This window comes from Hevea brasiliensis, chromosome 7 (genome assembly GCF_030052815.1).
Source record: "Hevea brasiliensis isolate MT/VB/25A 57/8 chromosome 7, ASM3005281v1, whole genome shotgun sequence".
NCBI classification, from domain to species: Eukaryota; Viridiplantae; Streptophyta; class Magnoliopsida; order Malpighiales; family Euphorbiaceae; genus Hevea; species Hevea brasiliensis.
The window spans coordinates 93,397,314-93,469,402 of NC_079499.1; the positions used below are offsets into that span (position 1 = coordinate 93,397,314).

At 32.9% G+C, this 72,089-nt stretch overlaps 5 protein-coding genes across 6 annotated transcripts; 2 read left to right on the forward strand and 3 right to left on the reverse strand.

The window, feature by feature from the left end:
- Positions 1-13,030: 13,030 nt before the first annotated feature.
- Positions 13,031-20,924, forward strand: LOC110649393 (B3 domain-containing protein Os01g0234100). Of its 2 annotated transcripts, none has more exons than XM_058150178.1 (7): positions 13,031-13,367; positions 13,633-13,704; positions 14,835-14,866; positions 14,972-15,134; positions 15,241-15,447; positions 19,655-19,745; positions 19,867-20,924. In XM_058150178.1, exons 1-7 carry the CDS (start codon positions 13,203-13,205, stop codon positions 20,619-20,621), a joined length of 1,485 nt encoding a protein of 494 aa, XP_058006161.1. In that variant the 5' UTR covers positions 13,031-13,202; the 3' UTR covers positions 20,622-20,924. The 2 variants fall into 2 exon arrangements, with proteins under 2 accessions (XP_058006161.1, XP_058006160.1); XM_058150177.1 differs by having other exon boundaries at positions 13,033-13,367; positions 19,858-20,924.
- Positions 20,925-25,470: 4,546 nt separating this feature from the next.
- Positions 25,471-26,549, reverse strand: LOC110649396 (uncharacterized). The gene is made up of 2 exons (XM_021803946.2): positions 25,949-26,549; positions 25,471-25,824 (listed from the first exon to the last, which is right to left on the reverse strand). Exons 1-2 carry the CDS (start codon positions 26,432-26,434, stop codon positions 25,768-25,770), a joined length of 543 nt encoding a protein of 180 aa, XP_021659638.2. The 5' UTR covers positions 26,435-26,549; the 3' UTR covers positions 25,471-25,767.
- Positions 26,550-34,710: 8,161 nt separating this feature from the next.
- On the forward strand, positions 34,711-36,205 carry LOC110649398 (cell number regulator 1). Its single transcript, XM_021803949.2, has 3 exons — positions 34,711-35,095; positions 35,194-35,406; positions 35,886-36,205. Exons 1-3 carry the CDS (start codon positions 34,882-34,884, stop codon positions 35,960-35,962), a joined length of 504 nt encoding a protein of 167 aa, XP_021659641.2. The 5' UTR covers positions 34,711-34,881; the 3' UTR covers positions 35,963-36,205.
- A 206-nt stretch (positions 36,206-36,411) lies between these two features.
- LOC110649397 (calmodulin-like protein 30) lies at positions 36,412-37,381 on the reverse strand. Its single transcript, XM_021803947.2, has one exon. The coding sequence runs from the start codon at positions 37,262-37,264 to the stop codon at positions 36,692-36,694; it is 573 nt and encodes a 190-aa protein (XP_021659639.2). The 5' UTR covers positions 37,265-37,381; the 3' UTR covers positions 36,412-36,691.
- Positions 37,382-50,970: 13,589 nt separating this feature from the next.
- Positions 50,971-55,499, reverse strand: LOC110649394 (uncharacterized). The gene is made up of 7 exons (XM_021803943.2): positions 55,364-55,499; positions 55,212-55,260; positions 54,962-55,099; positions 53,015-53,245; positions 51,883-51,922; positions 51,698-51,795; positions 50,971-51,360 (listed from the first exon to the last, which is right to left on the reverse strand). Exons 1-7 carry the CDS (start codon positions 55,423-55,425, stop codon positions 51,343-51,345), a joined length of 636 nt encoding a protein of 211 aa, XP_021659635.2. The 5' UTR covers positions 55,426-55,499; the 3' UTR covers positions 50,971-51,342.
- Between the last annotated feature and the right edge of the window lie 16,590 nt (positions 55,500-72,089).

Genomic DNA, 72,089 nt, shown 5'->3' on the forward strand with positions numbered 1-72,089 from the left:
ATTAAAAATTTTAAAGGAAAACTGGACGCTACTACACTACTACATACAGTAGCGTCTAACTTTCTTTTAAACTTTTTGATTTAAATAAATTTTAAAATTAATTTTTTATTTAAAAATAAAAATTATTTTTTATTCAAAAATAAAAAATAAAATTTTCAGTAAAAATATTATAATATATAATATTAATTATTATGACATTATTTATTAAAATAATATTTATATTTTATTTAAAATATAAAATAAAATAATGAAAAAGTTTAAAGGAAAGTTGAACGCTACTTATAGTAGCGTTCAACTTTCCTTTAAATTTTTTAATTATTTTATTTTATTTAAACGTTACTCGCTATTTATAATAACGTCCGGACCTCAAAATGTTATTATAAGTAGTGTTCAACTTTTCTTTAAATTTTTTAATTATTTTATTTTATTTAAACGTTACACACTATTTATAATAGCGTCCGGACCTCAAAATGCTATTATAATTAACGTCCTGCCCTTCGACCTTCCACCTTAGCATTATTCACTCCTTTTTGATAATTAAATTTAAACCTACTTCTTTTTTGTATAATTTTTTTTTTATTACACCCTTTTGGTAAAAAAAACCCATGAATATCTCTCTTCATGTTTTGCTTTTGTGTATGAAATTGGTGCCATTAGAAAATAGACAAGTGCCATTAGAAAATAGACATGTAAAACTTTCCAAGAATATATTATATGCTTAATTTCATTTAAAAATGAGGAAGATATAAGTCTCCAAAGTTGAGAAAAAAATCATGTAGAAATTATGAAAATTTTAGAAATTCTGGAACATGGCCACAAGCCCAACTTTGACTGAATCTATCTCTATGTTTTTTTTTTCTTTTTTCTCATACTTTAGACCATTAGAAAGTAGAGTTGTGTAGCTTTCTAATGGCATATATTTAGGAGTATAAATGAATCAAGTCGTTCACGAGCTATTCAAGGTTTGACTTTATAAAAGCTCGACTGGGTTTTGCTCATTTAGAAAACGAGCCAAGTTCGAACTCAAATTTTAAGCTTGTTTAATAAATAAGCCAAACTTGAACTCAACAGTATTTGACTCGAACTCAACTTGTTAATAAACTCGCGTGGCTCATTAATTAAACTCATGAATAGGCTCGTTTAGAAGCTCGTGAATTGACTTGTTTACAAAAAAAAAACATTATATTAGTAATTTTATTTTATTTGTTTAATAAATATATTTATTTTATTTATGATTGTCTAAATAATATATTATTTAAAATCATAATATAATCAATATAAAAAATATAATTATTGTAATTTAGTTTTTTCTTAATCATGTTAATTTGAATATGGAAAATAATAAAATTAGAATATTAAATATATTACGAATATAAAATAATATATTATTATATAAATTTATTTTATAATCAAAATAAAAATGCATTATAAAATATAATTATTTGTAATTAAAATTCAACTTTTATGAAAAATCAAGTTAATTTCTATATGAGAAATAAATTTAGAATATTAAACAATAATACATAAAAATTATTTAAAACCATTTTATCTATATTAAATTACTAAATAAATCAAAACTTAATTATATAATTTTGGAGTGATGGCCATATAACTCAAAACATGAACTCATCCCCTCTCCCCCCCTGTCACACCTTACTCATCCGTAAGGCGTAACATGATCCCGTAATATACCTAATGAATTACCGAACTTCGCCTACCGATAACTCATTAAATACACTACAAGAGATTTTAAATCATTTCAATTCATTTCATAATAGAAAGTAATGTTAAAACACTATTGGAAATCCATTAATTAGAGCTTATGTCATGGTTAATTATTTGGTTAATTTGATTTTTCCGTAAATTCTATAAAAATTTCGGTAAAGTGCCGGCTGTATTTTGAGAAAACAATTTTTCAAAAACATGAAAAGAAAATATTTTCAATATATTTTTCTCAACCACAACTTCATCAAGTCTCAACTCAACATAATTTTCAACACAATTTCAAATTAATCTCAATGTTCACTAATTCTCAATTCAACACATTTGCAAATAACATAAATTTCATTTCATTAAAAAATATATACATACAAAAGTCATAATTTTACAGAAAAGAAAACGAAAACAATAATATTACAACTTGACTGTACAACTGCTCAACCAATTCAAAAGATACCTATGAATAAAAATATTTACATCAAACTAAATTACAAGGGTATAAATAGTATACCCATACAAAATTTCCAAGTATGCTCCTCTATCACTATAGCAGCTCACTTTGCTGCTTTATCTTTTCTCTTATCTACAACAGCAAATAAAAGCTATCGCTGAGTAACTTTTACTCAGTGGTACACAACTAATATTCATTGGAAATCATTATGAAATAAAATAAAACAATTCATAGCAGATCAATAGTTTCATACAAATGAAGCATGTCCAATTTATCAAATCACTAAAATCCTTATTTCAACATAGTTCACAAATTTCAAAGAAAAAATGTTGCCAAGTACACACAGTCTAGACCATGACACAAAATTTTACGATCAATGCCATGTTGTACACCACGACAAAGCAAATCACCTCACTAACCATTATTAATGAGGGAAGGGCTAGCTAGCTAATAAGTACTCATATAGTCTTACCCCACTAACTGTTATTAATAGGAGAGATAAGCAATTTTTAATTTCTAAACCCCAAATAGTCGTTACTACCGGAGATTTCCGAACAAGACTGTCATGCTAATTGTGGTTTAAAAACTAGTTCATAAAATTCCATTCAAATAATTGCATTTCAATTCACTTAACACAAATCATTCAAGAATTTACGCTTATAGGGTTGGCAATACACAATTCATAAAGTTCAAAGAGAAAATCACAATTGCTACCAAAACATTCAAACTCACAATTCATTCAAAATAATTTTCAATATTAAAATTAATTGAATAAACTTAGTTCTGTACAAACCTCTAGTGAGTCGCCTCTTTGCCTTGACTCATGTTTTTCTTTCCCTCCTTTCTAGTTTCTTTTTCAACTGAAACACAGAATTTACAGTATTTCAATACCATACCTCATAAGTAATCCAATAATTAAATTCATACACACTTAATTATACTTTTAAATTTGCTTAAAAAAAAGTTCTTTGTGTTTGGAATATTGGGGTTACTATTTACTTCACTATTCAAATTAAAATGTTGACTTTTTCATACTTACTAGGTATGTTAATTCTAATTACCTCCATATACCACATTTTGGGTTACATTTATGTTGGCATTAATTGCCAAACTCAATTCAAAGTTTATTAGGGTTAAATCTTAAAACTTCAACTTTGGGTTACTTGATTTTACTGTACCCTTGATCTATCAACAGTGAAAATTTGGCCAACTCTCCTTCATGAAAGTTGTTCCTTAATGTCTTAGCTTTAATTCTCTTTTTGAATGACTCCATTTGGAGTTTTGTAACTCAAGTTATGCTATTTCTAAAGTGGCTAGCCAGATTGATTCAAACCCAGAATTCTAGGTACCATTTTAGTTCTGGCAGTTTTGAGCAATCAATTTTGGTTGACAATTTGACTTAGTTATGGGCAGAATTTGGATTTGTGTTCTTCACAAAAGTTGTAGTACTATGTCATATCTTTCCAATGGTATAAAATTCATGTTATTTGGACCTGTCTACACCAAGTTATGACCATTTGAACATGTACTATTTATATAGTTAGTTTTGCACAGTGATAATATGCCTAGTCCAGATTTGACCTAATTTTACACCAATTTGTATTCAGTTTTAGTGCAAAGTTTCTTCATCAAAATTGTTGCATTATGACCCTATTTTCATCTTCAATTGGCCTCACACCAATTGAAGCAACAAAATTCAGTTTATGACCATTTAAATGGACAAAGGTCAAGCTGTCCAGATTGGGGCAGCATAACCTTCAATCCCACTTCAATTCCCATGCATCAAATCAACTTTCAAACATGCCAATTGACCAATTTAAACATCACTTAAGTCAATTTGTACCAATTCACCAAATCCCCAAAATTTCCCCCAAATTTTCAATGGTCAAAACCCTAATTCACCAATAGTTACACTTCATGCCAATTCAAGTATACCAACAATCTCTATTTACTTACCTAAGCTCAATTACATGTTCAATTTCATTTAATTCCATCAAGCCCTAATTCCCTTGTTGACCGAATTTCATACCCATCAATTTTCACAAAATTTTCTTCATTTTCTTCACAATTCTCATGCATCTCAACTAAGTTTCAATTAATCTTTCAAGAATTTAAACAGATTCATACATACCTCAATTTGTGGATTTTCTACTTCTTCAAATCTCCTTCCTTTCCTCTTCTTTTTGTTGCACCAAGGTCCAAAAATAAAGTTTACTTAAAGGAGTTAGGGAAATTATGGCTAAATTAGGGTTTGCAAGAGCTTGGAGTAAGCTCCCATGGTGGAAGTTTTGAGAGAAATATGAGAGAGAGAGTGGGGCGGCATGTTGATGAGGAAGAAGACGAAAATGACTTTTAATTTTTTTGTCTTATTTTTACAATATTTACCTCTAATTTTCTGATTTAAAAATTATAAATTATTATTGCATCATGCTTACTTAAGCATGATGTCTTAATTTTGACTTTTCTTTTCCTTTTTTATTTCTCCTTTCATTTTCTTCACCTCTTCTCTTTAAATTAAATTTTTAATATTTTAATTTCCTACATTTTATTGGACAATTATGTCAAAAGTCACATCTAAGGATGAATTGACCAAATTGCCACTTACCGGTCTGATCGGTTTCTCCAATAGTATTTAATTGCTTCCGAAACCCTAATTTAATTATTTGAACTGGTTCTTGGTTCTTTTCTGTGGTTTTCATAATACCCTTAGCTTCGCAATAATCCTTAGGCCTGGGATGCCATTAGGTCCCATCCGAAAATAGGGCAGCGACTGATCTTGCAGTCACTTCCCGGTATGGTCACCCATTGCTGTGACCCCTGCTCATTTAACTCTTTATGTCTTGTTTTTCTTATTTCCATTTTTTCTTCATATAATTTCTATTAATTTTTATTTATTGCTTTTCTAGGTGACTTAAATATGGTTCTACGCCTCTTGACTGTCCGGACCGACACTGGTCATCGAAACAGTGAAATGTATAGGACTAATGAACATAGGGGTGTTACTCCACAGCGGCCACCCCCCCCCCCCCTCCCCTCTCTTCCCTTTTCTCTCTAAATTTCAAACTATTAAAAGATTAAACTTCAAGTTTAACACTAATCTATCTAATCATTATGAGTACTTTCTCTCTGTGTAATCTCCCCCCAATCTCTTTCTCTCTCAATTCATAGATTATTATTAATTTGTATTCTCTCTCTCTCTCTCTCTCTCTCTCTCTCTCTCTCTCTCTCTCTCTCTCTCTCTCTCTCTCTCTCTCTCTCTCTCTCTCTCTCTCTCGTGTGTGTGTGAATTATAAACCTTTAAAAAGTTAAGGTTCAAGTTTAACATTAGGCTATCTTCTTTTATATATACTTTTAAATTTATTTATATATTTTTATGATTACTATCCTACTTAATATTGTCTAAATGAAGAGTACTTTTACCATCAAACTACATGTATATTGTTAGTTTTAACTTATATTGATTGTATGCATACTAACATATTTTTTAAATCTTGAAATATGAATTTTAGTCAAATTTAAACTTTAAAAATTTATAAACATTATATTAAATATATAAATTATTAACAATATATATATATATATATATATATATATATATAGTCTTTATTATGATATATTACTCATATAAAATAAAAATTTAAATTAAAAATTGTTAATTATGAAAAGTAAGCTATGAATAAGAAAAAGAAAAGGGAGTAATGATGTGGGACTAAAATCCCAGGTCGATTAGGAACGAATTTAGGAGTTGGGAGGTAGGGATGGCAACAGGTCGGGTTTTTGTGAGTATCCGATCCAACCAAACCCTAATAGGATGGGTTTGGGTATTATATAATCGGGTTCAGGATGAATTTGGGTTTGAAAAATAATACCTGTAACGGGTTCGGATTTTACATGTTGGGTATCTGTTACCCGAACCCATTTACATAAATACTTAATTAAATATAAAATACATATTTTTATAATAATATTTATAAATTTTTATATATTTTATTTTATATAAAATGAAATTTAAATATTTTATGAAATTATTAAATTTTTAAAATATAAGTTATTAATTAAAATAATTTTTTATTCAAAATATTAATTAAGATATATAAAATCGGGTTTTTTATACAAAATATTAATTAAACAGGTTCGGATTTTTTTCGGATAATAATAATCGGGTTTTGGACGGGTTTGGGTCGTTAAGAATAAATTTTAAACGGGTTTAAGATAGGTTCGGGTTTTGATAATATTAATTGGGTTCGGATTCAAGTAGGGTGATTTTCGCGGGTACCCTACCCGTTGCCATTCTTGCTGGGAGGCTTTCTTGTAAAACAAAGCCTTCCAAAGTTGCTTTCAAAAGACGGCAGTGCCATCATGTGGGGTCCTTCCAAGTCACATTAATTTTTTATTTTTTAATTTTAATCAAGTTTTAATTAAATATAATTTAAACTTATTATATTTATTTTGAATATTGAACTAAATTTCTCAGTTTAATATAATATTATTAATGAGCTTGAGCAAGACGAGTCAAGTTTGAGCTTAATTCGTTTAAGTTATAAACGAGCTTGAATCAAATCAAGTCGAGTTCGAATCGAACTCAAACTTAGCAATTAATATATTTTAAATAAGCTAAACCTCGAGTTTAGGAGTGTAAATGAACTGAGTCGAATCGAGTTTTGAAGAGTTCAGACTTGATTCGTCAAAATTTTTTCGAACTCAAGCCGAGTTCGAGCTTAATTCATGTCAAGTTCAAACTTGATCCATAAGTTCAAATTTGACTCATTTAAAAAGCGAGCTCTAAACTAGTCAAGCCAAAACGAGCTTTTTATCTAATTGACTCTCGAGTAGTTCGCAAACAGCTTGACTCGAACTGACTCTCGAGTAGTTCGCGAATAGCTTGACTCATTGATAGAGTAAGTCTCTCATATATATATATATATATATATATATATATATATATATATATATATATATATATATATATATATATATATATATATATAAAATTTAATTTTCATAAAAAATTTAATTTAAATTACAAATAATTATATTTAATAAATATATTTTATATATTATATATTGATTATATCATAATTTTAAATAATATATTATTTATAGAATATTCATAAATAAAATAATAAATATTTATAATACAATGAAATATAATAATTAATATAAATATTTTTACAAATGAGCATATTGACAAGTCAACTTTTGAGCCGACTCGTGACCTTGCAAATGAGCTGACTCACAAGCCAAACACTATAAAGTTTGAACTCAGCTCATATATTAAATGAGACTAAAAATTTAAGTTCGAGCTCGACTTATTTTCTAAATGAGCTGAACCAAGTCAAGTTTTTACCGAGCCGAATCAAGTCGAGCTCTTATCGAGTCAAACGTCAAGCAACTCTTGAGCGACTTGGCTCATTTGCACATTTATTTAAGTTATAATATTAAAACTTGAATTGACCTCAAGTTAAGCTCAAGCCTAAAGAAAAATTCATATGAGATTCAAAAATTATTTTCAAAATCTTTATGACCTAAATTAATTTTTGGACCATTTTTATTTTTTGTAAATTATTTAAAATTTATTAAAAAAAATATTTAATTATATGAAATTTTAAAAAAATTGTACCAAAATTTTTCTTATTATTTTCATTTATTTGTAGGTCATTATAATTACTTTAAATTATTTATTTGCGTAAATAAATAATTTATTGGATCTTATTTTTCTATATATGTTACAGAAATATAGAGTGATAGTCTTGAATAATAATTTAATAAGTCTGCTTATCGACACGAACAAAGGAATGTCTTGGATTGCCTAGTGAGGCATAGCTTTGGTGTAAATGTGTTGCTTCAAGGCATAGAGGTCGGTTAATTGACGTGGAAAAATATAAGGCTTTAAAGGCAGCTTTATCTGTATCCCATCAAAAGGGAATACTTAATAAGCTGTGGCATAAGTTGGATCATAATGTTAATGACAATTAAAAGTTTAGTTAACTATCAATTTTAAGTTTAAATGACATAATTAATTATCATATAAAATATTTACATATATATATTTAAGTTTTATTACATATTATCTCTCATTAGTTTATATTTATATTTCAATCTAAAAGTTCTAATGACCTAAAAGAGCAAAAGGCTCTTAATTGTAACAAAGTTTGCCAATCGGTGTTAGCTTCACGATAAATATGTGCCACTTTAACATCCAAATCCATAAACCCAGCAGCTTCTTGATGTAAAATGCCAGAGCACCAGCTTCCGAAGGAACCTGAGTCTCATTCAACACCATCAAGGACACATCCCTTGTCATCCTACTCTACCAGCAACTGTCCAATCCTAGCTGCCAAGCTAATTTCAGTCCCTCAAACATAGCCCAAAGTTCCGTAGCCAGAACCGTGCAACAGCCTAGGCTCGCAGTGAAGCCAACACACTAAACTCCGCCAGCAATTCCTGAACAAACCACACCAAAAAATAATCGGAATAAAGTTCAAATGGCCTCTTATTGCTGGGAAGGTTTAATTTAGTTTATTTTTAATTTTTAATTTAATTTAATTTATAAATTTTAATTTATATTTAAATTAATTTAATTAATTAATATGTATTATTTTTTAATATTTAATTATTTTTTAATATTAAAATATTATTTTTATATTATATAATCATTTAAATAAAAAATAAATATTATTTTTATTATTTAATATTATTAATTAAATTGAAAATATAAAAAATATCTTTATATTTTCATATAATTAATTAAAATTTTAATTAATTTTAATTATTTAAATAAAAAAATATGATTTTTGTATTTCATGCTTTTAATTTAAAATTTAAAAATTATAATTAAATAAAATTAAAAATATAAAAATATTATTTTTTCTCATATTATTAATTAATATTAAAAAATTAAAATATAAAAATAACTAATTGTAATTAATTAATTAAGATTAAAGAAATATTTAACTTTAAAAATATTTAAAAAATAAAAAAAAGGCAATTCACACATCAAAGTAGTCAGTGAGTTGCACTTTTTTTGAAATTGAGTTAAATTTGACATAAATTAAAATTTCTGAATTAAATTGAGCTAAAAATTAAAATTAGCCTAAATTGAACCCAATAAGTATAAAAAAGAAATTAGACCTTATTCCAAAAATAATTTTTGACTAGAGATGCCAAAAATGACTACGAAATAATTAAATGTTGTTCACCTTCTTTCCAATGATGACTCATAATATTTTTCATCTATTTTTCCACTAATAATTTGATTAACTATTCTCATTATTTTAACAAGAAATTTATATAATATCATTTAATACAACATCAATCAAATTAAAATATTTACAAACTACTACACCACTGCTTTTTTTTTTTTTCATCTATATGCATGGATGGAGTATAGAAAATATGCCTAGACTCATCTACAAAAGGAATTTAATTTAATTAACATATAAGTTGACCCAAAATATTTATAATTATTCAAAAACAACAAAAATAAAAATATCTCATATTGTAAGAAATCATAATTTTAAGTATTCATTATATTTTTTAATTAACAGTAATTCCATTTAATTTTATTTAAATAATTTAATTTTAGATAATTTAATTAAAACTTTTAAAATTGAAGAATTTTATTAAATTAGCAAAATTCCAATTGGAGATGTTGACTTTTGCTATATGTGATACCAGTAACTTAATAAGTCACAATTTTTAATTTTTTTTATTTGATTCTTTGCTCCAAAATTTATTGAAACTTAATATTGAGAGTTCTCCCTTTCACGCACTTTTTCTCTCCCTTTTCAAATGTATGTTATAGTGTACTAACAGTCAAATAACTAATCTCCATATTGCTTAAATGTTGTGCTTGCAATGGTTGAAACAGAGAAGAGGATTTCACTTATTAAATCATGAGAAGAGAATGAAGAGCAAAGCAGAGAACAAGTTAGGGTTTCTCTAGGATGTGCTATTCTTTCTAGCAATTTTCATGATTTTAGATAGTCAAATTTTTACCAAGAAATTATAGATTTCTATTGATCAATTAATTGTAGCCAATGAAGGGTTTACATATAATATAAGTATACACCTTCAGAAAAGCATATGAGCTCATCAAACAACTTGTTATGTTTACTAGTTACGTGTTCCAGTACATAAATTTCATCTGAGGGCTCTGTAAGGATCGTGAGCATAGTGAAATAACCTGTCAAATGTGCAACAACAAAAATTCAGAGCCCCTATTAAGCTATATTCTTAAATGCAATGCTCTCTTACATAACCTGCCCCTTTTTTGCTGAAATGGAAACAACAATATCCATTTGCTTTATAATCATTGCCTGCTGTTCTTTATGCTTGCTTCTTCGTTTCGATGAAGATTGTCATTACTTGACTGAGCTTTGCTAAATTTATTGAGCATAGCTCACAAAAAACTATCAGCTGTCGTTTCATGGGATAACAGCAAGAAAGCATCTGTGGAAGCCGATTTGAAGCAAATTAGTGTTCCCACAGAGAAAGGCTACTAGCTGTAAGAAAACATCTGTGCAGGCCTGGTTGAAGCAAATTAGTCTTCCTAGAGAGATGAATAAAATAAAAAATAAAAAATAAGAATTATGAATTGTCGTTAAAATTTTCAATTGAGATTTTATTAATTATATAAATTTTTTTAATTTTAATAATTTTGATTAAATTATCAAAAATTAAAAAATTTAAATAAAATAAACAATTCACACAAAAATTTAGATTTTTCTATTCAATAAGTCTTCTATGAATTATATTTTTTAATTATGTCTATGAGTGCATATTTAATAAAAGAATCAATAATTTTAAAAAAAAATTCAACTTTTTTATTAGATTTTTCTTATCAAAACTTGCTCTATTATGAATTCTATCCATAAGTTGTACAGTGAACCTCACTTATTAAATATATATATATCCTACGTATTTGTTTTAAGTCAATGGTAGACTAGGTCTATATAAGAATTTTCCATATTTAATAGTATATAATACTATAAAATGCAATTAAATTTTTGGATAAATTGCAATTTAGTCCATAAGATTTAATGAAACTTATGGATGACTCGTTCACCTTCTCAGGCTGGCTCTCCATTATCGATGACCTGGCCAGCGACATTCCATCTCCTAGATGACATCGATGAAGGTGGTAAAGACATCTAAGCCTTCCTTTTTTCCTTAGCTCCATTGCACATGTTTCAGTTCTGTCGAAACTCGAAAGATTTGTAAGAATGGTGATAATTTGTGGCTATTTGGTATGGATTTATGGATGTCTAGGTGTAGTGATGAGTGTCGATTCTTATGGATTTGTGAGGGGATGAAGATGGATGGACTGACAAGTTGCAGGTAACCAGATGACGTTGGTGAAGGTGGTAGAGGCATTAGGGATTAATTTATTAAAATGTAAATATTAAAGACTAATTTGTTAAATGTAAGAATGAATTTATAATTGACAAAAAATATAATTATAATGAGAACCATATTTTGTTTTATTATAAGGGCATTTTAGTCTTTTTCTCTATAATTAACACAGATTTAACAGAAAATTCTAATAGTATCGATTATTCTATATATTTATTCAAATGTTAAGGATTAAATGGATAGGTTTTAAAAATATAATGACTAATTTATAAATTTTGTTAAATTTTAAAAATTAAATTATAATTTATTATAAATTTTTAGGTAGAGACATTACTATCAGAGTGCGAGCTCTGTCTCACTGTTAAGTAAATGTTTCCCCTTTTCGTTGCCTACAAAACCAAAAGAGCACGTGAGTGGTTGTCCTTTGCCTTCCAGGTCAAGGGACGACATCCCTTCCTCGTCGAATGAAAGTCCCTCTCCTTCGTTCTGTTAGAATGTATATAGGTTTTGTTTGGGTGTTAGTTTTTTGATTCCAAATATGTGTTTTTTCTGTCGATTTCTTGTAGATCTGGTCTGTGCAAGCTTGTTTTGGTGGATCCTATGCTTCAGTGAGCGGGCTCTTATCAATCTACTAGCTTCCTTTCTGTTTGCATCCAATTTCGTTTATGTTTTGGTAAGGATGCTTGGTTGTTGTTCTTTGGGTTGCGGTCCTTTAGTGCAACTGCGGAGCTATTGTGCTTTTCTGGAGTCCTTGTGCATGGTGGAGCGTAGTCTCCTCAGTCTTCAAGCTTTTTGGTGGAAGGGAGCAAAATCTTGTAGGTCGTGAGACCCGACACCTCCAGGGTGCAAAGTTGGTATCTTCGCCGTCTAACCTTCATGGCTATCTTGCCATTCGGAGCTTTGTCGGGCGACTTTACCCACCTCTCTCCTTTGGTCTGACAGTGCTTCATCTTCAATAGTCCTTTGTGGTCTGCTTTAGAGATGCGGTTTGGCTCTGTGTTGTTTACAGTATTGAGTTGAAGTTGAGCCCGCTTCCTCTTTCTATTGTTTTGTGGTTGTTGATGAGCAACGGCTGCGTAGCTCTCCTCCTTCAACGGCAACAAGTAGACTTAAGGTTTGGGCTTGTATTGGGTTATTTGTTTAGCTTCTCCTTGTGAGGGCTTTATTTTGTGAGATTAATGTCTGATATGGGTTAAAATTTTTTGTGCTCAATTTGTCAGTTTAATGAATTTATTTTTTCTAATAAAAAATAAAACCATCGCTATCCACCTATCCAAATATTCCATTGGATAACAAACTCAAAATAAGAATTTAGAAATAAAAAAGGAAAAAGTCCAACAGACCAGCGAATCCAAGTCTAGCCAAGACCAGGCAGCGCACAAAAACCACAATAAAAGCAAAGACTGGGGGAAAGCGTGAGGAATGGGGTATAAGACGTGAAGACCACGTGCCTGTTAACTTGAAAACAATTAGACACCACCACGAGGCACAAGGTTCCTGTTAAAAAAAAAATTGTAGGCACTGGATTAGACCATTAGTATCTAGTAAGCCTGAAGAGGTCGGTCCTTGTCTGCTCTCTCTAGCTTTTCTCCAGGGCCTGTCTTTCTGTTTTTTTTTTTTTTTTTTTTTCCCTTTCAAGCTCTCAGGTTTGCTTGGAGACAAATTGGCGAGGCAAGTCATGGCAGAAAGGATAAAGAGGGAGGCGGAAGAGGGAAATTTGAACAAAACGGCTTCGCTAGGTGACGAGAATCCCAAATCTGCTGGAGATGAGGACGTAACCCTGGCTCAGTTGTCTCTCCATCCCTCTAGTCCCAGGCCTAGGCCTCTTGCCTGCTTCTCTTGGGTCTCTATCTTTCTCTGTCTCTTTGTCTCTGTCTGTTTGGTTGCCTGGCAGTGTTAGGAGAAAACCAGAGGGAAATGAGAGTTCAGATCTTGCGTTTTGGTTTCTGTGGAATTTAAAATACCAGGTTTCCTAGGTTTATTCTGTTTCTGTAATTATCGTACGGTTTGAGTCACGGTGGCTAAACTTAAATACGTGAAATGCATCCTTGTTTTCCTCTGTTATCAATTTGCTTTTCGATTCCTGATTAAGCCTAGATTTTTTTCAGGGGTTGGAGAAAACTGAAAAGCGTGTCAAGATGAAAAGAAGATATTCGGATTCCAAAATTAAGACTAAGCACGTAAGACTTCAGTTTTTAACTTTTAATTTTTGTTATCTGTTTGAGTTTTGGCAGCAAATATTGTGATTAATGCAATGCCTGTCAAGCTTTTTTCAGCTCCTTTCAGTGCTTTGCCAGGCGTGATGCTAGATAAGTCCGTGAAATATTTCAAATCTTGCAATCAGTATTCTTGCTGAAAACAAAATGACCTAATGTAGGATTAGAGTTATAAGCTTTAGTGCATGGTTCTTGTTTTATTGTTTTTACTGTTCTAATATATAGTGCTTCCTTTGAGAAGTGTTTTCTGCTTGGATTAAATTCTTCAGTCTTTGCAGAATTAGAGCAGACAATGCAAAGCGTAGTTAGATGAAATGTTGTACCTGGGCACACCCAAATTGTACTTCAGATGACGTCTTTCCTGTGAACAACTAGCCTCTGTGATTTTATTTGGGGTGACAAATAATTAATTGACAATCTTTATGTGGAGTTCTTTTTTTTTTTTTTTTCTTCCTTGAATATCTTATCATGGCATTGGCAATATTTAACAGTTATTCCTTGGGTAGCTCTACGATTTCAGATACATATTACTCTCTCTGTGGCTTCCTTTTTCATGTCTGTCATTCTTTCAACTTATAATATGTGTGCCTGATAAACAAGCTGAACTAGAACGAATGCAAGAAACTGATTATATAGGAATTCGATGGTTAAGTGGATGTTGCTATATGACAAACTGCCATTTTTTAGTCTTCTTCCCTCCCATCACTTAGATGGCTCCTCTGTCTCATGATTTACATGGTTGTGCTCTAATTTATACAAATTAGCCATTCATGACTCAAACTTTTTATTCACATGATGTATTTTGTGTCTAAACCAATTTTAAGCCTGCTATCTTTCCTTCCAATATCTTAGTTTTCTGAAGCTGCATAAACTGGTGGTTCCTTTCCCTTTGTTTTTCCTTCCTTCGTTCTTTCGTTCTTTCTTTCTTTCTTTCTTTCTTTCATATGGTACTTTTTTTCCTGTTGTCATTCTGATTCTGTGTGGGCTAAATCCAACTAGAAACCTTTAGTACTGTAATAGAATGAGAATTTCAATTCAATGGTGTTGCTGCTCTGGTTGTATACTGATGGGAAGTTTGACAAATTCTTGAACAGGCAATGACAGGTCATGCAGGGAAGTGTATATGGTCAGTGAAGCATCTGTAATGCCTTTCATGTATTTCAATTTTAGCTATTTGGGTTTTGAAAATTTTAATTTCATAACAATTGCTTTCATTTTTATTTTCCTGAAGCTGTAGGCTAAATAAGCCTGCAATTGATAGGTTGAGCACTCCTGGGAAAGTTAAGTCGTCTGCCATGATTCGAGCAGAGGAGGTTCAATCAAATCTGGAATCAACATTCCCTAGCTTTATAAAATGTTTAGTTAGATCGCACGTTGGTAGTTGTTTTTGGATGGTAAGCTCACTGAATGCATGAACTTGAGTTAGATTGATAATCTTATCAGAAGAAACACTGGTGTATATGCATTTTGACTTTTTTTTTTTTTTTATAACTATAATAGGGGCTTCCTGGACCATTCTGTAGAGCACACTTGCCACATGAAGACACAACTATCACTTTGGAAGATGAATGTGGGAAAGGATTCAGGATGAAATACATTGCGTATAAGACAGGATTGAGTGCTGGTTGGAGGCAGTTTTCTGTTGCACACCAATTGCTTGAAGGAGACGTGCTGGTCTTTCAATTAATTGAACCTTGCATGTTTAAGGTGATAGTTTGAATTGCTTTTTCTATGTTCATATTGAGCACTCTTCTAGCACATCTCGCATTTTTTTTTTTGGTTTGCCACGGAAGATATAATGGGCATACTGCCATGTCAAATATAAATCAAAGAACTCTTATGTACACAGCATTGTAAGTGTCAATTGCGGTGGCATGTTTGGGTGTGGTTCTGGAACTTACAGGGCTTTATCTCATTGAGAGTGAGTGTTACTAATGCACATTATCTTCTTGGAACCAGATTGTTACGATCCCATTGCAAGGAAATTTGTGTCCCACATTGAAAGTATGGGATTTCAATATGGGGTATATATGGACTTAGGCTCTCCTACCTCAACAGCTAGCGTTTGGGGTGTGGTTCTCCTAAGTTTGTATCACAGATCCAGAAAAAGCACAATGAATGGAGAAAATTATCTTATTCTTTCACTGATGTGCAACTAATAATTGGCAAGTTTTTGATTATACAATTGAATAAGATAAGGGAGAAGCCAATAAGGCAATTAAGCCTGTCCTTTATGGACATAAGGTATTCAGGATAATATTTTATACAATTCAGAGTTCTGCTTTCCAGAGAACATGTAACATTAGGAGGAACTGGAAGCCCATAAATATAAAAGTTTTCTGAAGCAAATTAATTGATTGTCTAGGTTTGAGATACTATGACTATTGTAAAGTAGATCAAGTAGGATCATCCTTGAAAGAAAGCATTAATCAGGGGTTGAGGTTAGTAGAGGCCAAAATTTCATATGAAGGATGACCAAAATTTGCTATGAGGTGGATGGATTATTCATGTTGGGAGCCTAGAACAACTGATATATGTTGGAGGCTGGAAAGGGGAAGCATATTTGACTCCAGCTAATCTCTTTGGAGTTCTCAGCTCGATCATTTTAATGTGCTCTTTTTCTTGGTTACATCAACATGTTGTAATGGTTCCTAGATAGCTACATGGATTAATCCACAGTTTTACCTCTTTGTGCCTTATGATTTGTAGCTGACCATATAGTAAGTTGTTAAATTGGCATGGTATTTGATTGAAGCTTATTATCAATTTTACTCCACTAACCCTGAAAATAGACGAATAATTGACCTAGAGAACAAAGAGGGATCCTCAAAGACCCTGAACTCAGACCTGCTCAAATGCAAGGTTTTTTCCCATGGAGAAAACCCCAAAACATTCTTGCTTAACCATTTATTAGGAGTTAGGAGTTAGTACTAACCTCATTTATGGCATTTTTGAGTCTGAATTCCAAGATCATGTTTCCTAAGCCCATTGAATTAGGATGATGATTTATTCCCAAGATGTTGCACTTTCGAATATAATGGTTAAAGATTTCAGGCTATGTCGAGAATAAAATTTGGACATACCCAATTGGATATTTATGTCCAGCTTTTCATGTGGTGGAACCAAGGTACTTGGCTTTATCGCTTGACATCTTGTGTAATTCATTGTGACTCTTTCCATTGTGCAATCTGGTTGATTAAAATTGCAAGTTCTCTGGAATCCTAACTTTCCTGCTCATACATCCACTGCTCCACCATTCTGTATAGGGAAAATTAATCCATTGATCTGCCTACCAATACAACTTACATGCAATAAACATGCAAGCATGTTAGAGAGAGCATCACGTTGAGGCTATTGAGCATCACCTGAACTATTAAGCTTTAACATTGCTGAAATCTTAAATTCACAATTGAAAATTCCCTTAATTAAACATATTCGCTACCTTACCAGGGAATACCATTATAATTATCCAGAATCCTCTACTGGTTAATCCAGTGGAAATTGATTCCTGTAGTGTACTGTGTATGTTACATGAACTGCTGTGTGTCTATCAGAAAATCTTGTGGCAATATGAACAAAGACGGATTGCTTTATTATTGAGAGCCTTAGTTCTTAGGAAGCCTAGTTCCGAGTACTAGAGGTCCATATTCAGCAACATTTAGAAGTCTGACTAATATTTATCTACAAGTGCCGGGCATTTGTGCATGGCCATCTTATTAACAAGAATGAGGGAAGCCTAGGGGTTGGCAATAAATAGAAGTGTTATTGCCATGTATCTTACACTGTTATCAAAGGCGCGCCTCAAGCGCAGGGCGCAGCAGGCATCGCCTGAAGGGAAGAAAGGCGAGGCATCTCACCAAGGCGCGAGGCGCACCGAGGGAGCCCTAAGGAGGCTAGCGCAGGAAATTAAAAAAAAAAAAAGAGGGATTCTAGGGTTTCTTTTAAAAGTCTATCGGTAATACCAAAGAAGAAGAAGAAGAAGAGGAGGAGGAGGAGGAGGAGATAACCCAAACCTGTGATTTCCAGCAGCTCCAGCCAAGTATGTTTTAATTTTGTTTGTTTCTTCTTCTTCTTCTTCTTCTTCTTCTTCTCTCTCTCTCTCTCTCTCTCTCTCTCTCTCTCTCTGTTTCGTCAGTGCACTACTGCACTTTTTTTTTTCTGCCATGCTCTCTTCGTCCCATGTGAACCCCGGGCTCTCTCTCTCTCTCTCTCTCTCTCTTTGTTTCATACAAGTCCCAGCAACTGTGCTCTTTTTTTTTTTTCTTCTGTCATGCTAATATGGCATATGCTGGTTTTTTTTTATTTTTTTTTATTGTGAATGTGAATGTGAATGTGAAAGAATGTTGACAATTTGGCATGTGATGTCCATTTGTTGAGACTTGAGATGCTAATTCCATTACTCTAATTTCTTATTAGTTATTAGCTTTTAGTTTTATAATTGAATTAAATTGGATTCATTTTCTTATTGCTAATTGCTATTAGGTATTATTATAAATTATTAGAAATATTGTAATTGAGTTATGATTATGTTATCAAAATTATTTATATCTATTATTATAGTTAGATTATGGTATTATAAATTAGTTTGTATATTGCATTATTGCTACTTGCTATTAGGTAAATATGGTTTATATTATTATAAATTATTAACTTTCTTGTCTCTACTTTACTAGTTTATTAAACTTTAACTTTTAAGTAATTTATTAGTGTCTTTAACTTTTAGTAGTTTATTTTTACCTCTTTTGTATTGCAAAATTATTATTACTTAAATTCTTATTAGTTATTATGTAGTTTTATGTTATTTGAAGTGTGATAAAATATTTATAATTTTTTTAATTTTTAATAATTTTTTTTTAATTTTTGCACCTTACCTCGCTCGGGTGCACGCTTGCACCTAGGCTCCAGGACACTTTGGCGCCTTGGTGCGCCTTGAGCCTTTAATAACTATAGTATCTTATGCTGTAGGATTTAAGATATTACAAAGATTAGAATCACTTCCCTCCATTTTTGCAGTTATAGTATTAGTATCAGTGTTTTTTATGCAAATGTTACTTTCCAGAATAGTGTGCCATGCCCTAGCATCCAGAAAAGTGGTGAAAATGAGCATTGCGTTTGTTCTTCTTTTATTTCTATCATTTTGGAGCTATTGATGCATGGAATGCTCTTTTGGAGAACAGTACCTAAAGTTTTCTGAAGTGCCTCCCTGAAAAAACTTGAATTTGTGGGCAGGCAGGGGAGATAGTCAAGAGTAAAGGGATTTGAAGGTATGTTTATGCTTTCTGGGAGCCTTGATCAGAGCGCATGAATGAATGGGATAGATGTAGAAGTTTTACATAAGGGCAATGGAGCTGCCAAAAGTAGTGGCCATTCAATGTGCTGAGGAACCAATTACCAAATCAACTTCTGTTAAATTTCTTCAAGAGGGACACTTTGCATGTTGAAGAATGCATCATATGCAGGAGAACACCAATTAACTTTAGTTTTGTACCTAATGAGGTAACTAGCCTGCACAGGTTGATTGAGGCGGTGTTGCCAGGGAAGTCTGTGGAAATACCAAGTAAACCACTCTTTGGAGGATCTAGAACATTTTATAGAAATAGAAGAGAATTTTTGGAGGCTTAATAACTGTGAGATCTTAGTCATAGCTTGCCGTGCTAAGATAGCAACCATAATTGCTAGACTGTGTTTGGTATTGTGTCCTTCCTTTACCGTTTGTGCTTAATTCTATCAAAGTTAGAGAAAGCTTCTCTTAGTTGAATGTGGTTAGATTGCTAGTTTCCCAGCATGCATGCGTGCATGTGTGTGTCTGTGAGAGAGAAAGAAAGAGGCAGAATTCTGAAATATTATATTTCTTTTAGTTAAATGCATTGTTCAAGGTCTTGGTCCACAACAAGTATCTAATTTAATTTTGCAGGTTTACATCATAAGGGCAAATGATTTGACTGAAGTGGATGGGGCTTTAGGTCTACTAACTTTGGATCCTCAAATAAAACAAAATGATGCAGGCAAGTTGGATTGTGTCTTTGTTTTCCAATTTTGTTATCCTGTATATGCTTATATTAATGAATCCATACCGCTTTTGGATGTCCTTTTTTATTCAAAAAAAAAAAAATAAAGATAATGCAGAAATGGACAGAGTACCTTGTAAAAGTACAAAGAGGAAACGTCCTAGATCACTTCCGTTAGCTGTTGTCCAAAAGAAACATAAGAAGTCAGGCAGGTCAAGATTATCAGTTCCAAAAACTGGGCAACTACCTGAGCAATCTGAAAATGACAGTGAAGAAGTTGGTTCAGAAGTTTTGGAAGGTTTCAAGTTATCCTTGCCTGCTGTTCAATTCAAAGATGTCAAAGACTTTGAGAATTTCAACATTCTGGTTGATGGGCTAGTTATAGATTCTGAACTATCAGAAGACGTTCGAAGGAAGTTCTACATGCTCTGCCGCAGCCAGAATACATTTCTTCATGAAAATCTCATCAAGGGCATAAATTTTATGTTGGTTGCAGGAATCATCTCTGAAACAGTTAATATTGCTGATGCCATAAGAGCTTGTAATCTTACCACCTCACGGGAAGAATTTGATACTTGGGACAAGACTCTGGAAGCCTCTGAGCATTTTGGCATGAATGTTGGATGTTTACGTGCCAGGCTGAGCCGGCTTGTAAGCCTTGCCTTTGATTCAGAAGGTGCCACAAAGACTAGAAGGTATATAGAAGCTAAAACAGAACAAGCGCACACAGAAGATGAGATACAAAATCTCGAAGCAAAGCTTGTGGAATTAAAAGGAGCCTATGACAAGTTTGGTGCTGAAATTGAGAATCTCAAGTCAAAAGCTGAAAGCTATGAGCTCAAGTTCCAGGAAGAGGTTCTCGCTCCATGGTGATGTATGCTTTACAATATACTAGTAATTTATTTTTTTTTTCTTTTGTTTGCCCTGTTCTTTTGAAATTATACATCTAACCCAATACTTAAAAACAAGAAGGCAAATTTGGATTTGTGGATGAATTGGCAAGATTGATTGAGAAAATGACTGGTATCACTGTAAACACTGTTGTAACCTTCTGCAACGTTCTAGGATTCAATATGTAGTGCTGTAAAATTCTAGGACTTGTAAGTGTGAAAACAATGCTGTAAAATTGTTGGACATTATACTCAGAATCAGTGCATGCTGTAGCTTTGGGAGGAATATTATTTGCTCTCTCCGAGGACTCATATTTTTCGCCAAGAGCTATTGATCCCTGAAATATCAGCCTCGTTCTAGTGAAGGACCTCTACCAAGCAGACAATTTTTGCCCTTGTCAGCATGGTGAGGTTCATGCAACTATTGGGGCTGCAATTTTGGGCCTAAGAACTTTGTGGAACCTGATCCGGCATGTTGCCAACTTTGGCAAGGTAAGGGATACGGTGCTAAAATGATTGTTCCCTTATACTGTGTATTGTTGGGCTCAAACTGGTTTCTAGACTACTGGAGCTTTGTTTTGATTGTGGGTTGAAATATCTTATTCCATGGTTACAAGAGCATTCAATAGGCTGGGCCTAGGCATTGACAACAGATGTGAATTTGGTGTACCAACACCAGGGAGAATCCAAATTCGCTTGACAGCTATTATGGTGATTAGAAAACATCCAACAATTTGAGATTCTATGAAACCTTCGCTTTGTCTGCTTGCACAATGCAACAGTGCTTATTGTTTGTGGTCTCTGTTAGGATGGGTATATGAGGCCGGGTTTGACCAGGTTCCTAGCTAGCTTTCATATTTTGAATGGTTTTTCTTTTTCTATGCATGCGCCCATGTGATCTGAAAAGTTTGCTAAAGAAGTTAGTCAAATGGGAACTCGGAGAACTAGCTCACACAAATCATTGATCCCAGCTGGAGGATGAACATCAAACTTGGAAGCCTTTTCTTTGCATAAAAGCTTACCAATAAGATTTAATTTAGTGGTATTAAAGTTGGATTTTGAGTTTTAATTTCAATCAAATCTAATTGTAATAAAAAAATAAAAAAAAAAAACCTTTAAGGTTATATCATTTAAATATTACAATTATAAATATTCTTTAACGGCAAATGAATTTAAATCCTTGTGTTCTAGGATAAACATTAGAACTCATAAATCATAATTTAAGTAGGATGATATAAAGGGGATCAAATTAATCTTATTTAAATTATAACCTATCTCCCTGTCTGTATCCCTCATACCTAGGGTGTACGTAGATTGGTTTGGTGGGATTCGATATATTTATACAAACCAAACCAAGTAAGTTCGTTTGAAAAGGGTTGGAACCCAAATCAACCAAATAAATTAAAAAATTAATATTTTTTATTTTTACTATAAAACGGGTTGGATTTGGGTTGGTTTCTATTGTACTTTTTTTACACTAATGCATGCAGTAAATTGAATAATTAAAATAATTGTTATTTATTAATTGAAAAAATATATTTAATTTCAAATTATGTTCATAAGTGTTTACAAATTTCTTCATATACCATATAAAATATTTACTAGAGACAAAAATAAAATAAACGTCATGTTCCATGACTTTACAATAGTGGTGTTCATTGTCCCTTCTTTGTTGTCTTTAATAAGCAATGGTTCGGATTTCATCGTTTGGTAATCTTCAAAATTGAAATACATTGGTTTATATAATTTCTAATCCACAATCAATATAACCCAAATTGAAAAAAAAAAAAAAAAAGATCATGTTAGTACAGTTTCATCAGTTTGATCAGTTTCTTGTAAACTTATACCTCTACCTCTCCCTCAACCCAAACAACCAAACTCAATGCTGCTTAATGTTGCAATCATACCTTTTTCTCATCTCCCTCTCTCAATTGCATTTCAATTATCTTATCATGTACCTTCAATAGGAATCCAATGAAGTGCACGTGTACACTTGCTGTATTTAGCTTTCGAGAAATACAAATCATGGGCAATTTTTCAATCCCATGAGCAACAATGATGTGAAATTTAGGAGAATCACATTTCAAAAACTAGTTATTGAGATTGACTATACATTGAAATTTCATACTTTCAGTATAAGACACAAGTTACCTTACAATTGTCATCAAACACTACTATGCATAAGTGTAATTGAAAGGCATAGTTTATACCTCCTATACCATTGATATAAACTTAGGAGAATCACGCCTCAAAAGCAGCTATTAAGATTCGAAAGTTCAAATTCATAGATGCCACACATTGAATTTTCAAACTTTAATGTGGGAGACAAATTACCTTGCAATTGAAATTATAGCAAAAACATGATATGACATGAAGTTAATGATGGTGAGGTCATTCTCTCTCGTCTTCGAGAGTTTCTTTCTATGATTATCTAGCATATGCTACTCTCAATTTAGCCAAGTTTGGTTTTTTTCTTTGACTTCCTCTGCCTTCAGGCAGGGGAATGCTTTGATTTTGGCTCTCTAGCCCAGATTTGAGGGATGAACCTCCTCTGTTAGGTCAGCTATGAATGGTTGTTGTTTTGTGCTTGGTAGTTTTGCATGCAAGTTGATCTTCAAAGAGAGGGCTCAATAGTTGATCCTATGTGCTAGGTTTAGTTACGAGAAGAGCTGGCGGATGGAATATTAGAGGATCGGGGTAACTTTCATCTCTATTCTCTGTTAGGTTGGCTCTATGCGGTGGGTGGAATTTTACTGCTTCGACCATTTTAAACTTCAGGATTTGCTTCTACAACACAGTTGGGAAGGTCATCTTGTCAACTTAGTGCCAGAAAAAGCTCTACAGCGACACCCATTCATCGATATCAAGCCATTCATTTTACTTGTTAAGAGAGTTCGGGGTCTCCTTGTTTAGCTGAGATGCTAGGTGGACAAGGGAGTTGGTGATTTGTGTAATGCTGACATTTCCTGGTGCTTTGGTCACGACTCAGGCCTCGCATGGAGGCAACCATCCTTCCCAGAAATCTTAGGGTTTCTAGGTTGGGTGGTTGTTTTTGGGTTGGTTTGATTAAGGGTTTGGTTTTGTGGGGCTGCGTTATATTGGTCTTGGGCTGATTTCTTTTAGTGGGTTGGATGTTGTTTTAGCACCGTGGTCTTCTCTTCCTCTCCAGTATTGTTAACCCAATTTGTCAGCTTGCCTTATGGGCTTTTAATGCAAAGCTGCATTAAAAAAAAAAATTATTGCGAATATGCCCAAAAACGCATTGGAACCTAAAAATAAACATCCAGAAAACGTCCCTCGCTTCAATTTTAAATTTAACAAAATAAATAACACCATATGAAAGAACGCATTGGAGCAAATACACTCTTTTCCCTCGCATCCATCGAGCTCGAGAATTGCGTCAACTTCTCCAATGCAGCAATCGTTGTGGCCACTTCTGGATTCATTTCCGATTGCACCACCAAACTTAGCGAACTCTGAGGGGAAGGCTAATCGCTTTACTGCTATGCCTCATGCAATGATAATTCAGTCCCACCAGAATCCACAATTTGCACTTCTCCGTGTGGAGCTAAAACCCTTGGCACGGACTCATGCTGATGATATAGTGGCTGCTCATAGGCAGCCAAGTAATCGAGTTGGTAATAAACATAGTTTTGTGGTTGTTACTCATAATGCCATTGATTTGGAGGTGGGTATTGCTAGTAATACAAGTAATAAGACAGGTAGTAGGATTTGTTGAAGTCCCACGTTGGCTAGATACTTGGAATTGAAAGAGAATATAAAGCAAGAAAGAGTGAAACCAAATTGGATTAAGCTATTTTAATGGAGGCAACCCATATCGACTGTTTTCAGCACTTTTCGGATGAAGAAATTTTAGTGGGCTGGCCCTATGTTTGGTAGTAAGAATTTTGAATTTGCTATTGCGGGTATCGCGGAGCTTGTGCTTGTTATTAGAAATGTGGGTTGAGGTGTAGCTACACAGATTCTGGAAGAGATGAACCGTCCATCGATTTAGTTGGGGATTTTTGGCGAGCTTTTTGTGATTGATGATTAAGTTGGTTGAGGATTGAGAAACGGAAGGGAAGGGACTGAAGCCAACCACTTTGTTCTCTGCTTGTGCCTTCTTCAACCATGTACAGGTTAATTATTTGGTATTGTTACTAGTGAGTAGTGAGTGCAAGCAGGCGGCAATATTCATAGGAGAGAGAGAGACAGAGATAGAAATAAAGGTGAAATTGAAATTACAAAATTTTCTCTCTTTTTAGACCATTTCCTTCGACAACCTAAAACATGAAAATTTTGAGAGACTATTTAGTAGACAAAATTAAAATATAAATTTTTTTTAATATAAACATCAAAATATAGAGATGATCATTTAGAAACATCAGGAAAAAAAATCACCCTTTCCCATAAGATATACTTTTAACCACATAATATAAATATCAAAAGATCTCCAATAATGTTTACTCATATTGTAAGCTGTATATGATTTTGCAAGTCCATTTTAATATATATGGAGTTTCTTCTGGGATGGATATGAAATTTGAGAAGAAAATGGGTAGAGGGGGGGAGAAACTTTTATATATATATAACAAGAAACAAAAGCCAATAATTTAATAAAAACTTTTTGTATTACTTGAGAACTTGTTCTTGTGTAGTTGTAGTGATTTTAAGTGTATCACAAAAGGCTCACCCTTTTTAATCTCATTTTATAAGCAATAAATAAAACAACTATGAATATTTTACTTCTCCCTGAAGATAACGACATGAAAATGTAGATCTACACTATATGAACAGATCCCTTTTTTTTTTGAAATGAAGAAAAAGAACGATGAACTGACTTCAGATCTATCAATCAGTGCTTAACAGGATACAAGAAGTTCTTCAACTGCAAACATTTTGTACAAAAGAAAAACAGCCAAAACATCAAACTACTTGTGGGAGATCCAAAGGAATAATAAGGACAATAGAACTCCAAAAATACAGAAGAGAGAAGGTTAATCAAAGTTTGAAAGAAACCAGCTTACACAGATTAATTAAGAGATCTAAATTTATCCAAACCTCTGCTAAAAATAGAAGAAAAATATCATCATCTCCATTCTTCTCTCCTAAAAGAATTGATCCACCCCCTATATCCCAATTTCTACATCTCTGTGATGACTTGACCCTCCTTCACTTAAAAGCTCCTGAAATACAAAAAGAACAAAAACCCAAATCAGAACAAATCAAATGGTTGAATTTTTAACCCTAGAATTTTTTTTTTTTTATTTTTTTTTCAGTTCTTTAGTGTTTTTTTTTTTTTTTTCTGACCTGTGAACTCTTGCCAATGTGCACCTCTTCATGAAAGAAAACTGGCCTTCTACTTTCAGCGACCGTCTCCACGGACCCATCACTCTTATCAACTTTCTTGGAGCCAATGTAGCTTCTCTTGAGACCCAGAATGCCTTTCCACCTTGTTGAACCCTTATGTGGCCTCAGGGACGCTTCATCTTCATAAGAATCATCATCATCATCAACAAGAAGCTCATCTCTGATAGTCCTTTGCATTTGATTGTTATTGCCATTATCTTTGAATGGCAAAAGCCTACCCTTGAAGAAAAGCTCATCAGCACTCATCATGGAGTAGTTAGAGACGGAGAATTCGAAGTCAGTGGACACTGGGGCCTCTGATCTTGAGCTTCTCTCTTGCTTGATAATCTGCTGAGAATCAACAAAATCATTGGAGAAAGAGATTCTTGGGCTCATTGGAGGGCAATGACCTTTGTGCTCGGAGTTGTACATGTCAAAACATGCCATGGGAATTCAAAACAACATAGAAGAAATGAGAATGAAAGCAAAATACAAAGAAAACCCTAATAAATTCTATAGAGGTTAGGGGACCCTCGAGCACTGCTTCAACCCACCAAGCAGTGTATGTATTTATATCAAAGAAGGGGATTAAAGGTGGGGAGAGGAAGCTCTAGCTAGGAGTGTCTCTTTCGAATTCATGCATGGCATGCCATGATGTGATGGTTTTTGTCATGATATGTTAATTGGCAGTCGATGATGCCCCAGTTTTGAAGTCACAGTCTCTTATTCTAGTATATTTTACTGTATTCTCCTTGGAAGTGTGGGTGAAGTTACCAAGAAACTCTCTTTTGCTTCTATCTTCCATTGAAAAGAACGAGAAAAACAAGTTTACATTGGGAGCCAAGCCTAATTCCCTTGTGTGGATATATATTAAAATGGCGCACAGTGATTGAGTACTTTCCGGGAAGGCTCTTGGAATTAACGTATGAGAGATTTCATGCATGATTCTCCTAATGGTTAAAACACTGCCCAATCCAAATTGTTAGATGAATATATAGGTATCAAATCTTCATTTTTAAAAAAAAAAAATTGTTAAATATTATAAAAAAGAATTAATGTTTAATTAAAATATTTCAAAAATTATTTATGCTAAATTCTTTTGCAATGCTTTCCTAATTATGTCATCTTTAGAAGATCTTTAGTGGAAGATGGCAAAAACATTTCAACAACTGGGAACTTAAAATGAAAAATCTAAAATATATTATACATATCATTTTCAATAATCTTATAGTGCATTTAATTAATCTAATACCATATTATTATTTCCTTATACATTCAAAAAATAATAATAAAGGTAACTTTTTTCTTCACATAAATTTTCTATTCCATATACAAGAACAAGAAAAAGAGGGTTAAATTTTATAGCTCGTGCCTAAATATAATTTGTCCCCTGAATTTTTTCTCATATTTCACTTCTGTCTTATAATTTTAATTTATTATTAAAGAATCTCTACATTTTTAATTTTGTTTTACAAAAAATAAGTCTAACTTGCAATAATGGATTTTCAGATTAAAAAATTTATCTAAACTATAATATGACGTCTACAAATACAGTTTCAATACTTTCCGGTGAATTGTAAAGCCTCTACTGTTCTAGGAAACAGATCATTACGACGACATTTGTATTTTTTTGTTAGGTTCAAATAAAAATTGAAGTAAATGATAAGAGGTAAATGATAATTTGATTTTTTTTAACATAAAAATCTATTATAACAGGTTAAAAGTATTTTTGTAAAATAAAATAAAGTTGATAAATTTTTTAGTAATAAATTAAAGTTAAAAAATAAAAATAAAATATCAAATAAAATTCAATAACGAACTATAAAAATTAATCAGAGCGAGGAGATGAGAGATGAAGGGTGAAATTGCAGGCAAAGAAAGCAATAGGAGTATTAATGAAGGGAGAGGTAAATGGCTTTGAGCTAATTAATTTTATGTAGGAGAAGTGAAATAGCGTCACTGCCACAGTCCTGAAGGGTTGGGGTGTCATGCATTGGCCTATTTGACCAATCTTTGACTCGTAAGTAAATTACTAGTGAAATGAGCTGGCGATGCCGACCCATCAATAGAACCACGTGATCCCATCTTTATCACTATTTTTTTTAATCAAATTAATTAAATAAAAACTTAATCATACCATCCGTTCACTATTATTTATTTTTTAAAATTTTTATATAATAATTAAATAAATAATTAAATTATTCAAATTATAATGAAATATTTTTTAATTTTGCTCAAATTGTTTCTTATCTCTAGAGAGAGAGATTGAGAAAGAGAGGAAAGATAATAAAGTTAATTTGTAAGAAATTACAAAAATAATTATTATATTTAATAAAAATAAGAATAAAATAAAAAAATAATTAATATTTTTTAATTTTTTAAAAATTACAGATAATTTTAAATAAAATAATTTTTAATAAATAATAGATAAAAATAAAGGTATAGAGTATTATTTTTAGCGAAAATTTTAATTATTTTTTTTCAAATCCTATTGAAAATCTTTAGGTGAAATTTGAAGACTTAACTTATACTACCCAGTTGAGATGAAGCTAATTATTAAGATACAACTATTCGATAGTAAATATAATATTTTATTTTTATTATTATAATTAAGATATAATGATATAGCTATTTAATAAAATTTATTTTTAAATATTTTCACATTTATATTATATCTTAATTTTAAAAGAGTGCATTAAATTAAATATTTAGATTAAAATTACGTAATAAATGTATGAATTTGAATAATGTAATTAAAATAAAATATAGTGGCAGAGCAAGAAGTAAAGCTAGTCCAGCTTGTGATGGAAGGCAATTATGAGGCATTTACATCAAAAGAGGGATCACGTGGGCACGTGCAGCAGAGCTCCTAATCCTATACCTTCCTCAGGCAGTGTAGAGTGATGAGAGGCCTCTGTTTTGTTCCAATTTCTAACAAAAAAACATTTCTAATCATTCAACTATTTTTTTTTCTTTAAAATAGCAAAGTTAAATCAGCAGCCTTCTTTTACTAAAGCTGAACTTCGATTATTCTTTTTTTCTTTTACTTATTTTTAATATTAAATCTAATTTTAAATTTATTTAATATATATATATATATATATATATATATATATATATATATATAATCCACTCAAAATCGAGTTAAATAGTAAAAGGCTTAATCAAAGAGTCAGCACAATATTCAAAAGAGTCAAATTATCGAAAGGGTCAATGCAGTCAAGAGGACAAGAGATTAACGGTTGTTTAATCTGGACGTGTAATGGCTCGATATGGCCGAACCAAGCATATGAGGTGATCCTTGCAAGAGACATCGGATGCTCACCCAAAAGGTTTGAGCAACCATTGACTGAGCAATGGCAAAATACATCAACAGAAGTGGTTGAGTTATAGGCAGGATCTTGGAGTAGCAAACGAGCATTACTATTAAATTCTATTTTTATTTTTCTGAATTCTCTTTGAATTAATCTAATTAATTAATAGCCGAAATATCCTTTCTGACAATAAAAAAAAATCTTGATTTAGAGTCTTCTCTCTTCTAAAATATAATCTTTTTTTCAAGTTGAAAATATAAACAAATTTTGTTTTTTGGTGACCACTAATTTCAAGGCTCGATTTGCATCTTGCAGGCAGACAGGCTGTACATATATATATATATATATATATATATATATATATATATAATAAATAAAATAATAATTTATTAATAATTTAAGGTTTTTTTTTGGATAGGTGTCGGGGGGAGGAGGGTCCTCCGCTCTGCTGCTAAGGGCTAAATCCCAAAACAAGAGATGAAAGGAGGAGAATAAAAAGCTTCAACTTTGACTTGTACCTAAAGGGAGGACATGGCTCAAGGCTGTCACTCACGTGGTAAGACCTTTCGCAGCCAAATGGAGTTTTGCCACGTGTTGCATCCACACTAACCCTGTATGTCTGAGAATGCAGACCAGTCAAAGCCTTTCACATGTCCAAACAAATTACATATTCTTTCCACGGTTATTGGTGTCCAAGGAAGGGCTTTTTCGGAATTATAAGTTAAAAATTAAGGTGGTATTAATTTCGCGTTTTAGGACGTCTGATAGGCGTTTTGTGTCTAATTAAAATTTATGAATCGGCTTATAATTAATTTTAATTTTAGCATTTTAGAGTTTTGTTTTTATTAATTGATGAATGATTTGATTTTTATATTTTATTTATATATTACGTTTTAAAATTTATCAATTGTAAATTTTTTTTTATGAGAATTTAGAAGTTTGATTAAAAGCAATTAGAACATCATGCTGAATACAAGATGAAATGGAGGGAAGGACTTCCGCTGTCCACACACAATAGATCCTATAATTTGAACACATTTTGGCAAGACTACAAGTTAGTGGGTTTACAGATCGCTATATAAAAAATATTCACATTTGGATTGTGGGTGGCCATGTGTCAACGTAGAGGGACTTTTGAATGACTACCTTGTTTCAGCTCTCTATATTCAACATTTCTTTTTTAGTTTGTGTTTGAGATGTGTTTTATGCAGATTCACTATCATGGCTGAGGTTTCATGTGTTTTCCTTGTTCTTACTTTGATAGCGTATTATAGGATACTAAAGATTAAGCACTGGTGTTATTTATGGGTTCGATGGCTAAAGGGTGTGCTATTGGGAGAGGAACGTATCTCCATGGGTTTAGAGTTTAGCTTGTAAGGCACAAGTGGGTCGCCGAGAGCTCTGCCTCCTCCGTCCTTCGTTGTTTTTCGTGATGTTCTGTTGGTTTTTGTTTTCCCTCAACCTGAGGTTTGAGTTTGACCTCCTTGAAGATTTGGAAGATAATAATGATTGTAGAGTTCCTTTGTTCTTTAGTTGGAAAATAAGCCTTGTGTGGCAACAAAAGTAGGAATCTTTTGTTTCCTTCTTGTTGTTAATGGCTTCGATTGTCATCTCTAAGACCGACGATGGGGCTGTCTGGGTGCAGTTGTACTATTTTCCTTTCTAATTCTAGTCAAGATGTAAGGGTGAATCCCTATTATATTTTTAGGATTTTTGTATTCTAGGCCTATTTTCTAATGGGCTAGATAGCTGAAGTATGAACCCTTCTTTTATAATTGAACCTTAGACCTTTCTAAGCAATGAAATTATCTATCTATCTATGAAAAAAAAAAATCACAAACTCATAGAAATTGAAAAATGTTGTTCCAATACCATCATTAACATGTTCCACACAGAAGGTCCACCACTTTCTTACAGTCAATCTCAGCAATCACTTATTGGAAACACAAAACAACAGCTAATTAGAGTCCGTAATGTCACAGCAAGAGCTTCAGATATATCAAGCTTCCAAGAACCATGGATGCATTTCAACCCCTTCGACAACACCTCTCTGCCAGATAAAATACTTCTCCATGTAAAACTAGAATTAGTACCTATTGTAGTCTCTAGAAATTTACATCAAGGAAAATACCCAGCTCTAAGTATCGAATTATCAAAGGTCTAGGGTGCATCATGATATGCCACCCTTGCTTAGCTACTCGATTAAAACACTCAAAATCCTTAAATCTAAGTACTTCTTCGTCCTTAGGGCAGCATAATGAAATAAATAATTTAAAAATAAATAAATTATTATTTTGTAAATATTAATGAAAAATATATTTAATGATATAAGTAATTTTACCCTTATTATTAGTTTCGGTGAATGACATGAGCCATCCATATTAAATTACTACATGAATGCTATCCATATTAAATTACAGAATCATCAATCTCTCTTATTATTTGTTTAATGTCCATTAAGAAGAGATCAGAGTACCCTTGATCCATGAAGCATCTTACTTGACAGGAAACAGTTGCAACAACTAATGCAGTGGCGTTAAATTTGTTAATTTACTGTATAATCATCAAATTAGAAATAAAAATCAATCAGTTTGATTTTGAACTAAAATTGATCTTTTTGATTTAAATTCACCCATAATAAAACAGGAACATCGATAAAGTTCCCTAAAAAGGCATGAACAAAGACCAAGAAATTTGAAGAATTTAAAGGGATGGGTATCACTTGGCATTTGAGCCTGAAATGGCACGCCACTAATCCAAGATTGGGCCAAATCTACCGCACCAGTCCTGGCCTTGAGCTAGCCTTGGCTTCGTTGAGGGCTCTTATCTGATGCACCGTTAACATCAATCAAACACTAGGGTAAAGCAAACCAAGAAATGATGATCATGGATAGATTACTTGGCTATACACCCCAAACGATGAAGAAGCACCAATGCCTTTGTCATTATTTAGAGGTCCCATCACCAGAGCTAAAGCTAGAGAGCAGGAAGCATTGGTGTTGGAGCATTGTGGATGCAGGGAATCAAAATTGTCATGTTGGCCTTTCTAGCATATTGTTGGAATCTAGGTGGATTATTCTCACACAAGTTAGCATGAAAGACTTGACAAGTGGTACCACATCAGCATGACTTTGCCACATCAGTATGACTTAGGAGAGAACTCCATTGTTGGAGCTTGAGTTTCTTCCATGTTTCTTGAAAGAACTTGAATTCTAGCAATATGAACCCCTTACTTGTCTTATTTTGATGATCAATATGCTTTAACTTGTTAATATTTGTGTATTGACACCTGAATTTTTAATCTAAAATTATGCCTTATTTGGATGATTAAAGATCTTGATTCTAATCTGTAGATGTTGTGTTTCTTAGCTTTCTGGGAGTGCTCATCATTTTGGTATCATGGTATTGAAATCCAATAAGATATTTATCTATTAAAACTAGTTTTCTCATCACCAAGAAACTGAAGCAATACATAAAATCATAAAATTATGAATATTTAGCAATAATTTTAATGAATTTTCATATGCAAACGTTGTTGAGCAAAATTGATAAGCTTCTATATTTCTTTAGGATTGTTTACTTGGCCATTGCCATTGGTATCTGCTTCCTTCATTGCTTGCCTAGCCTTCCACCAAGCAAACCGAATCCTCATGCTATGCAGTGCTTCTTTTAGGTCCTCACGGCTGAGACACCCATCGCAGTCTATGTCGAATTGCCGAAGCCAAGCTTTGAATTCTTCCACCTTCCTCTCGCGGCTGGGCTGGATCTGAACATAACGCACAATCGCCATCTTTCTTTCTTGGTTGGTATTGGTTTGTTTCTCAATTGCAAGAAACAGTAAAAATATCGCTAGAATTGCATGACTGATAAAGCTAACGTTGTGCTTAAAGTACTATTCAGTGGAGAATCATGGTTTTTTTTATCGGCATCTTCAGTCTTTTCATTTTGGTCATCTTGTCTTGTATTGAAGCTTTATTCTTAAGATGATAGAACTAAAGAAATGCAACTTGAATGGATAAGTGATGGTGATCATAGCTGAAATTGCAATAACCCATTCTAATTTAAGGGAAGTTCTTACCTAAATTCGGTCCATCATAAATTTAAGATATAAATATATGAGACTCACATAGTAAACCGAGTTTAGATAAGAAAAAATCCCTAATCTGAATAACTATTTTAATCTTAGTTTTAAAATAGTTATCCACTCAAGATTTTTTGCCCTCTAATTGAGCTCTAATCTTAGTATTATTCCATTAAATTTAAAACTTTTTAACTAAATATTTTTAATAAAGTCAAATTTTTGGTTTACTTATTTGATAAATGTGATTAATAATGGAACAACTTAATTTTGTCCTGACTTAAGATGAGAAAAAATAATAGGCTAATTGCAAAATTTTGTGTTAATTTAACCGTAAAGTTTAATTAATTAGATTATATTAAACGTGCAATAAATTCAAGGGTTAATTTAAACAAATTAAACCACACGTGAATAGTGTAGAGATTAGAGAATATCTGTTCGATATCCTCCAAATCTCCACTGATAAGAGATGATTTAGCTGGTATATATGTACACAGATCTTGGTCGGCTTGGCGGCAATATGGCAGGAAGTTGGTGTTGCATCACCTAACTCTCTATTCTCTATATGTTGGCAGTAAGGCCTGGCCATCGGTTCAGTTCGAGTTGGTTCAGGGTTAAAATCGGTGATTCAATGCCTGGTCAGCAAATGAACTAGAATCAGATTGATTGGCCAAAATTTCAGTCGATTCTGATTTCTAACCAGTTTTGGTACAGCTCAATTTCAGTTTTAATTCTGATTTTTTATAGTTTTGGTTTCATTTTGAAAATGGTTTGATCAATGAGGTGCCCCCTAGAGCTATCACCTAATTTGATTTAAATAAGATGAAATCGATGATTTAAACCATTAATTCTGATATATATATATAATTCGATTCAGAATTGATCTAATTCACTGAACCTTTGATCCAAACCAATCCCATTCCAATTCAGAAGCTGAACGTCTGGCCAAAACTAATTGGTGGTACGATCATTTGTAATCTCAATACTTATTAATTAATTTTTTTTTTTTAATTTGAAATGAGAAAAGAAAGTGTTGGAATTTGAATTCCTAAATTTCTAGGCTATATACACACGAAATCTGGCATTATTATTAAGATATGTCCAAGAAATTCCCTGTCCTTTAAAGTTGTCTGAGCCTTCTCTTCCATTTTCACACTTGCTTTTGTATTGATTAACATGAAATCTTATCATATTCTAAGGTTCATGACTCTGCTTCACGTGGGCAGTGTCTGGCTTTTTGTTAAGCTATAAGAATTAAGTAATCAGGAGTATATATTAATTAAGCTTGGGATTTGAAGCAAAATTTGATTCCCTATATATAATTCATAATAGTCAAAGTTCATGCCAGCTCAATCTTGGATCTTTGAAGCACAACTGGGGAGAACTGAACTAGCCTAAGCTTATCTCAAGATTTGCATCCTTTTTTAACTACAAGGTTTCTTGTTATTAGCCATTCCCTTCACAAAATTCAAGCCAGGCCAACAATTAAGAAAAAAAAGGAAATGTATCCCACAAAATATCCTTCACAGGGGTATCCGGCCATGAACATCCACACCACCCATCCTCCCTATATCCCCTCCGCTAATGCCACTGCAACGCGGTGGTCCACCGGCCTTTGCCACTGTTGTGACGACCCAGCAAATTGTTTGGTTACTTTCATGTGTCCATGCGTTACCTTTGGACAGATTGCAGAAATCGTCAATAAGGGATCAATATGTAAGCTTTTAGTGTATAAAATATAAAGGTAGGTTAAAGTGATCTTGTATGTTTTGAATTGGTGACTGAATCCAGGTTTTAAATTTTGTTTGGTGCAGCTTGTGCAGCAAGTGGTGCAGTTTATGGTTTGCTACTGGGTTTCACAGGTTTCCCATGCTTGTACTCGTGCTTTTATAGGTCAAGATTGAGAGGCCAATACGACTTGGAGGAGGTACCTTGTGTGGATTGCTTGGTTCACTTCTTCTGTGAGCCTTGCGCACTTTGTCAAGAATACAGAGAGCTCAAGAATCGTGGTTTTGACATGGGGATTGGTATGTAATTTGATCTTCTATTAGCATCTTTCTTTCCATATAAATTCATCAAAAGAAAGAAATTTACGAAATACAAGAATACCACGTAAACAAATGTTTATTAGCTTGGTAATAAATGCCATTTTTCGTTTATTACTGGTGAAATTATATATTTTTTTAGAGAAATTTTTATTTAGACTCGATCCATAAATCTTATGTCTTGGATCAATTGATAAACTGGATCTAAGAAAAAAAAAAATCTTAGTCATTGCACATAAATAAAGAATATGTTGCAGGGAAATCAAGATTCTAAAAGCATGTCCAGTGATAAAAAGTATATAGTGTTTATGTCACTGGCTTCAATTTATGCTCCTGTGGCTAAAGTCCCACTAGGTCAATTTGGTTGCTTTTACCACGTCTATTCTTGAAATTGCTCTCTCTCTCTCCCACTTGAATTATATCCATATATACTAAACTAATCAGTAGTGCTGAATGTGAAGGTTGGCAGGCAAACATGGATAGACAAAGCCGGGGGATCACAGTAGCTCCCACTGTGGGTGGTGGCATGAGCCGATGATAATATATAGCCGCACCTCCACATATCTGGACACAAACATCATCGATCGTTTCTTTGTTTCTTTTATCTAATTTTATGTGCTGTATCTTTCATCTGCTATCCTTAATTACTTAGTGCATATGTGTTTCCTGTTCATAAAAATTTTTTCGCCTTCTGCAATTTTAGTATATGAATCCTATACTTCATATGTATATGTTAAATTTAGAGTGATTATTGATCAAATTATGTATTAATTCATTTTAATTTGAGCTTCTAAAACTGATTATATTATTTTACACATCAAAATTACTAAGTTAATATTACAATCTAACCATTTAATTTACCTTTTTATTTTCATACTTTTCCAATTAGAGATTTATAATCCCAGCAATATATGGTGCTTTAATTGATTTTCAAAACTAAAAAGATAAAATTCGAAGCTAAATCCAACCCAATTATCATGGTCACAATTAGAATCAAGGCAAATTAGAGATATTCTTCTTTGACTCGTTTCAACAAACATAAGCACTCATGCCCTAGAAATTAAAGAAAAAGGCTATTTCACTCTATAGCGATTCAGAATAAGTCAACTGGCTTGCCCATTTACTTCTTTCTCATTGTGATTCGAATTGTAGAGCCAAATCATAAAGGTGACAATTGTGAATTTCCAAATTCTGACATGGATGATCAACTTAATTAAATGCCATTAAGCATATAATCATTCTAAGATCAATAAAAAGTTTTCTACCTCTAGGAAGATTTCATGGTACGGGTCATCATGTTCATGAATTCATCTATGTTGATCAAGCCATCACCATTGGTATCTACACCTCTTATCATTTTTCGACAAGCATCCAAGCTAGTTCTCTCTCCCATCTTCTTCAAGACTTGCATTAATTCCTCTGCACTTATTTTCCCATCTCCATCCAAATCAAAAGCTTGAAACGCACTTTGAATATCACTAGTCTTCACTCCATCTCCCACGTTATTCATCATCACCATGAACTCCTTGAAATCTATGAAGCCATCCCCATCTGTATCAGTAGCCTCAAATGACTTGGCCATTTCAGCTTCGTCCATTCCCTTGCCCAAGCTCCTTACGGCTGACTTGTACTCTTGACGTGAAATCTTGCTATCTTTGTTGGTGTCAAATTTGGAAAACACCCATTTCATCTCTTCTTCATTTGGTTGGAAAGATTTTGGTGACACACTAACATTAGAGATTTGTTTTTCTCTGTAGATTCTTGAGTGGACTGGTTTTACTGATGAGGTTTTTTTTGATAGGCCATGGAAACTGAGAAAACTGAAATTTTTTGACGACATTTTCTTGGGTGATGATGACTACTTCTTGCTATAGTATTTGTAGAAATTAAAAGCAGACTTTGCATGGATTCAAGAAACCAAAATTCCCACTTATATATAAGCTTCTGATTTCCTTTACATCCTCTAACGCGGAGGAATGCATAAAAAATAAAAAATAATAATTAAAGGAAAAAAAAAAAGAAGTGGTGGTCATTTTCGGATCTTAAAGAGATGACTGTGTCCATTGTTTTTATGCTATGCCCACTTTCACACAAGTGGAGAAAATTTTCTTGCTAAAGTCATCTAACCGACACAACATAATTGAAAGAGGAAGAACGATCTATATAATCTACTCTAATTAATTTGAAATTAAAACTCCATTACAGATATCAATTTATTTATAATATCGTGAGGGTTAATTTTACTAATAATCTCTTACTTTAAGTGATTGTATTAACAATATTCCTAATTTAAATTTATATCGTAAAAATATCTAAATTTTAATTTAAATATCATTAAAGTCTCTTTGATCTGTTATGTATTATCAGTTTACAGGTTAACTTAAAATTAAATTTCATTATCATCCCTCAACTTAAATAAGTGTAACACAAATGTCCCTCACTTTTAAATTATATTACAAAAATCCTTATACTTTAATTTAATATATAAATAATTTTTAATATAAAATGTGCTTAATAATAATTTAAGATTGGATATTTTTTTATATTATAATATAAGAAAGAATTTTGGAAAAATTATATAATATCAGAAAAATTTTTACCTAAACCTGATTCATTATGAACCCATGATACAATATATATGGTAGGTCCTTTCGCATAATTGTATCTTAAGTCTATAATAAATTAGATTTAGGTAAAAAAAATTCCATTAATATCATATAAAAACAAAAGAAAAAAAAATAACCCATATTTAATTAGAATTTGAATATCATTAAAATAAAGTAAAATAATGTGTATTATTAATTCTCTTGTTACGTTAAAATAAAATTAATAAAATTAAGATAATTAAATATGAATCCTTTAGCAATTAATCTAAAATCAAATAAAAAGTAATATATGTAAAAAAATAACAATATTCTTTTAAGAAAATTATAATAATTATATAATTTTAATAAGATAAATTGAACAAATAAATAATTATATATATTTATAAATATATTAAACTATTTTTAAAAATAATTTTATTTTAAATAAATAATAAATAAAATTTTATACTAGCTAAAAGTTTGAAAGAAAATTATTTAACCATAAGTTATAATTTATTATGAATATTTTTATAAAAATTTCAAAGAAAAGTACATTAAATTGAAATTTAGAAAATTTTTGTCACAACTCGATCCCATGGGCAAGATTGATACTAAGACCTGAGCCGGTATAAAACCCCCGAGGCTCATTGTAAGCCTTACTGTTCCCAAATTCATAACCAAAACTCAAAAATTGAGGCACAACATGTAAATAAAATAAAATAAAATATATTTATTTAGGTCAACTCAACTTGATGACCATCAAAAATTGAAGTCAGGGGAGTCTCGCTCAACCCTGATACCATCATTTATAAATTGTTTAAAAATCATACAAACCTTCATTTATTAACATCAAGAATTTAAATTAACTCAATTCCTAATAGGGTTCATACTACTGCTAACACATGCGGAGTTCTAGATTTCAAATTTAAAAAATAATAAAACAATTAAATAACTGATGTTAAACCTACGAGAAAAAAAAAAGGTTACTCTGAAAAAGAACTCCTCCTGTAGCCTGAAAAATAGGGTGACCATGAGTGAGCATTCGACTCATAGAGTAAGATATTTATTTTACATACAATTTCTATAACTACCTAATTCTAACGCATCCTTATAAATGAAATACATCATTTTCATACAAGTCAAACAAATCATATTAAGTCACATCAAGGATAATCTGGAGCACTCACGCACCCATATCAAGTGTATACTCACGCATACACATATGGGGAGCTGATCCCCTTACCCAGCTCTCTTAATCCAAGACCTATCAACAAGATCAACTCGAGCCAGACTTTCGCTTAATAATCTATATGCGGGGGCCAGCGAGATTAACTCAAAACTGTGCCTACCCTGACTTATCTATAATAAGGATCGAGTCCCAGTGAGTCAAGTTCTAGCCGCGTCTACCCATCCTACCCATATCCATATACTCCACATACAAACCAACCCACACACAAAGCTCCAGATTATCAAAACATAGCAACCACAGTAATATCATCAAGTATAAATGCAAAGCAGGGCATGCCTAATATTTAACTACATAAATATAAGTATAAGTGATGCATGAGCATGCCAGAAATATAATAATATTAAATTATAAATAAAATAAATATCTACTTACTGATTGACTAGAAGCTACTATGGTGGCTGAGGGGTGAAGTATGACTGATCCTGATCACCTAGACAATTATATTATAAATTTATAAGTGCTAACCCAAATCAAGGATTTTAAAAAAATAAGGACACCCTAACTTTGTGCCAGAAATCCGACAGAGTCTCCCCTGTACCTAAAACCTACTCAATCTGCAAAGTAATTTAAAAAACACTTCTAAAATCACAAGCCTCACATTCACATCCCATCAATATTACATGGCCCCTCCTAGGCCCTCCAAATCAGTCAAAACTCATAATCTGGAAAAATTGCATTTTAGTCTCCGGAGCTAACTTTTTAGCAAAAATTACCTAAAAAAGTTTTAAAAATTCTAAAATTTTGCGTCGTGGGTCCTTAGCAATATTACTAAGCTAATACAAAAAGAATTATAATTTTCTAACCTACCACGAATAATTTATGGATTTTTAATCTAATTTAGGCACTCAGTAATTAAGAAAACTTAGGTTTCAGGTTTACCTATGCCAATTCTGATGTATGGGACCCGTTCGGGGCATTTAAAAATGGTGGGATAGCCTATAACCTCGACTCGGTTCTAAAGTTTTTCGGTAGCCTACCTGCTCGGTCCGAAATTACAGATTCAAACAACTGTCAAATTTTCATGAAATGAGGGTACCTACACGGAGCCCACAACACTAGGGGTTAGAATAAAATTATTACAAAATTAAATAAACTCATTTAAAGCTCGAAAAAATACTATGAAGTCCATAGGATCTACCGAAATTTTGGTGTCAAAAAAATTTCAAATAGGTGTCGTCGTGAAGCCCTCGACGAGTGGAGCATGCTGGTGGTCTCAGATTTTTGATAGGATTTACGATTTAAAAGAGATCTAGCCCAGAAGTTAAAATGAACTAAAACTTCTGAAATTTGATTCGCATAACCCAGGAAACAATACCGGGCAAACTTGGTATCTATACGATGCCTATAAAGAGAGAAACATTTTGATACTAAGAATGCTAAAAATGGTGATCGAAGGAGAAAGTTATGACTAGAAAAGAGAAAAGGAAAAAAAATGAAGAGAGAGAGAGAGAGAGAGAGAGAGAGAGAGAGAGAAAGTTGGGGGGGGGGGGACGCATACAGCTTTTAAAGCCTTATTATTATTATTATTATTATTAAACTTTCAAAATATTTAACATTAAAATACTATAACCCACAATATAATATAATATAACTATCTTTATATATATTTTTTTATATTTTCATTTTTATTTATTTATTTTCTTTTTTAATTATCTTCCTTTATTTTAAAATCCATTCAAATAAATCCCATAATATTAATAATATAATATTTTCTTTTTATTTTATTTATAATTTAAATTTTTGGGTTGTTACATTCTTCCCCCCTTAAGAAAAATTCATCCTCAAATTTTTAATAAAAAAGCGCTAAGAAAAGAAGGTGGTTATTCATTGCTTTTCTGACTCTACTATAGTGTCCTAGCTATCATCTTTATTCCGTAGCGGAACTCTTACCTCTAACTATCCATTGACCATTTTCCTGACATCTCAAGTACTCACTATACCTCTATCGTGCTTGACTTAATGTCTCATAACTTCAATCAACTTTGGTGCTCACCCCTCTTTCATTGCGCCTTAACGTGTCTCTTAGTGACTTCAGTCTCCATTTTTCTGTTTCAATAATCTCTGCTCCCCAAAGATATGACTTATGTTCTTTATCCTATAGCACCCTATGAGATGCTTTCCTGTAGCTCTTATAATAGGCATCTTGTTTGAAATCTTTACTTGTCCTTTGACCTCAATGGTTAACACCTATGCATCTTCTCATTGCCATGATACTTTGAATTTTCCAATCTACTGTGTCATTACTATGGTCCTCTGACGAACTCCTGCCCATCTTATGTAACCAATCATGTAGAGCTCCATCCAAGTGCTAAGCGTACTCTACACCCCCTATCAACTTTGAAAAGTGAACTGGGTCTCTTCTCCTATATAACAAAAGTGTTTGTATTCTCTAACAACCTAGTTAACGCGACTTTATCATTTCCCACTCCTTCTCTGGAATGGGAGTATCTTGACTTCTTCCTAAAGCTTCTTATTATGTGACATACTTTTTAACACATTAGCACTTAGATTGAGGCTCCACTACTCCTTTAATCTATCATCTCATCATAACTTGTTTTACACATCCCTTAGTGTGTCCCTAGTATACTTATTCCTTCTTATTCTCATTATTGTAACCAACTCTACCAAGCTTTCCTTTTATCCTTTGGATCTTATCCACTTCCTTTTCCTGTTTCTATTATTGTTGATGTCTTTCCAACCTACTGTATTTATTCTCTAACCTTTGTCCTCTCTCATCTGTATACCTTTTCCTTCAAGGATGTTCTTCCCATCATCGACTTTAACTTTCTTTTAATTTCTTAGTCCTATCATGACTACTAGTTCCATTACTCCTGGAATTCTAACCTTACGATTAGCTCCTACCAACACATCCTTGTCATCATATAATACTCATAATTGACCATAGAAAATCCTCTTTGTATCTCCTTCCCAACTTGACCATTAGAACATTACCATTCCCTACTACCCTTAGTTGGAAATCGCTCATCCTGGTTAGATAGAAGCCCCATAAACTATAAGTTCTATCTAAACTAACATGGCTTTGAGAAATGTGTGCTATGCCTTAATTCCAAACAAGATACTTTTCGTATTCATTCTTCATAATATGACCACATATATTGCCCATGGCTTTCCAAACTTCAGCCTCAAATTTACCCATCAGCAACAATTTCACCCATTAAAACTTATCTACAATTAGCATTTCTTCCAGCTTATAGTCCAAAAGGGTTGTAAGCCCTAGTAACTATCTCGTTTTAACTCCCATCACTGCTCTTATCATCCTTTAATACATAACATCAGGTACACACTTACCATCATTTTCTTTGAAGAAGAATGTGTACAGACTGGTGCCTATCAGGTTCTTAAATACTGGGTCATCTCAACATTATTTCTCTTGCTTATGTAGACTTCTAGAGCCAAAGGTACGATCTAAACTTGAAGAGAAGGACAAATCTCCTCCTACTGACATTAGCACACTATTCATGTCTCTTGGTCTCTTCCCTAAAATTTCATCATCTCTCTATAAGATATCAACTACAACAATCCTTCTGTTGTACCACTGATTTGCCTGACATATTATCTTAAGATTTTCTATCTCCACTTGTACTCCATTTCTACCTTTTTATGCCTATCTTAACTCTTTTACACCTTATATTTTACTGTATTCAAGAAGATACCTCTCACTAATAGACTCTTTCAAAATGGATTTCAATCACACTTATTGTTATAACTCTCATCCTTGTGCTTCTTAGTGACTTGTGACTGTCACTCATACATACTCTTCCCGCTCTATCTCTTACTGTCATTCTGTCATTTATTTTATTCATGTTTCTTTATGAAAGGACCCTATTGGTCATACTGAAAATGTTCATCTAACCCTTGATCACAGACCGTATAATTGCTATCTCACCATCTCTACTTGTGACCTAAGCCTATATGCCATTTTCCACCATCCCTTTTACTCGTTATGCCTATTTGAACCATTAGATTTACTTTGATTTAACTTACTACTTATTAATTCACTCCTTCGCCTGATAAGATGGTTCAACACACCATTGCACATCCTATAACTTTTACTTGCTCTGGTTGCATTCCTCAACTAACTTTCCTCCTACTGTTAGAAATTTAAATGGATTTTATCCATTGCTACCTACTCCATTCTGGGAATAGGAATAGACAGAGTTTGATCTCTATCCTACTACTCTAAACTCCATGTTTTGGCACTTGACACTGCCCGAATTATGACCTGCTCTAAGTCCTACACTTCTAGATTCTAAATCTTGACAACTATCCTTACTCATGTAATCTCATTCTGGGCTTTCTAATATTGCCTCTTAGTTCATCCTATTTACCTTGCCCAAAATAGCATTTTATGTGCTTTATACCTCTCTTTGATCTCCCTAGTCTTGTCCTATTCATGGCTACTTGATTTGCTCGTTAATTCATCTCTTTTATCTTATCCCAAAATGAACCCTTGATTACTTTATTCCTTAGCTTCATTCTTCTTGACCTAACAGTTATTCCAGGTAACTATACGTTTAGTATCTCTGTTAGGTCATATTCACCTCTATACTACTCAGAATTGGTCCTTCGACCACTTAATTAGTCAAATAAGATACTGAACACCATAACCTGTCATTCAATTCACATGATTTTCATTCATCAAAATCTAATCAGCTATGGTTCTTATAATGAAATTTATACCCTATCCAATATACCCTAGCCAACTATTCTCTGCCACACTCCCCAGTCCCATTTAGGACATCATTCTACAAATCATTATATTAGTGGTACTCTTCTGTCTCTCCTGAGAAGACATCACTAAACTCTGCAGCATCAATGACTGCAAGAGAGGTACCACATCTACCGCATTATCACAACTATATAAAGCTATTTGCTCTCTTTTATATTATAAAGTTTCCTAGAATGCCATTTCGCATGCTACAGATATTATTCATTACCTCCAGTCTCCTTTAGGGAGTAGAATCATACTTATGCTCCATTGTCACACAAAGGAGATGCTATCTTTATTAGACTTTAGGCAATATGTCCACCATAATGCCAACACTACCAACAATCTCATACCGGAGACTAGATGATCTCACTAAGTAGGTGTCATTATTACACTACAACCATACTAAAAACCTTTAGTCTCGTGTCACTTATATTATAACTCTATGCTCAAGTTAGGATAACTGAGTCACTGACTCTAGTTACTACTCAATTGTGACCTTTCGATATTCTGACTTTAGACCCCTAACTAGGAGTTCCCAACTCCTCTGTAGATATAGTACTCTAGTTTGGCATATCTGTACCAAACAGAGGCCATCTGCAAACATCCTCATCATGGAGCACCATGGGGAAGCACGCATCTCTACACAATAATCTCATGTCAGTATTGTAATTTACAATATATAGCACGAATATCGAAAATATTGCATAGTTACTATGGTACGTCCCAACAGACTAGATTTCCTACTCTTTTATCTATCCTAACTCCACTGATCCCATTAACTTACTTTGACTGGTTATTCACTAATAACTGCCAGCAATGATATCCTCACTCCTATTTAGGGCTGCTATATTGCCAAAAATCACCTTTAGGTCCTTGTGCCTTACACTAGATAGGCACACCACTTGGACCCATACTGACAGAAATATAGTATTTCTTGGAGTACGTATTTCCATGGCAGACCTCAACATGTCTACTAAATCTATTTTACGTCACCATGTACTTCACAAAACTGAGGTGCTAAACTTAAGCACTCTTATATTACCCGGGGAATAACGCAGAATTTAGAAGTAAGAAATTACAGAAGATGATGAAACAGGATCCTATACTTTGTATGTAACATCCTAACAAGACTCCTTTTACACTCCCAAGTATACTCTTTCCCATGAATCTGAAGCTTAAGCTCTGATACCAATATTAGCACGACCCAATCCCATGGGCTGACCCCCGGGCTGGCATAAAGCCCCCGAGGCTCGTAGTAAGCCTTATTATTCTCAAATCCATAACCAATGCCCAAAAATTGAGGCCCAATATATAAATAAAATAAAACTAAAATAAAATAAAATATTTTTATTTGGGTCAACCCAACCCGATGATCATAAAAAACTGAAGTCAGGAGAGCCTCGCTCAACCCTGATACCATCATTTACAAATTGTTTAAATATCATACAAATCTTCATTTATTAACCTCCAGAATTTAAATTAACATAATTCCTAATAGGGTCTATATTGTTGCTAACACACGCGGAGTTTTAAATTTCAAATTTAGAAAATAATAAAACAATTAAATAACTAATATTAAGCCTGGAAAAAAACATGTTACTCTGAAAAAGAACTCCTCCTATAGCCTGAAAAGTAGGGTGAACAGGAGTGAGCGTTCGACTCATATAGTAAGATATTTATTTTACATATAATTTCTATAACTATCCAATTCTAATGCATCCTTAGAAATGAAATGCATCATTTTCATACAAGTCAAACAAATCATATTAAGTCACATCAAGGATAATCTGGAGCACTCACCTATAACATCCCATGCGGCAAGGGAAAATAATCTACGACTGGAAGCTGGGCCTCGCTTAAGACCTTGACCAAATGGGGGGCAGAAATGAACCGAATCATACATTAAAATGGAGGAAACTAATCACTAGAGGCGCCTTTTAGTGGAATGACCTGGAGAGTTAGAAGAACTCCGGGGTTAAGCATTCTCGCTTGAGAGAAATCCTAGAATAGGTGATCTCCTGGGAAGTTCTCCATTCCACCTATGGAACAAAACTGTGAGGCTCATGATGGGGTGGGCCAAAGCGAACAATTCCTCTAGTGATTGGAGTCGGGAGTTACAGATGGTATCAGAGCCAGACCCCCTACAGTAGATGTAGTAGATGTGTGGTTCGGGAATGAACTAGTCAGATGCTGGTGGGCCTGTAACATCCCGTGCGGCAAGGAAAAATAATCTACAGCTGGAGGCGGGGCCTTACTTGAGACCTTTATCAAATGGGGGGCAGGAATGAACCAAATCATACATTGAAATGGAAAAAACTAATCACTAGAGGCACCTTTTGGTGAAATGGCCTGGAGAGTTGGAAGAATTCTAGGGTTAAGCGTGCTCGCTTAAGAGAAATCCTAGGATAGGTGACCTCTTGGGAAGATCTCCATTCCACCTATGGGACAAAATCATAAGGCTCAGGATAGGGTGGGCCAAAGTGGACAATTCCTCTAGTGGTTAGCATCGGGCGTTACAGATTGTAACATCCCATGCGGCAAGGGGAAATAATCTACGGCTGGAGGCGGGCCTCGCTTGAGACCTTGATCAAATGGGGGGCAAGAATGAATCGAATCATACATTGAAATAGGGAAAACTAATTACTAGAGGCGTCTTTTGATGGAATGGCCTGGAGAGTTGGAAGAACTCTGGGATTAAGCATGCTCGCTTGAGAGAAATCCTAGGATGGGTGACCTCCTGGGAAGTTCTCCATTCTAGCTATGGGACAAAACTGTGAGGCTCAGAGAGCAGGAGCATTGCAGATGGTATCAGAGCTAGACCCTCCTATAGTAGATGTATGGCTAGACCCCCTATAGTAGATGTATGGTTCGGGGACGAACCAGGCAGAAACTGGTGGGTTTGTAACATCCCGTGCTGCAAGCAAAAATAATCTACGGCTGAAGGCGGGGCCTCGCTTGAGACCTTAACCAAATGGGGGGTAAGAATGAATCGAATCATACATTGAAATGGGGGAAACTAATCACTAGAAGTGCCTTTTGATGGAATGGCCTAGATAGTTGGAAGAACTTTGCGGTTAAGCATGCTCACTTGAGAGAAATCTTAGAATGAGTGACCTCTTGGGAAATTCTCAATTCTACCTATGAGACAAAACTGTGAAGTTCAGGATGGGGTGGGCCAAAGCGGATAATTCCTCTAGTGATTGGAACAAGAACGTTATAATTTTCAATTCAAACTAAAGTGGAATAACAACTGTGAAACATTTTTATTTAAATTATATAAATTAATATGTAAAATTATAATAACATATCATTAATAACGAGTGAAACTTAATTATAAATTAATATATGAAATTGTGATAACAGATCATAAAAATTTTACTTATATTCAAATTAAAATTTATAAATTTTTATAATATAAATTAAAATTAAAAAATAATTGCTAATGTAATCATTTAAGTTGTGATAAGATAGTGAAATTTCACCCAATAGAGTAGAGGGGAAGGCAAGTGTAAAAGCAATGATGCGTTCGTACCTAATAAAGTTGGACATAATTATCCCATTCCACCCTCCTTTCGGTGAGATTCATGTCACTTGACAATTAGAAAGAGCCATCTGTAAATTATTTATTTGACTTCATAATTCAATATCATTTGTGAAATAGATAAAATATTATTGAAATAAAACTTATTTTCTCTTAAATTTTTTGAAATGTCTAATCAAATTCAAAATAACATTTTCAGTTTAATAAATTCATATTTTTTTTGCTTAAACTCAATTACGCTCGATTTTTATTAAAAAAAATATCTTTTCTAATTTTTAATAAAAAATATTATTTCTTATATTTTAAAATTTTAAAAATTTCTAAAAAAATTTCCTTCATAGCAAAAAAATCCTAGGATTTATTCATTCATGTATATAAAAAAAAATATTAGAGTAATTTCATAAAAAAATTTTAAGAAAATTGAAAAACAGAGTTTTGTATTCACATGTATTAATTTAAAATGTTTAAGCAATAAAATAGTTTTGTTTTTAATATTATTCTATAAAAAAATAGATTATTTATAAATTTTAATTCAATGATATTTTATAAATTTTAATCAAATAAATTAAAATGTAAAAAAAATAAGTATTTAATTCAATAATGGTGGCTAATTAATTGGCAATAGACAATAAGGTGATATAATTGAAATGTCAAAAATTAATAATTATAATTTTAAATAACTAACTGTTAATTTTTAAATTATTATATTTAGTAAACAGTAAAAAAAATCTTTTTTCTTTAAAAAAGTTTTAAAAGAAGTACTGAATTGGCTTTAAAGGAATGGAGAAGGATTTGCAATCTTCAACTGTAACGCGTTTGTACCTTTCATTACGCGTCAGATGTGATTGCCAAATTTCTTACAGCCCCAGAAGGAGTTGTCATAATTCTGAAGGACCAAATTGAAGATTTCATTGTCTCAAAAAATATCTTCGAGAATGACTTGATGCTATTTAACAGGGAGTGACTTGGTAGATATCAGGTCATTTTCTTCAAACAATTTCCTCTTCAACATCCTTCTCTGTATACGAATTTTATCTATATTGTGTATGCCTTCCAAATTTATCTTCAAAACCAAGTCTTACTAAAAAAATAAAGAGGGAGTGTTTATTTCACAAAGGAAATATGGAACAGACCTGCTCAAAAGATTTAATGTTGTCAATTGCAAGGTTGCAGCTACACCTATTGAATGTGAATAAAAAATTGCAGCTTGAAGATTTTTTTTATTTTTTGTACAGCAGCTGGAATCTCCCAGTAGTCAAATATGGTGACCATCCCTGATTGCTGAAATTAGAATTGATGGAATCAGTCTCTATAATCATAGATTGGACCCCTATATCCACAGCCAACTTAAGAGCTTCTATCATTCCTTTTGCTTCTCCTACCAGTAGGGAGGAACAGTAAACTTTCCTTGGTTTCCCATCGATAAGGTTTCCTTCGTAATTTCAAGTGATGACTACAAGAGCTGCAACCTCATTTCCCTGCCTCCATGTCGTGTCACAAATGAATTTAACAATTCCTTTACTGGGAGGAGACCAGATAGAAGGAGCAGAAACTGTTGGGTTAACAATTCTGCGGACTGGCTTAGACATCAGAGCCCGCTGAAGCTCATCTATACTTCCAGAAATACGATGAGCAACTGCCTTTGGGTCTGGATCAAAGTGGTCAAAGACTGCCCTATTTCTTTCTTTCCAGATTTGCCAACAGGTAATGGTTATAAGATTTAGATAACCTGCTTCAAAGTCTGGTTCCAACATAATAGTGGACTACGATTGGGAAAAAGAAGAGAAACCTGCTGGATTAGGCTTGTATGCTGTGAGGCTAGCAAGCCAACTTGCTTTCGCATGATTGCACCAGAAGATTGCATGCTCAACTATTTCCTCCTCTCTATTACAAATCGAGCATATAGGATTTAAAGAATACCTCTCCTTATCAGGCTGCTTTTCCCAGGGATAGCTGTTGGAAGGGTCTTCCATAGGAACACCTTAATCTTTGGTTGCACAGTGAGCTTCCAAAACTTAGTCCAAACTTGGGACTGAATTTAATGCGAGTTATGCTGTCTAAAGGCCCTATATGCTGTTGAAAATTTTTTTGCTAAAAGTTAATAAGCTGACCGAACTGAAAATTTACCATATTTCTCATAATGCCATACACATACAATAGAGTTAGCTATGCCGAGAGGAGCTATTGGGATTGACAAAATTGCCAATGCTTCATTTGTATAGAAAAGCCTATGCATTAAACTCGACTTCTACTAAAGGTTGCCATGCTCTATAAGATCAGCAACCCAATTTACATGAAGAGGGCATTGGGCGGTCTCGACACTCTGAAATTTTGGATAGAGGTAATCCAAGGATCAAACTAAATTGAAGTGTTCTTGCCATCTCGGATGTTGCTCGTGACTCCCTCTTTAATAACATCCCTACCAGCCGAAAGGCTTTACCAAATCCAAGATCCTTTATGAGATGGAGATGCTTGCCAAAAGGTTGCATGAAAAAAATTCAATCCTTTTAGAATTTTGGCCCGAAGACGATCGTGCTTCGCTAGATAAGCCAAGTTAAAAAGTCTGAAATCTCTAAACCCATTCTTTCTTGGGATTTAGGAGTTGAAGCACATCCCCAACTGATCCAATGAAGCTTTATTCTCCCTATCTTTCCTCCCTCGCTAGACGTTAAAGACCAAACTATGTAGTTGATTGCAAAAACTCGTGAATATTTCAAGATGGCCATGGAGTAGCTTGCAATAGCGCTAATCACTAATTTTATAAGAGTTTCCCGCCTCGCTTGAGATAACAACTTATGTTTGAAAGATTTTATGCTTAAATTACATTCTCAGCGTAACTCAAATATTGTTCATGTTTCTCCGCCCAAAATTATGTACTTGGGCCTAGGATGTTAGGCAAGGGGACGGACCATTGGAATGGATAGGTCATAAAGCTTGACTTACCATCCAGAGCTTAGTATTTTCTCAAGCTGGATCTAAGAAGGCGCTGTCCTCTACACCATCATTAAACGTTACGGTACAGAACAACGTGCTAGCAAACCCAATCATCTTCACCCTTTCTGGAGTCCTGATAAAGGCATGAATTTCAACTTGCAGGATCCACCAGTCGTTTCCAAAAAATGGTAGCCCCCTTTACATTTGCTGAACAGAGTAAGACTTAGAATTCTAGCAGAGAATAAAGTTCGTTTTCAAGCTTTGAACTCAAAATATATTCAAACAATGACAGAGTTTTAGATATCGGGGAACATGGATCCAATTTGATACTAATTAAAAGTCACCTCCATAGAAATGAAAGAATTTGAAAGTCGCCTGACTTTAACCATATGCTTGGGAAATCATATAGATTTCTCTTTGGTTATGCCAGGAAATAGTTTTCAGAATAATAATAGAGCCAAGAGTAAACAGAATTGTTATGATTGAATTTCTTTATAAAAAAAAATAAAGCAAAATATATTTCCATTGCATTTGTCATCCAAGAAATGAAGTACGACTCCTAGTTTGCACCACCTAGATGTTCTTAAATAGGACAAAAGCCTATTTTACAACCAAGTTCAAACTGCTTTGACAACCAAATTTTCTTTCCTTCCCTGCTTCAGTTACCATATAGATCACATAAATTTCCCAAGTCAAAGTGTAAAACACGGCTATAAGGAATCGTGCAAACTCAGGCTGATAAAAATTTTAATATGTTGAAATTACTCACAGATTATCTGAGTAATATAAGAGGACATCAACTGTTGAAAAGACTGAAAAAGTACAGTAAATCGAAACTTATTTTTGCTCTGTGGCCATTGCAGAAAACAAATCATCTTCACAAAATCTCAGATATCTGCAAAATGAACAAATTCATGTCAATTATATATCCAAAGTAAATGTGTACGAAAAGCTCACTAGTTCAGAAAGAAAAGGAAAAAAAAGAAATGCTAAAGCCCAATGACCCAAACCATAGAAGTTCTTCAAATTAAATAATCATAAAATGATAATAAACAGAGGTCAAATCAAATAGTTGTCATCATACTCGAACATTTTTCTGTTAAATGATAAATAGAAGGACAACTCCTTGCCTAGAAGTGTAATTAATTGGGCCTTTAGATTCATAAGTTAAATGGTATGCCACTCACATAATTTTCAACCCATAAATAGGGAACAAAAAAGAACGAACATACATTTATTGGCATTTCAGCTATGACAAGGCTGCTGCTCTCTTCAACACTTTTAAGAGTCACCACTTCTCCCCCAACAACCATATTGATCACAATCCCATCTGCAAATATTTATATAGAGTCATTATAAATTGCAAATGCATACTACTTAATATAAGTAACAAAACATTTTAGATTGAGAGAAAAACCTGCCGCCAAACAACTAGCTATTCGTCTTGCATATGTTTCCTGAAAGAATGCCAAAACAATGTCAATGACAAGAAACTCCAAAGTGAATCCTTCAGTTATTACCACTGATAATAAAGAAAAATGCATACAAATGTATGGGGGAAAAATAGAGTATGTAAAAGTCTTGGTGAAACTGAACATGGCACAAGGATATAATCAGCATCTCCAATCGAACAGTGGCAGAGGCAAGCATGGAACTAAAAATTGCTTTTGTGCCACTTCTATGAGGCAAATCAATAAGTTGATTGGGTAGCCAAGTATTTAGAGCATCTCCCCATTGGACATGTTACACATCGGATTACACTTAAAGGATTTGGAAGCCCTTTGATCAATTATTGTTGGGATCAGTTGTTCCCAGAGTTGGGCTAAATCAACTATTAGTAACCCAATGCTCTTTTGGCTCTTTTTTTTTTTATTTTTTTTTTTTTTTTGGGGAAGGGGTGGGGGGGGGGGGGGGGGGAGAGAGAGAGAGAAGCTAACACCACAAGATTGGTCACGTTTAATAGATCGCTTCAAAGTACCTAGAATTCTTATAGATAGTAAGTTGGATCAGAAAAATATGTGCTGTCCGTTCATATGGGTTAGGGTTCACTCTCAATCAATTAAACAGAAAGACCTATTGTTAAATAGTGTTAACATGTGCATGAAAAGCCCTTGAGGTCAACAAGCCACAAGAAAATGAAACTTGTATTTATGATTGTCTGCTCAAACCAAGAAGTAACAGATATCCACCAAATCTAAACTGAACTCATAAATTAGAGTATAAGGCATAGCATATGAAAATGAAAAGAAAAGAAGAAAGTGAAAGTATTCTACTTTACAATTGCAACTGCTTTGGTAGAACTGGTGCCATTTTTACGGCTCAGGGCCCAATTTCAAAAGTATTTTGTACAAAGCAACATCAAGTTTGCCCAAAACTTTTAACACTGTTTGAGGCCTCTGGAGAGAGAGAGAGAGAGAGAGAGAGAGAGAATTCCGAAATAAACCAGTTAACCATAACCATTGGAAATATATAGAAGTACATGCTGATTATGCAATTAAAGCCAACAGATGTCACCATGTTAAGTCCTACAGAAAAAATGGCAGTTTTACCTTCTTCATTGGTAACTCGTAATTAATCAGAATACGAGCAGAAAAGGGCGACTCCCCAGAAGCAAGAAGAGGAAGGCAAGCATCTGTTACAACTATCATATGAGATTTGTCCTCATCTTTTTCAATTTCTTCATCTCCTGACTGAACAGTGACATTCTGGTTCCACCTCATTGTTGACTGCTTAAATTTCTCCAATACTAAGGTTCGATCTGATTCAGCTAGGTCACTGTACTGGCATGAATAATATATTTGGAAGCTGTATTATCAAACATTTACAGTATGGAAACATTATAAAATCCAAAACAACTACCCTCAGAAGAAGAGCCGTGAAAGTAGCATTCCAATTGGATGGAAAAACAGATTCCACCCAAAAACAACGCCACAGGGAGGGGGTGGCCACTGCCCCATGGCCCCTCTTTTTTCCAAATTTTCCTCTTAGTTTTTCCACTTTGGCCTCCTCTCATTCCACACCCATAGATCATGGCCCCCTTTTGCACACCACCTTTGATCCTTTGTTCTTTACGTGATTACCACTACACAAATTAAAAAAAAAAAAAAAATGTATGCCGCTCTCTTGACAAATAGTGCTAAATAAATTGATCAGAAATTTTGTAGAGTGAAAGACTGAAAAGAGAAGATGGAACCAAATTATTAAATATTTTTTCTCCATTTCTTCCTTAAATTTCTTTCCCTCCTGGGTTCCCTTATGATGTTTAAACTCACATGCAAAAATTCAAACCTAAAATACAAACCTCCATTTAATATGAAATGTGATATTCCCTCCATACCACTTCAAGTGCTTTCCCCTCCATACCATTTCAAATGCTTTCTAAGGTTTTTGCATAAGGATTAAGAAAATAATTTGATAGCCTCATTTTATAAAAAAAAAGTACTAATATTTGACTAAATTATTCTTGAAATACGTCGGAATGTAGAAAAGTGATCAAAAGAAATAAATACACTAAGAATAATAATAGATAAGGGTAAAGTTAGAAAAAAAAAATTAATAATTTATTAATTTTCTAAAATGGCAAATAAAGTGGGACAAAAAAAATTTCTAAAACATCACTTGAAACGGGCCGAGGGGAGTATCACTTCATTGTTTTTGGTAGTTTGGAAGGTCAATGGAGCTAAGTTGTATAAAGAGAGTAGTATTTCTCCCTTCCCTATGCCACCCCTACAATTATTATATCACTTCATTTTAATCAGAAAAGTACAATAAATGCTTTCAAATCATGTAGAGGAAGAGGAAAAAGGAGAATGGTAGTATCTAAAAGTATAATAAAAAAAAAATCATAAGTTTGCCTATCTACAATCTCTGCTCATAAAAACTTCGAAGCTATACAACATAACTAAACATATAATACAATATCAATATTGTGCATTCATGGTATAAAAAGAGCCTTCATTACAATATCACCAAATTCAGAAAAAGAAAAAGGATATACATTATAACACTAGAAGTCTTTTTTAAGAAAATGGGTCAGAGCTAATTCACCTAGCTCGAGGAGTGTCCAAGACCTTATACACATTACCCTATCCCAAACTAATACCCAGATCAAATACATGAGAATTGGTTGGAGGCTTTGATACCATATTAAGAAAATAAGCCGGTCTAACTCACCCAAAAAACTAGCTAAGGGAAGGAGTATCCAAGGGGGCACATTTCCTTATCAAAACAACAATACAAGATCACCAATTTTAAACAATTGGACAATGCGAACAACCATAAGGCACAAAAAAGATTAAGGAAATTAAACAAGAATCTATGCACTCAATTCACAAGACCAGCAAACTGACACTACTACATATAAATAAACCAAAATGAACGTCATATAGAAATAATACTCTTTATGTACTAGATGATTGGCATCATTTTTATATTGAACTTAAAAATCAAATAAACCATTATGAAACCCTAAAAAGAAAGGGAAAAAAATTCGGTACCAGAGAATCGAGAGAAATGTAAGGGAGGTTAGAGACGGCAGAGCAAACGGCGTCGAGCTCGTCCCTAGAGCTGCAGCACAGCACCATCGGCAGCCCAGAGCGGCGCCCCGCGACGCCTAGTAAGTCCACCAATGTCTCCTGGCAATTCAATGTAAGTCGATTTCTTTCGAAATTAAGCAACTTCATAACACAAAAAGAAAAAGAAGAATTGAAATATCGGTATTGAATAATTCAATAGAGAGAGAGAGACCATTTTGAACTGGTGTCTGTCAACGGCAACATAGAAGTGACGCTGTTGACTGTAACAGCCGAACAGAGGATGATATTTTCCATTGAAGAAGATAAATTACAAATATAAATGAGAAATTTAAAGTAAATTAAAGAAAAGAAAAAAAAAATTGCCTGGAGTGTGAAGGGGACTGAGAAGTAGGAGAAGCGACTTCAGTTGCATCCACTATTGCCATTTCTCACAAAGCACGAACAATGCACCAAGCACTGGCTAATTATACCGGGAGCTCTCTTTCTCATACAAAATTGATAATATTAATATTCCATAATATAAAAAATAGGTTTCGAATACACCTGATAATTTCTCACAATCATTGACATAATTTTTCATGTTCGGCATTTTAGATTAGAAGGTGAAAATTATTTTTTTAATGAAAATATTATCTTAGATATTATTTAAAAAATAATTTAAAAAAATTATTTTATTAGTTCAATAGTATTATAATTAAAATTTATTAAATTTAATTTTTAAATTATTTTTTAATATTCTTTAATTAATATATATAAAAAATTAATTTTCTCAATAATAATTTTAATAATAACACCGAATAAGTTTATCATTTTATTTCAATTAATCAGCACCGTTTTATATGTAATCGCGTTTAAATTGCTTAAAATTAATTAATGATCTAATCATAAATATAAAAAAATAAAAACTTTTTAGGAAAAAAAATTTAAAACTTTTTAGTATTCACGATTACAATCAAAATTTTAAATTATTTGTATTAGAGTCCAATGTTAATTAATTATTACAATTATAATTAAGGAACTAAATTGTTTTTTAAAAAAGTTAACAATCAATTATGATATATTTTTTAAAATTTTATTTAATTAGCAAATTAATCCAACAATTTAAATTTTATATTTAAATTTTTTTATTTATTATATAAAATATAATATATTTTAAAATTTTTTAATTAAAATTTTATATTAAAAAGTTATTTTTAATTATTAAAATATATTTTAATATATAAGTTGTCAACCATGCAAAATAATCACATTATAATAAAAGAGCCATTATAAAATATAATTTCAAGAATTATATTATAATTTATTATTAATTTTCTTAAATTTAATTTGGTCTTTTTTACTAAAATTGTGAAAACTAATTAAAATTAGATTATACCTAAAAGAAAAACTAAGATTCGACTATAAATACACATAATTTAAAGTTTTATCTATAATAGTAAATACCTAAAATTTTTAATTTTTTATTTAATGAGACTAAAAAATTAATAATAAACTTTCCACGATTTTTAAAAATTTATCATGTAAGATATAACTATTAACTTTTTAAAATTTAAACTCTGCTTTCATTAAAAATAATTTGCATATAAAAATTATTTTATAAAAAATATTTTTCATGAAAAATTTTTATTTTATTTTATTACATTTAGTTGAATATTCACTTTAGATGAAGGAGCCTAAGAAACAGACATGCATCACCCATTCCACAATGGAATCTGAGTTTATTGCTTTAGCAACAGTAAGCAAAGAAACATAATGGTTGAGAAATTTATTACTAGATATAAAGTTGTGGCCACAATCAACACCAACAATCTCTTTGCACTGTGTCAGTGAAGCTACTATGTCTAAAGCATTTAGCAAGATTTAAATGGCAAGTCTAGACATATTGCTTTAAGACATGAGTATGTTAGACAATTAATTTTTGATGGTATTATCACTGTTATATATATATATATATATATATCATGTCTCACCCTACTCTTCGTAAGATGTAATATGATCCCACAGTATATTTAATAAATTACCGTAATTCGCCTACCGGTAACCCATTAAATATACTACAAGGGATTTTAAAACCATTTATGATCATTTTTATAGTGGTCGAAACGTTAAATATTTATTAAAAAGCCTTTAATTGAAATTTTGGTGGTGGATCAAATCCTCGCTTAAAATCTTGTCTTACGAAATTTTTTCAAAATTTCGGCAGAGTGGCGGTTGTATTTTGAGAAAACAGTTCTTCAAAACCTGAAAGAAAAAACACTCCCAATATGTTTTCTCAACCACAACTCCAATAAAATCCATTTCACCTCCCATACAAGAAGCTCAATTCGCAATCAAACGCAATTTGATTTAAACAAACATTGAACCATCTCATTTCAATCTCACAAATTTTCAATGTAAAGGAAATAAGTTATCATTCACAAAATACAAGAATTTAAATATTTACATTCATTAAAGTACTAAAATTAGTATAACAAAACTTTATAAGTAATTAAAATCTCAAACTAATATTATAGTAATTTGTATTTGATTACATTCCAAAATAATACAAAAGTATTTATACTACTGCTTAAATGAAATTACATACATATAATTATATGATTACATCAAAATCTAATGTACAAGGGTATACCTATAATATATCCAAAGCTAGTCCCAATGTGTCTTCAAGGTGCAGCTTCAAGTGATCTCACTCAGCTGCTCTATCCTTACTTTCACCTGCGACAGTATACAAAGCTATCGCTGAGTGGTGAACTCAATGGTGCACAACTATAATTTAAAATATAATACAATATACATTGACAAAATTATAACAAGAATTTGGAAATCCTTAAATTCATCAAAATTTCAAAAATCAAATAAACTGTAACACCCCTATATGTATAGCCTGGCATATTTCATTGTTCCGGTGACCGGTATCAGTTCGGATAATTAAGGGGATTAGAACCACATCTAAGACACCTAGATAAGCCTTGAATACAAATAATTAGTAATTGCTAAATAGTTAAGTATAAAGAAGAAAAACAGAACATAAAAGATTAAATGAGTCGGGAGTGACAGCGATGGGTGACTTTCCTGAGAAGTGACTGCGAAGGCCATCGTAACCCTAATTCTGAACTGGAAAATGTGACATCGCGGTTCTTAGAACTATTGCGAACACAGTGAAAAAGAGAAAATCACAGAAAAGAATTGTTAAGCAGTTCAAATAATTAGGTCAGAGATCCGGAAGAAATATCGAATAACTTGAAAACAAGATTGAACCAGCGAGGGGCAATTTGGTCAATTCACCCCTAGAGCTGACTCCTGACCTAACTGTCCAATAAAATCGGAGAAACGAAACTTTTGGAATTACAAATTAAATTAAAGAACTAATGGAAAAATAAATGAAAATAGAAAAATAGAAAAGAAAAGTTATTATATCATCATGATGAGCTCATATATGACATCATAAATAATTTTAATTTTCCTACATAAATTGACCAAGTCAAAAATCATTATAAAGACAAAATAACACATAAAAATTAAAATAAATTTACTTGTCTTCCTCCATGAAATCGGCAGCCCATATTTCTCTCTCACCACCATTGTTTTTCCTCCATTAAAGCTTATGTTAAGCTTTAAATCCCCATTTAATCCTACTTTGCCCCCAATTTGTCCCATTAAAACTTGTTAGACTAACTTGAGAAAGCATTTGAAGAAGAAAAGAGAAGGAAAAAGGGAGTGAAATTGAAGAATTGGAATTCAAGTGGAGGTAAGCAAATTACTTTGAAAATTTTGGTTTATTAGTTGTGTTTGTAGCTCAATCAACTTAGAAATTTACTTAAAATTTAAAGAAAACAACTATTGGAGGAGTATTTAGAATTTCAGCCAGCCCAGGTGAGGGTTTGAATTGGATGAATTTGATGCAATTGAAAGGTGGTTTAAGTTGAATTATGCATGTAGATCATGAATAGATACTTTGATTTCATTAGTTTGCAAAATTGGGTAATTAGGGTTCTTGAATAATTTGAAAATTGGGGAAAATTTTGAGAATTGGTCAATTGATGTAATTGACCTTACTTGAGTTGAGAAATGGTCAATTGTGACCATTTGTGGTGTGTGTGAATTGCTAGAACCAAGTTACAATTCAGATAGGTTAGTGTTCAAATTCTGGCAGCTTGACCTAGGTCCGTTTCAGGGACCAAAACTGAAAATTTACCAACCCAATTGGTGTGACGTCAATTGGGAATGAAAATAGACACATAATGGACCATTTTTCATTCAGGAATCTTGCCCAGAAAATGACCATAACTTAGTGAATAATTAGGTCAAACTCGAGTGTAGTGCACTGCCACTGTACCAAAATGACTAAGTAAACAGTGTTTGTTCATTAGGCCATAACTTGAGCTATACAGGTCCAAATGACCTGATTTTTGTGGCATTGGAATGGTATGATATAGCACTACAACTTTCATGAAGAATACTAACTCAAATTCTGCCCATAACCCAGTCATTCTGCCACCTAAATTAGTGATCCAAAACTGCTAGATCCAAATTAGGTGCCCAGAAATCTGGGTTAGACCAATCCGACCAGCCATGTTCAAATGGCCATAACTTGGGTTACAAAACTTCAAATGGGGTGATTCAAAAAGGGGATTAAAATTAAGACAACAAGGAACAACTTCTATGAAGAACACTTAGCCAAATTCCCAGAGCAACTTGACCAATAAAATAGTACAAAACAGGACACTAAATCTAGAAAATTTAAAATTGTGCCTAAGAAACCTAAAAATCTAAGGAGCAACTAAAACCAACAAAATTGGTAACCAAAATATGGTATGTGGGTGAAATTGAAATCCCTATATCTATTAAGCATAAGAAAGTTAACGAATTAACTTAAATAGTAACTCCGAAATGCAAATTTTAAAAAAGTCAATTTAAGCATATTAGAGTTAGAAATAAATAGATTTGAATTTATTTTTGGATTTATTATAAGTTGTGAAACTGAAACACTGTGAAATTTTGTGTTTCAGTTAAAAGGAATACCAGAAAAGAACATGAGATGTCGAGTCAAGGCCTAGAGGCGACTCGCACAAGGTTTGTGCACAACATAAAATATTCTTTAAATTTCCTTTGTAAAGTGCATGAAATGAATTGTGATTTATTTATATTGCAAAATGGTGATTGAAATGTATATTATGCTATTGATCTAAATTATTGAAAATTTAATTGCATGTGTGTTAATTGTCATTAAATGTTTGGAAAATTACTGAGATAGTTTTGAAACTACAGTGTCATTACCATATATTTGAATGCCTCACTAGCATGACCAGTGGGAGGAATTAGTTTTGAATTTTGATTCTCTCTCTGGCTGAAGTGTTGAGGTGTGTGCCAGTAGAGGAAGAAATTGAATGGGTACCCATAGATTGAGCTAGCTAGCCTTGAGATTCTTCATAAGCCTCCAGCTATTGAGATGAACATTGTTCTGATGGCATGATATAATTGTATGTTTTTATAAAATCTGTTTTGAGACTTCCTAAATGAGATTGTTTGGACTAAAAATTTATAAATTATGTTTTGTATCTGTTTTTCATGTTCAGTGTCATATTTGAATAAATGTGATTTAACTTATGCATAAAATGTTATTTTAATATGTTGTGCACCACTAAGTCATAGTACTCAGTGATAACTTTTTATTGATGTCGCAGGTAAAGAGACTGGTAGAGCAGCTGAGTGAGCTGCTAAGGATTGCTGTGCTACTTTTGGATATTTTGTCAGGTATAAATTTTATACCTTGATTGTATATATTTATTTTGATATATGTCACTGTATGTACATGTGTAAAATAGTCTTGACCAGTTTATACAGATTTTGTAATAACATTATTTTAGATTTTCCGATGTAATTTTGGACTGATGAATGGAAATTAATTTTTCTTTAATGTAATGTGTATGAAATTAATTATTACTAATTTTGGAAATAATTGAATTGACATTTTGAGTTGTGAAATATTGATTTGAATTATAGAGTTGGGAGAAATTGTGTTGAGTTGAATTTGGTGGTTGAATTTAGTTAAAGTGCTACTATTGGAAGTGTTTTTCTACAGATAAAAATTTTTGGTTTTTCTCAAATACTACCGGTACTCTGCCGAAATTTTTTCAAAATTTGCGAAAAAATAAAAATGAACAAAAATTTTAACTAGGTTTTAAACTCCAATTAAATATTCTTTAATACATGCTCAACACTTTCAAAAAGTAAGAAAATTGTTTTAAAATTCCTTGTAGTGTATTTAATGGGTTATCGGTAGACGGAGTCAGTAATTCATTAGGTATACTATGAGATCACGTTATGCCTTACAGAGAGGTAAAGTGTGACATAAATGCTGCCAATAATATAAATCATTTGTTCAAATGACCTTGATCAATAATCACAATTTATCAAATCATAATTAGACATTTAAAATAATCCCATCCATTTATGAAAATAAAGAGTAAATTTCACTAAAATTAATTATGCACAAATCTCATTTTAAAATATCCATTGCTCATTTTTCCAAAAACCATTCTTAATCTCACTAACTTTATGCAGGACTAATCCGTAAGGGCCAATCTTCAAAGTGATTCTCACTCCCTATGGTCGGAAAGATCGAATCATGCACATTACATCTATAACAAATTACTTCCGAAAAGGGCCAAGTTTAACTTAGATCTAACCTCTGATAAGAGGAAGATCTACGCATGTGTACGTACCATGGTAATCAAAACAAAACTAACTCCAATGTCTCCTCAACAAATGAGGGACGAGTAATAACATGTCGAGCATTTTTAGTAAGATATAAAACAACATCATAAATTTCATTATCTTTTTTGTGAGCATAAAATCACAATACAATTCAATTCAATGCCAATTCTAATAACCGACAATTTCCATGCCCATCACAATTCAAAGCATAATTTTTCCTTTTTCCATGGACATCATTTTCCAATAAAAATTTTTCCAAAGCAAATTTTATTCGATCCATAACAAGAATGAAATCATAACTTATCCATTTCCCAAAACTAAACTAATTCATACTATAACACATTTCAATAATTGTTGGAATAAAATAAATTCAATACTTGATAAACATAATACATAAAGAAAATAAAATCATTTAAGCAAATGAAATATGCAAAATCTTATAAATTGAAGACTAGTTGTGCACAAACCTCTTTATTGACTTAGTTTACTCCAATTTTTGTTTTTCCTTCGAAGATCCCTTTTCAACTGAAACACATAAATTTAAAGTGCTTCAGTATCCCTTCTTAAATCATTTTTAATAACTAATTCCAATAATTTCTTTTTTACAGACATATCCTACCCATTACGGTTTATAAATTCGAGTCCTCTATATTTTAGTTTATAGTTGCACTATTTATTGTACTATTCAAGTCAAAATGTTGACTTTTTCATACTAAATAGGTTTATTAACTCTAATTGCATCCACATACCACATTTTGGGTGTCAAATTTGTTGGCATTGGTTGCCATTCTAATTTCAAAGCCTCCTAAGAGAAATTGTAAATTTTCAGTTTTGGATCACTATTTTCTACTATTCTATTGGTCTGGTTACTGTAAAAATTTGACTAAGTACCGTTGATCAAAGTTGTTCCTTATTGTCTTAGCTTTAATTCTCTTTTTGAATCACTCCATTTAGAGTTTTGTAGCTCAAGTTATGCCTATTTTTCTAAGGCTAGCCGGATTGGTTACAACCCAGAATTTCTGGAAAATTTATGATTCTGGCAGTTTTAGTGACCCAATTTTGGGTGGCAAATTCACTTGGTTATGGACAGAATTTGGGTTTGTGTTCTTCATGAAAGTTGTAGTACTATGTCATAGCTTTCTAATGGTTCAAAAATCAAGTCATTTTGACCTGCCTAGACCAAGTTATGGCCATATTGTTCATTTGGTTATTTTTATACAGTGGCAGTGTGCCAATTCCGAGTTTGACCTAATTGTTCACTAACTTAAAGTCATTTTCAGGGCAGGGTTTCTACATGAAAATTGTGGCATTATGTGTCTAATTTCATCTCCAATTACACTAATTGGAGTAGCAGAATTATAATTTTAGTCCCCTAAGTGGACCATGGTCTGGCTGTCTAGAATTGGACTCTACCAACTAGCATTCTCTTTCAAATCTAACCATTCAAACACATCCTAATTTATCCCAATTGACCATTTTGAGTCTCAATTAGGTCAATTTATCTCAATTTCAAAAATCTCTAATTTTTCTCCCAATTTCTAAGTGCCATAAACCCTACTTTCACAATTTGTACAAATCATTTAAATCAAAGCTTACAATTACTTTCACCTACTAAATTAAGCCTAATTACATGTTCAATTTAAATAAACATAATCAAAACCCTAAGGGATTATGGCAGGCCGAAATTTGCACTTCCACTATCAAGTATGATTTTTCTTAAATCTTTATGTTATCTCAACTTATTCACACTTAAATGCACCAAATATATATGAAGAAAGCTTGGAGCTAACTTACCTCACTTGATCACTTTGAACTTCTAATTCTTCAATTTTTCTTTAATTTCACTTCTCCCAATCTCTTTCTTAAAGTTTAATTTGAAGACTTCTATAAGTTTTGTAAGGAATTTGTGGGGTAATTTAAGGGTATAAAAGCTCAAAGTGAGCTTTAATGGAGGTAAAATGAAAAAGAGAGAGAGAAGAGAGAGAGGAGCAATTTCGGCAAGGAAGAAGAAGTAAATGGAAAAATAAATTTTTTTTTAATTGGTCACTTTATGTTGTTATTATCCCAAAATTTTCAAATATTAAAATTATGGATTAATTAGGTCATGCTTACATGGGTTTGATGATGTCATAATTTACTTTATTTCAATTTTCTTTTCTTTTCCTTTCACTCACCTTCTTCATTTTAAATTCTATATTTCACAATTTTAATTTCTTACATGTTATTAGACAATTAGGCCAAGAGTCGCTTCTAAGGGTAAATTGACCAATTTGCGCCTCGTCGGTCTGATCCGGTTAACTAATAATTATGTATTTCTTCAAGAACCCTGATCTAATTATTTGACCTACTTCTCAGCTCTTTTTTGTGATTTTCTCTTTTCCACTAGCTTCGCAATAATTCTTAGGACTGCAGTGTCACAATGTCCCGTACAAACTTAGGGTTAAAATTGACCTCACAGTTACTTCCTGGTACGGTCACCCATCGCTGTGACCCCCAGCTCATTTAACCTTTTATGTTCTGTTTTTCTTATTTATACTTCACCTTCTGGTAATTACTATTAATTTTCATTTAGGGCTTTTCTAAGCTCCTTAAATATGGTTCTAAAGAGGTGTAAATGAATCATTATCTCTTTTTCTTCTATCTCTTCTCTTCACTTCTACTTACAATCAACGTCATTATTCTTTAATTCGTTCTTAGGAGAATTCTAGAATTGCTGTCTAGAATTTTATTTTGGCTATGTAATCCTGGAGGTATAAACATCATATTTTGGCTGGTCAATAAATTCATCATTTGGCAGAAATGACAATTTTAGTTTAATTAATTTTCATCTGTTAGTTCATCAATTTCATGTAGTTTCTAAATCGGGGTCCAATCGCAACATTATCCGATCTCGATAAAGGTTGTAATTCTGTTATAGTCTGATCTTGGGATTGCCTGAACTCAATAATACTGGTCTTAAGTTTCATTAAAGCTTAATCCTATATACTTATTCAAATTTCAGTTTATCGGAAGTTTGAGTGCTGATTATCCGATCTCCTAGCTCATTCTTGTTTTAGTTTTAATTGAAGTTTGATTTACCAATTTAGATCCAATTCCCGTCTGTAAATAACTCGATCTCAATAATTGTTTTTATTTTGTTCTAGTCTGGTCCTCAGACCATCTGATATCAATAAAGTTCAAGTTTATATACTTACTTAAATTTTAATTTTGTTCTCGATTGAAGTTCGGTATTATGTTTCTATGTTATTAGTTCGATCTCTAAAGGTCATTGCATATAATTGAACTTGTAATTTAAAGCCGATCATGTGATTATCCGATCTCGATAAGAAAATGAGAAAGACCGATCTTAAAAAAATCTTTTATTTGATTAAATATTTGATTACATCACTCCATGGGCGGGTCTTCCCAAGCCCTCTTATCAGTTACATTGTCTACATCGTCTCCCTCCAGTTAGCTCTCACTCTCACCCTCAACACCCAGAGCAAGCTTCTTGAGCCAGGTAAAGTCCTCTTCAAGATAGCGCTTGACGAGCTCGTCTAGGAGATTGCCATGGGCCTGCACATAGGCGTCAGCTTCCTTCTCTAAGGCTTCGTTCTCCTTCGCTTTTATCTCCTCAATGAACTTAGCCAGGTCGGTAGCTTGACTAGCCTGGGCATCTTCGAGTTCCTTCCGTAGTCGAGATATTAGCTCTTCAAGGGACTTTGCCTGTTGCTCTAATTCTACAATCTGAGCATTTGCAGCTAAGAGCTGGCTCTTAGAAGCCATGGCCTCCTGAACAGCCTCAGAGATCTCCTTCCTCAGAAAGTCCACTACATAGGAAGCCCTTTAAGCCCAACTCAAAGAACACAGGTTCTGAAACCAAGTCAAGGGATAAGAAGAATAACAAAAGGCCAAACAGAAGAATAGGCCAAAATTAATGAAAAAGTACTTTGATAGAGCAATCTATGTGGAATCCAGGAGAATGCACTTTGAGGTCCACTTTAAATTCATCAATGAGCCTCATATTTTGCTAGTTGAGATTGCTAAGAAGACGGCGAAGAGTCCACAGGTTTGGCTTCACCTGGAAGAACCAATATCCATCATTCTTTCATCGGGTAAGCTGATGTAGTTTGGCAAAGACTTTCATTGTAACCTTCAGGCCTCTAACTTGGGGTAAATCTCAGAATGCCACCTCATCCACCGTGAGAGCTCCTTTCCATGGGATCAGGGCTTGTCCCCGACTCGACCTGGTAGGCTGGTTAGAGATAGAATAGACCGCTACTTCAATATCAGGTCTCCCACTTGGTCTGACCTCTTCACCCTCCTTGGAGGTCTAAGAAACGTGTACTGATGGTGAGCTCCCTACTCTTTAACCATCAGTGCTACTCATTTTCAGTTGAAGGAGGAGAATGCATAATGGAAAAAGATCAAACACTATACCTTCGATGCAAAATCTTACCGGAGATCCAGAACTAGGAGGAAACTCGCTAAAGATTTGAGAGACAAGAGAGAAAGCAGAAATGTAAAATGTGAGAATGACAACCTCCCCCCCCCCCCCCCACCTTATATAAATAGCCCTAGGCATTTAATACTTGCAAGACCAGAAGTGATACTTCGGTTAACGTAAATATTTAATATTTTCTTGATATTCAATACACACTAGAAAATACAGGATAAGGATAAACTAGATAAAGGAGATTGGATGAAGGGCTTCTGAGTGACCACAAAAATCGGAATGAAAGAGTTTGGATAAAGGGTGATGTGGAGAGAATGCAGGTTTTTAAGAGATTGGAGAAAATGACTACATAAAGGGGGATAGGATAGATTAAGAGAGATCGGATGAGGATATTTCAGATGACTAAAGATCAGTTCAATCAGAAGGACCTGATAATGAGAGCGAAAACCACAAAATCAGAAGAATGTCAAACTGATAATGAGATTGAAAACCACTAGATCAGAAGAATGTCAAACTAAGATCAGGGTAGAAAGGTTGTGTGAGGATTTTAGAGACATCACTTTGAATCATAGCCTTTGGTTTACAAGATCAAATTTTCACCATTAGATTTGAGTTAGTTAAAGCGATCAGTGTACGATTCAATCTTCACCATTTATCCTACTTGTAAGGATGAATCCAGGCCATTAATTCTAGGCAGTTAAAGCATTTTAGTATGCTCTAGTCTCCACCGTTGATTTTATTTGTAAGGACAAATCTCAAGCTCTCGAATTAAAAGTGATAAATGCAAATTTGATACTTCCCAATCCCAACCCTTAAATCTGATTTGTAAGGCATAACTCCCAACCATTGGATCAAGGAAGAAAAGGACGAAGGAGTCCTGGGTTGATCGTTGCCCTTAAATACTTGGTTACTTTAATTCTTGACCCTCAGATGTTGTCCTTTTAAATCCAGACCCTTCCTCTCTTTCATCTTGAATCTTGGCCCTCCATTTTAAGGCCCCCATTCCCTATAAATACCCAAAATTTTCACTGTTGAGGGGGTCCTTTTTCCTAAAGATCTGAGAAAATATAAGGAAGAGGCTTTAGAAACGTTAGTTTTCTAAAGAATCTTCATTGTAGCATTAGCATCAGACAACTTACTTTCCCCAAAATACCTTAACCAACCACTTCTAAAAATCAATTCAATAGTGCTTAGCTCCATTTCTGAGCTTCATACGCTAGAACTCATTTACCCCATCATTGCGAGAGCCCTTTACAAGTAAAACTCTTACGTCTACATGTTTCTTTTGAGGGGATAAAGTCACATCCGCATTATTACATAAGCTAGAATCTGAGCTCTATAATTATTTAGTCATGCCGAACTCTTAGGGGAATAAGGTTAACATTAATTTATGCCTGTTTTACAAATATTACTGTTATGTTATTGTAGTACTATAAAATATCATCTTTATCATTTTATTTCAAAATAGTCTAGCAATAATGGTTTGAGTTTGGATGAAATAAAGGGCCGTAGCTAGAGTTAGGATGTAATAGAGTGAAGAGAGTTCGGATGTGTTGTAAGAGATTAGCAATGATAAAAGCAGGGTGCATTAGAATGAGTTCGGGCATTGCATGGTTAGCAAATCTAAGAGGTTGAAAATGACACATATGGTTGTCATACACAACATAGAGTCAGGAAATAGTGCATTTTTATTTTATAGCATTTATGTCATTCTATAGATCAGGAAAATAATAAGAGTTCGGGAGAAATGCTACACAGTATAAAGTATGGGAGTTCGGGAGAGAGTCATTTCCTTGAACCCCTTTATGAAAAGTAAATTTTGTATGCCTTTTATAAAAACTACAATTTCTTTATATAACATTGGAAGTTCGAGGGAGAGTCCTTTCCTAGAACCCCGTCCATATCTATGAAAAGCATTTTCTCTCTCAAAGTTTCCTTTTAGAATGTGGGAGTTCGGAAGAAAGTCCTTTCCTTGGACCCCCTTCATATTTATGAAAAGCATTTTTTTTTACGTCTCTTAAATTTTGGAGAAAAGTTTTCCATCTTACATGTCAATAAATATGCGATTTGAAGCACAAGGGAGAGCCCTTCCTTGGATTATATTCTTATTGAGGGAGAGTCCTTTCTCGAATTTGATAATCTAAGCCTGCACAATTCAACTTCATCTCTAAGTTGCGAATTTATCTATCAATATGAGTAAAGATTTTGTTAGTAGTATGCCTTAGAGCATATCATTTAGTATGTATCTTGTACATATTTTATTAATAAAAGGCATTTTCACTTTTCTGTTTACATAATATATTTATGTGTAATAGAAAAGGTCCATTGATATTTTGTTAGAAATTCTATTCTTAAATTATTAAGAATATGAGTGACAGTATTTTTAGCACAAAGTATCATAAATTGGTTCACAATCGAGGGTACTTCACAATAAGGACATGACTTATCCAGAAAGATTGTAATCATGTTTGTTCCCAAGTTATTTATATGAGATGTAAATAAGATGGAATGGTGAGTCTCATGCCGTATAACAAACATGATAGGCACTTATGCATGATAAGTAGGCCAAATCAGTGACATTTATGACAAGCACATGGAGTTTACTCTTGTCAATGCATTGTTATAAATCATATCAGTGCATATAATCTTTAAACCTGAGATAGCACAGTTAACTTGTATATAGGTGGTTTGAGTTTGATACTACTTTCATACTTGTACTGTGTATGGGTATATGAGCATGTGTTGGCTCCTACCAGTTATATATGGATATAGGTATTGATCAAGATGAAATATGTTACCCTAAGTAAATAGGGATAAAATCCTATGTTCATTTATTTGTTCTTGATGTTTCAAGTTCCTAGCCATGACAGATAGATTTAATCAGAAAAGAGTTTCTGATGAGAAAATCTTTTTAATCAATAACTGGAATTAAAAGAAAACATAATATTCATAGCAAATGGAGTTTGACATAAACCATTACTCCAACTTGAATTGAGATTTTGGAACAGAGAGATTCTAGTGCATAGTAACATATGATTATAGGTTCATTTAAGGTAAACCTTATTACTGATTGGGTGGCTGTGGCATGCTATGCTAGGTATTAACCATAGTCAATGAGCTGCCTAAAATGATTTAGAGAAATCATTTATAATAAGAAAGAGTTATGATGATATTAAGAGTTGATATCATATCTCATTGCCAATTAGTGATGAGCCTAGTGAGTCACACACATACACAAGTAATCACCAAGTTAAATGTGATTTAATTAATTAGTTAAAGAGTTTAATTGATTAATTAAATAGGTTTGGTTTGTAATAAGATTGCAAAGTCCCTAGCATGACTTGAAACCAAATCTAGGTTATTGGATGTATAGTATAAGTTAAATTTATATTTAAAGTATTTAAATATGAATTTAATTATGAGAAATTAATTAATAGAGATTAATTAATTAATTTATATTTGATATAAATTGATTAGAAGAAGAGAAATAATTATTTTGGATTGAGAACTCAAAATTAAGACACAAGAGTAATTTGGTCATTTCAGAGGGTGACATGTGGCACCATGAGATGGTGACACATGGCACTACACATAAGCTTGCCATTTGTTTTCCAATCATGTAAGATGATCAAAGTCAAAATTAAATCTAGTTTTGACACTTGGCATAATATGATTGGATCAATTAAAATTCTTGGCCAATCAGAAGATGACATGTGGCAAGGGTTTTAAGTGGTGAATTTGCTATATAAGGGAAAAGATGAAAGAAAAAAACAAGTATTCTAATTTTTTATCAAAAGGTGCCACCACCTCTCATCCCTCCTCCTCTCTTCTTCTTCATCTCTCATCTATTCAAAGAGAATTGCCAACATTCTCTTGAATTAAAATTGCTAGAAATCGTTTCTAGTGTTCTATATACATCTATAACATCTTTAAAGGCAAAACCTTAATTTCTAATTGATTGGAAATGCTTGAGAAGCTGTTCAAGGGGCTGCCATTGGTGATCTTGGTGTGCACGAGCTAGAGGGACAACATCTGGGGTCCTAGGTGCTTCACAAAGGTACCAAACATAACTATAGTGCATCAAAAGGTTAGTGCACATGTTCTTGATTTAATCTAGGGTTCTAATGAATTAATCTGTTAATTCTAAAATCTTAAATGGCAAACATAGATCCAAATACATATTAAAAGAGTTTTAATATGCAATTGAACATTTAAATCAATAGGTAAAAATTGAATCTTGCATGATGCATGAGATCCTAGAAGAAAATTTTTGAATTCAATGTTCTAATCTAATAATTTTCATGCTTCCGCTCCTTCAATTGGTATCAGAGCCACTATATTTGCCATTTAGATTGTTCAATATATGATTTAATTGTGTGATTTGATCAAGAGTTGATTGAATCAATGCTAGTTGGATGCTCGTGTGTGGCGGCACATATGATGGAACTACCATAGGTGGCGGCATCAATGGCATTTCATGGTGCACAAGGGTTGATTGAGTGTGGGCTTGTTTTCAAGGCCTATAATTAGGCCCATGATTAATTAAAATGTTTAATTAGGAGTTTTAATCACACAATTAAATTTTGATTCAAATCTGAATTTTTAAATTTGTTTGAATGTTATTCAGATCTGAATTTTTAAATTTATTTGAATGTGATTCAAATCTAAATTTTTTAAATTTGTTTGAATGTGATTCAAATCTGAATTTTTAAATTTATTTGAATCATATTCATATCTGAATTTTTAAGCTGAATATGAGATATTCAATTTAATTTAAGTATGTATGTTTTATTTAATTATTAAATAGTGATATGCATGATGGATGATCATGGACAATAAAAGACCAATGTGATTAGATTTATTTCTTTGGGTTGTAAATTAATTAATTTATTTTAATTTATTTTGGTGGCATTATAAAAGTTGTAATATTTTTGGGTTGTAATTTCATTTATTTGGTTCTTGTAAATTCGCCTTGGTATGTCAAGGATTACTATGTAATTGGATTGCAAGAAGATCAAGGAGGTCAAGAGCATTGGTGGGACCAGTGGGAGGAATTCAAGATCAAGTGTTAATTATGTACTTCTTCAGCAACTCTTGTAATATGAATGAATGAAATACACCTAAGAATGCCCTGATTCAATTCTTGGTGGCTCAGAATTGAATCCCTTAGAAAGTCCATGATCATACCATATTTATATGTTTATCCATGAATGCATGAGATGTATGGGAATGTATGCAAGTATATGATATATGCATGCTAATTGGATAATGTGCAAAGTGAGACCATAATAGTAATTAGGTCGATTACAAAATCCTCCAAACAAATGATTAAGTAGGAAATGGTATAATTAAAGGTAATTATATCATGGGCCCTCCATTGAGGCAATTATTTTAAGAAATTTTAAATACTTGCATATGATGCAATTAATTTAAGAGATTTTCTTAAGAATAATTGTTAAGCATGAGATGTTGTAAATATGTAAATGGTTTGGTGGCCAATAATGGATGTGCCTGAGGATATTAAAATTATTTGTATGTTTACTGGCTCAATGGGATCAACTTAACTAATGCAAGATAAGTCACTAATGGATGTGCCTGAGATTTTGAGCATTAGGGGCTAGGTAAAGGATTGAACCTCACATGAGATGTGATGGGCAAGGAGTTGCTCACTTATAGTTTATTGTAATTCCAATAATGGATGTGTCTGAGGATGATCAATAAGATTATAAGAATTCAATCACCCACTAGAAATCCATCCAACTAGGATTTCCATTTTCTACTTTGGAAGTGTAGGATTCGCTAAGTTAATGGGAGGACCAATTTGATTAAAAGACCATAATCATTTTGGTTAAATATATGATACATTTACTAATTAATCTGATTATTTTCTGCAGTTAATTTTCTGACAATAATGAGCACACCACAACCACCACCATC

Bases quoted from the DNA above. Each gene is read 5' to 3' on its own strand.
- LOC110649393 (XM_058150177.1), top strand. From the start codon at position 13,203: ATGGCAGAAAGGATAAAGAGGGAGGCGGAAGAGGGAAATTTGAACAAA. The intron at 13,705-14,834 runs GTAAGACTTCAG...ATTCTTGAACAG, and splicing joins CCAAAATTAAGACTAAGCAC to GCAATGACAGGTCATGCAGG. The intron at 19,746-19,857 runs GCAAGTTGGATT...AAAAAAATAAAG, and splicing joins AATAAAACAAAATGATGCAG to ATAATGCAGAAATGGACAGA.
- LOC110649396 (XM_021803946.2), bottom strand. From the start codon at position 26,434: ATGGCATGTTTTGACATGTACAACTCCGAGCACAAAGGTCATTGCCCT. The intron at 25,825-25,948 runs GTCAGAAAAAAA...TTTGTATTTCAG, and splicing joins ACATTGGCAAGAGTTCACAG to GAGCTTTTAAGTGAAGGAGG.
- LOC110649398 (XM_021803949.2), top strand. From the start codon at position 34,882: ATGTATCCCACAAAATATCCTTCACAGGGGTATCCGGCCATGAACATC. The intron at 35,096-35,193 runs GTAAGCTTTTAG...TGTTTGGTGCAG, and splicing joins CGTCAATAAGGGATCAATAT to CTTGTGCAGCAAGTGGTGCA. The intron at 35,407-35,885 runs GTATGTAATTTG...CTGAATGTGAAG, and splicing joins TGGTTTTGACATGGGGATTG to GTTGGCAGGCAAACATGGAT.
- LOC110649397 (XM_021803947.2), bottom strand. From the start codon at position 37,264: ATGTCGTCAAAAAATTTCAGTTTTCTCAGTTTCCATGGCCTATCAAAA.
- LOC110649394 (XM_021803943.2), bottom strand. From the start codon at position 55,425: ATGGCAATAGTGGATGCAACTGAAGTCGCTTCTCCTACTTCTCAGTCC. The intron at 55,100-55,211 runs GTCTCTCTCTCT...TTGAATTGCCAG, and splicing joins ACAGACACCAGTTCAAAATG to GAGACATTGGTGGACTTACT. The intron at 51,796-51,882 runs GTTTTTCTCTCA...AAATATTTGCAG, and splicing joins AGCTAGTTGTTTGGCGGCAG to ATGGGATTGTGATCAATATG.